Source organism: Suillus clintonianus, assembly GCF_016758775.1.
Source record: "Suillus clintonianus strain FC179 chromosome Unknown DEU56scaffold_64, whole genome shotgun sequence".
NCBI classification, from domain to species: domain Eukaryota; kingdom Fungi; phylum Basidiomycota; class Agaricomycetes; order Boletales; family Suillaceae; genus Suillus; species Suillus clintonianus.
Genome location: NW_024539288.1, coordinates 1 through 65704, shown reverse-complemented (window position 1 = coordinate 65704; position 65704 = coordinate 1). Strand labels below are relative to the sequence as shown.

The window sequence follows — 65704 nt, the reverse complement described above, 5'->3', positions numbered from 1 at the left end:
GTAGAGCATGCAACGCTCATTGGCTTTACTCACCTGCGTGAGCATGCATTATAATTTCTTTGAGTTGCACCACGACATTCCCCGGAAGGGAACGTTTATTTGGAAATAGTTCAATGTGTCTCCTGTCAATATTGTGGTGTGTAAATCGTGGGAGGTACAAAAGAGCTATGACGAAGTGTGAGCGCATTCGCTTCAGTCAAGTGAGGGAACATGCGTACTTTGAGAAGTCAAACGAACCAGTACTGTGATTCTAGCGCATACCCTGGGAGTGACGCAATCACAGTCACAAAAACTTGAATATAAAGTATTCCACGGAAAGAACTCACTGACGTGGCTTTTGCTCTCTACACCTCGAATGTTACACATGAGCAAATCGGATTTGTGATCTTGGAACCAGAAAATGATACGTCTCTCGTGATCAGCAAAGTAGTAGCCAATCATCTCCTTGCCGTCCTTCTCTATGAGCTCTAGCGCTAGCTCTACGGATGAGTGCAGGAAGATGTTTGCGTTGCGCGCTTCTTCGTACGCTTTCTCGACAGCTTTGCCTATTTTTTCAGCAGTTCCAGGGTGTCGAACATCAGCGTCAGTGAAAACTCTCTGGTGGGGAGATATGAATCAAGTCATTAGGAGGGGACAATAGACGCACATTATCTGGATGGTAGAAAAACAAAGCTCCTTCAGGATGCGTGAGCGGCTCCCACCCTGCCACTACAGCAAGCTCCCTACGAGCCTATGTCAATCTCGTCGCTGGCTCTCTCGCTAGCATACTTACTCCGAGCAGTCCAAAGGACCTTTCTTGACCTCAAATGCCTCATCATTATCTTGACTGTAATGTAATATGTGTTAGAATGGCAATTTACTCGACAAACATGACTTGCATACACATGTACAATCCTCTCGTATCGGTTGACTTGTGGTTCGGGAACAATGGGAGTAAGAATGATATTGCAGGATTGTCCCGACACCGCGCCATTGGGCCCTTGGAAGATCTGGGGAGTTGGCATGTTCATTACAGGTTGGTACCCTTGTCTTTGTAGAGGTGCTTCAGACAACGGCACTGCTAGTGTCACAGGAACCGTCAGCCCATCTTGCCAGTTGGTCACTGGCTGAGAGCTCAATGATAGACTCTGTTCCCGATACGGTCTTCCCTTTCCGTTAACGACGAACTGACAGTGTCGAATTATTCGCAGGAGAAAGGAGAGAAGAGTTCTGCAGGACCTAAATGTGTTTGTCTTGACAGTAAGCCTCAGCCAGGAGATGAACATGCGAATGTATCCTCCTCGCATAATGATCAAGCTAAATGGATTCGAACACGGAAACTAGAGAACTTTGTCTGCTACTAGGAAGTAGAATCATCATAGCCTTGCAGACGTGCTTGTCAACAATACCAAAGTTATGTACAGGATTAGTAACTCCGGCTCGCGCCTATAGCGCTGGATCTGTTCAACTATTCCCCACACAAAATATGCACATATACACAAAGGATTCACACATACAGAGTCGCGTACCGTTGCCGAGATGTATCAGGATGCTTTGGGATTAGCGTGACTTCCCGTTTTGGTAGCACCGCACGACGACAAAATGCTCGAGCTTGCTGTTGAGGACAGCGAGCTCAAAGAGTTGCCCAATCCTTTACCCAAGCTCGAGCATTTTGTCGTCGTGCGGTGCTACCAAAACGGGAAGTCACGCTAATCCCAAAGCATCCTGATACATCTCGGCAACGGTACGCGACTCTGTATGTGTGAATCCTTTGTGTATATGTGCATATTTTGTGTGGGGAATAGTTGAACGAATCCAGCGCCATACGCGCCTGTCGAATAGGACGCACAGGTTCATCAGCACGCAGACTGAGACAGTAATTCATGCTTCAAGCTTCAAGTCAAATAGAATCTAAGGACTGTAACAATTTTGCGGTACACCCGCGTACAAATTACAATCCTGTAAATATTCGCAAAACGACAGAACCTAATACATATGTACATATATATAGACGGTAGCTATAGCAGTGGATGCATGGCATATTTCACGACATAGAACACTAACTTTCAAAACTATACGTAGTCAAACGCCGTAACAAAGCAAATGAAAACAAAGTGGAAACTCCTGACGGTATCTGGATCATCGAGATTTGAGGCATTTCGCATACTTCCACGCAAACTCCATCAAGATTGTTCCAATGCTGACGACATATATGACCAGCCAGACTGTGGTGAGGATGCGGCAGACCGTGTTCTGGGAGTAGAAGCCTGCTACCAACATCGCTGCGGGAGAAATATGTGAATACCCAAGAGAGCATCCGGTTGCTGGGTGACTCACCAAATATGAAGCAATTCAGGGACAAGCCAACAAATAGTATGGGTATAACGATCGATAACAGGTAGGACAGGAGGAAGTAGCCGCCCGGCATGAGTTGCTGACAAGAGGTCAGCCGATGTAGTGGGTAAAGCGAGAATAACGGTTACTTCTCGAGTCCACTGCCGATCGGCTTGTAGCCAGCGGATCATGTTCAAGCCAGATGTGAGCATCGCAATCATTGCCATCATGAGTGACATAAAGAGCAGGAAATAGGTTGCAGGTGAAGTATATGCAAAATATGACACGGGAGAGCCAGTGGTTACGAAAACACCACTTGTCGCGAGAAGCAGGCTCGCCTTTTGAAACGTTAGGCTATGTCAGCGGCGGCTTGAACTTGCAGAGTTGAATAGCCTACTGCGGAGATAGTGTTGGACAGGATAGAGCACTGGCTGCCCCTCACCTTCTCGAATGCTTCAGCGGATTGCAGCGACTCCCAATGGTCTTCAAGATCGGGGCAGCCTATTGCAACAAAACAGAGCACTCTCGTTATGGAGGATGTGTAACAAAGGGATTCTGGGAGCGCTTGTTCTCTGTCACGTAGTGAACTTTCACCGGGAGTCCCATTGAACGTGAAAGCCTAGTGTGCTAGTTCAGGTTTATGGCAGCACATCATTCCATGTTTTCAAAGCGCACCTCTGGAACATAGTGCAATGCCATGATGAGCACCACGTTAAAGAGAACTTGAAGAGGACAGATAGATTAGTGGATATCCGAGTCATGCTATGATATCGCTAGGTCATTTTATAACTTGAGAAATAGACTTGGCGTATCTCATCTTTGGCACATTGGGAAATTATTAATTAATATTGCCATCAGTTCTCAACTTCTGGCCGGCGATGGCGGCGGTGGGGTTGGGATGGAAGACGGGAACTTTGCTGAATATGGGAACGTAAGCTAACCCAACTTTCAGCAAATCTTTTGTAGCTCCTCAGGCCTCAGGCCTCAAACCAAACAGCCGTATCCGAATTCGAATTGATGATGAATATCGATGAATGTTCCTCTCAGCGCTTCTGTCGCAAACGACCTCCTGACCAAGGGATATTAAGCTTCGTGGGAGTCAAGTCATGGAGCCGATCGTACTCGAGCACTGCATAAGATCCTTCCCGAGATATATATACGCCTATATATCGATGCAAACATTATTAAGATAATATTAATATTAAGATCCTATATATGTCATATCACCGCCCGCATCAATGTTGCTCGTTGTCCTTTCCTAGAGAGCATCGCTATGACACCGTCAGAACAGAAACATCTAGAAATTTTCGAGGACAGTTTTTGCCTGTAATACGCGCTGCCGTATTTATGGGGCAGTGCACACACTTCGAACAGTACACGCTTCGAACAGTGCAATGACAAGATCGGATCGGTTTCTTTGCTAAGCCGAGGAACGAGGTACGCGAAATAACTTAATAAGCGAGGTGGCGCAGCGCCTTCTGCTCCTGCACACCTCGCAGCATCCTCTCATTCTAAGCACGTATCACTAGCTCTCACTCTTTTTACCGCTTCCTTAACCTCGCTATCACAGTTTAGTGAACTGATCAGGCCCACCCGCCCTCACAGCTCACTTCGATACCCAGGTTCGGACCCAGGTTTCAGGCCGGAAAAGCCCTGCGGGCTTTTCGCCCAATCACCCATCAATTATCTCATGTTTCGTTCTTACTCTTACTTTGTCTCGTTTAGTTCCCTCACAATTCGATTCTGTTCACGCTTGTAATGATTCGGATCGTATTCACGCTCGGATTCAGACGTTTGAGTTTCAATAATATTCTTTTTCTAGAAGCCATACAGCAATATCTTAATGATGCGCATAGACAGCGCCCTACAGCCCCTCAGGTGATTTGTGATTTTGGCGCACATAAAAAAGGTGTCCGCAATGAGTTTTTTTCGCTAGCGCCGAGTTATAACCGTCTAGTTCCTCACTAATGTCACATCCGGCAGGACATCATGTCTGTCTTTTTGACGAAAAGGCTGTACATTGTTGCATGTGTGCATGCCATTGAAGATTGTCCGCCCTAGTTGCTCGTTGTCCTTTTCTAAAGAGCCCGGGGTGACGACATAGTGTATAGGGTGCGTCATCGGATCACGGCACATACGAAAAGTGGTCAAGACTGTCATCCCCTAACCATTGTTAGGGCAAAAGGCAGTCACTGATAACGAAAGCTCACGTATCGCAGACATTATTAATGCTGAATATGGGAACTCGAGTCAGCCAACGGGGTTTGAATCAATGAAGTTTGTACGTTATCACTGCTTTTTGGTATAACGGTTAAGGGATACTTATGGAAAGGGATGATGATTTTAACAAGATCGGACGGCCACTATGGTGCTATTTATAGAGCTTTGATGGCTGGCGATTATGTCCCGGTGCACGATTCCCACGGACGAGCACGTGCAGGTAGTACCAGTACGTATATACTTGCATGCGTAAATTCATGACAATTATCTGAAATGTATATGTGACAAGCTCTACACCGAATTCCCAGCAGACGTCTGTGAGATAGCCTCCGCCTCATTCGGGTTCTTTCCCTCCATCACCACCCCTCCACCCATAATCGCTTTCATGCCTTGAAGTGGGCCTCTGTCGAGCTGTCAGTCATGTTCTCATCAGTCAGTCAACATCACAAACAAAACCAACACACAAGGCCCTCAAGGTGATCTGCCCTGCCCTCGTCCGTCACTATCACTTCTACTGGAGGAACCTCGCCATCCCCGATTTCCACCGGTATCCCGCCCTACACCATCCGTGAACACCACCTCATAATCAATGTCTGCCACACTCACCTGAATTTGTACCTCTACCCTCACCCACCCCGTGTTGACCATGGGTCCCTTTCATTTCCATGTTTACCCACCCAATCTCACAATCGCACCCGTCACTTGCGCGATACACAACCCATGACTCACAAGCACAATATGCTCGTCCCTCCCCGACCTCACAACACTCACCACATGCGGCAGCACAACCTCCCTCACTGCCCTCTCACCCCTCCTCACCAGATCTTCCACAGACTCCCTGCCAGGAAATGCCACGTCTCTCTCACTTTCATAAAAAAAAAACGGGTACTTTTCTTCTGCAAAGTGAGCTTCGAGTGTCTTGCCTGGTACCCATATGGATATCTGGAGGCCTTCCATAGTTAAGCTACAGGTGATTTTCTTCCCTCAAAAGAACTAGTGAAAAGGGTGAAGGATTAGGCAACTATTTGAGCTCACTGTCCTCAACAGCGAGCTCGAGCATTTCATCGTCATGCGGTGTTACCAAAACAGGAAGTCACGCTAATTCTAAAGCATTCTGATACATCTCGGCAACGATAGTTACGCAACTCTGTGTTGTGTAAATCCTTTGTGTATGTGTGCATATTGTGTGTAAAAATAGTTGAACAGATCCAGCACCATAGAAAAAAGATATTCAGCAGTCAAAGGCTTGTATAATCTGTATCTACCAGTCACAATCATGGTCGTGTCTGGCGAGTAAATGACTGCCATCAGCAAAAGTGGTGCACGCTGGCAAGACATTCCCAGGCATGGCAAGATCCCCCCAGCCTGACAAATTTCGCCAAGACTGAACACGACTGGCAGACAACCTCTCTGTCATGCCAGATGGGCACCAGGCTTGTCAAAAGCCATCAGAATCATGTATTTTAAAAAGCCTTGAGGCGCCTTGCAATGTTGATGCAGCCTTGCCAGTCCCAAGCAGGCTGTTCATAGCTTACATGACTCATACCAGACATTTATACACTGTGATGCAATAAACAAAATTGAATTTCACGATCGTACAATACACAGTGGTGAAAGTAGCAAAAGTACACAAGTAGCAAAGTACACAGGTATGACAGAACTGATCTGGATCATGCTTTCGGACCGCGTCGGACTCGTATAGAGCAAAAATAATGGTGCTAGAGACATTCTGAATGTGAGAGCAATATACAGCATGGACCCAAGATGAGTGAAAATACAGCAAGCGACAGTGTTGAAATCTAGGAACAAGGGTCAGAATAGGCAAAACAACAAGAATGCGACATACCTAGGCAGCCTTTTTAAGTATTGGGTGTTTGAGGGATGCGAAGTCGCTAGATGGCTGTGAGCTCATGGCACTATCAATCTGGTGGTTTGTAGTCATTATTTGAGTGCAAATGTATGGATATATGCGCATACATGATGTGTCGCTCAACCATAGGTTGCGTGATTCGTGTGATAGGGGTGAGCCTGCAATCATGAATGAATGAGAAATTTACTTCTGTTTGCTGGTGGCAGTTAGATTTTCGAGGACCTCATCCGTTGATGTGCATTTTTGGAGCTGGAGGTGGACAATGACGCGTCAGATACCAGAGACGACATTATGGTACAGGGATAAAGGGGAAAACACAACCGAGTTCTCGACATAAGGCGGACTTTGAAATACATTCTGACGGACTTTGAATGTGCGACAACGCCTGGTGTGCTGAGTGGCAGATGGCAAATGGTTTGTAAATGTATCGAGGGATCTGATTGATCCGTGTGCAGTTGTTGCGCAACAAGTGCGAGGGGAAATTCGGAATGCGGAATTCATGCAAAGTGTGCATTTGCATGCGCTGTGCTCGCATGAAAACAAACATAAGTTGTTATCGAACCCTATCCACACGATCGATACAGCACTTTGTGTACTTCTATCGCATGCTCTGACACCCTTGCAATGTCCGATGTTCACAGACTCGCACTACAGTGACTTCTTCAGGCCGCCTGATCCTAATATGCAGTATACCAGAAGGTGGAGTTCGCTCTTCTTCTGCATCATCGCCAAGTATGATTTGAGTTGCTTCCGCGCTTGCTTGTCCGGAAGGAAGCCCCAACGCCCCTCCTTGAGACCCATTGTATCGTGCACTTGGGGCAATATCGCTGTTGCCCAAGGTTGCACATATACTCTTTTACTACCTTTGTGCTGGTCGTGTCGTTCGAGGTACGAGCATTAGCCCTGGGGCAAAGCATGTTAATGAGTGAGCTTTTCCACTTTGACCAATAATGACCACATTCCTCGTACAACTCTTAAAATTATCGCGAAGACCCCTAAGTGGAAGAGATGTGACCTTTGCGGGAGTCGACGATGGTCTTGCCTCCGGCTGCAACTGGCTACCGTCGTCATCCTCAAGGCGTGTATGTGTCTAGTTGATAAGTATTGAAGCCTCTGACGAAACCAGTCAAAAACTCTCTTTGTTTGTCAAGGCCTTGAATTCGCTCTTTAGGAAATCCACGGCCATAAAGGCAGATGGCCGAGCACAAGAATCAACTGACCAAAACTGCTCGATCTGACTCCAGCGGGCGTCCATGATATCAGATGTCGCAGCGGATGCCTCAGGACGTAATATCTCCTCTCCGTTAAGGATTTTCTGAACGACTTTGAACTCGTCGACATCATGCCAATGAATGACCAGGGTTAACACCTGCGCATAAGTGATCACATTAGCAAGTAGGGTGCAGTGGACAAATGCTTACGTGAAACATGACACGACCAAAGGAATACATGTCGTTCTGCACAGTCGGTTTGACATTTGAAGGGGGATCATGTGGCCTGAGCAACTCCAGCGCAGTCCAGCTGGTTGCACCAGGCCGAATAGTTGATCCTTCGACCACACTGTTCTTTAGAAGTCCACCGAGGGCATTCAACAAACCGAAGTCCGTCAGGCAAGCCTTATATTCTACGTCCTTGATGTGTACCAAGACGTTGGACTGGGTTATTTAGCAAGCGCAACTGAACACGAAGAAGATGAACTCACGCTGGCAATATTGCCGTGAACAACGGGAAATGAATGAACTAACAGCGGGTTTATTAGTCGAGGCACGACAAACATCAAAGGAAGACAGACGATAGTGGAGCTTTCGTTTGCAGTCGCACCCTTCTCAGTGGGTGAAGAGGGTGATCATCTGCGTTATGCTGTGGTAAATGAGGTGGAATCAGAGAGAGAAGGTGTCGCGAGAGTGCGGGCGGATGATTAGATTGTCAGTGTTTGGTAGACGGAACTACGTGAGAAGGAGAAAGAAACAACGCGTCCAGTCCAGCTCGTAACTATGACGAAAAGGTATCCAATAGAGGTAGAATAGAGTGTATAAGGTGTGAAGCGACAATCCTAGACCAAATCAGCTATAGACGCGCGAAGTCCGAACGTACAACGCACCTAGGACACTGCTCAACTCAAAACTCTTGCTTAAATCCCAGGACCATTCCCATACAGTGAATAACCGTTCTAGCTGAAATTCTGATGCTTCTTGCCCGAGGAAATGTAAAATCGAGGTGAAAGACCCGTGCGTGAGTTTGAATTGCTCGTATCCCCGGAGGAAGTCCGCATGAAGTGCATAATCGTGAAGCGAGCCGTCGTGATAGTCGTAAGAGGGTAGCAGAGCACTTGCTTGCTCTTTCTCTTTGTCCTTTCCATTACCCTTGCCCTTGCCCTTATTCAACTTAGGCACAAGCGTCTGCGGTGTTTTGCAAGCTCTACCGCCTAGCAAAACTAGGATAAGAGGGCTACAACATATCGAGAGTCAGCGTACTGCGTGAATCCAGAAGTCGCGTTCGGGTTTGAGTATCGTCATCCTTCTCGACTGAGAATGTACATTGTGGTAAGAGTCGGTCGGATGGAATATCCTGCTGGATAGTAAGCATTTTTGCACGAGGAGGAAAACCTGGGACTCCTACTCAGAAGAATTGACGAGCGCCTTGGCGGGTTTGACCTAGCCAACGGGGAGATTCGGGGAAAACGAGCATACCGAGAGAAAGAACAATAGCGGGGATCATCTGGAGACCCCATGGGATACGGAATGAAGCAGCGCCGTTCATGTACGAACAACCGAACTGAACAAATTACTGAAGCAAGATACCCCAAGTGATAGACCATTGTTGGAAGGAAATCAGGCGACCACGGATAGCAGGTGCAGCAATCTCGGATTGATAGACAGGGACAACGGTAGAAGATATGCCGACGGAGTAACCAGATATGACACGGCCAACCACGAGCATGCCACGGTTCTAAAGCGGCATCTTAACAGCGAAACGATGTTATGATAGGATGATACACTCACGACCGACGCTCACTGGAGAATAGAGCCAATGGCCCAGAAAAGACCACCAAGGATGATCGTCTTTTTACGCCCAAGCTTGTCACCAAGGTAGGTGACAGAAAGGGCTCCGACGAGGGACCCAGCGGGCATAGAAGCAACGATAGCACCCTGTGCATTGGCAGTGGGCTACACGAAATTCACATGAATTACATGCAAGAGGTTGTCGATAAATCAAACATACATTGTTGAAAGTGTTCGCGTAAGCGGGTCAGTACCCAGCGGTCGACCAGAGTTCAGGGATGCAGATGACGTGGTCACTACGCATGAGTGAGCAGAATTTGCAGAAGGACGAGAGGAATTGGACCTTGAGAGATTGAAAACGCGAGCAGATGGTGCAGGTGCTGAGCCTGAATATGAACGTGCAGAGTAGGGGCTTAAGTGCGAGCGCATGGAGTGCAGAGACCCTCACTCAGAGACCATGGGGTTCCCTTGATGAATAACTTGGGACTATATCAACAATGCCTTAGCATCTTGTCGCGCGAAGCAGCGCGTTCCTGCGAAGTGTAGAACAGGATCTGTGCTTGCTCTTCTGCATCCTCGTCGTCTTTGGACACCTCTTCATTGGGACGTAAAGTCGGGTTATAAATGGTGAGATAGAGCAAATGCTGGATGAATCCTGCTCATGTGGCGAACCTTGGTTGTGGTGGAACGGGGGAAATCGCTTATTCAAAAGTCATAACAGTACTAGTACATTGGGCCGGCAACTGTAAGCCTTGCAATGCCTGATGCGACGCCACCTGTAGCTACATTGGCAATTTGGGACCCTACGCCAGGCTTACGGTATCTGCCGAGGCCCTGCAGTGTCAGCTTCCGCCACTTTTGCTGATGCTGACTGTGTAAAGATAGTTGAACAAATCCAGCACCATAGAAAAAAAATATTCAGCAGTCAAAGGCTCGCATAATCTGTATCTACAAGTCACAATCATGGTCGTGTCCGGCGAGTAAACGCCTGCGTGTATGTATTCGTGCCCGGTCTTGATTGGTGCGATGATTGTCTCCAGCAGACCTAATTAATAATTCACCATATCTGTATGTCTATCCATCTCCCGATGACTTTGCATATATGTTGATGTCTCACAATTTCAGCCCACTATCTTCACTCCCGCCAACCACTACCTTTCTGTCCGGAGACATCGCTGCGGTCCGTACTCCGTCCCTTCAGTCGTCTCCTATCTGTTTTCCATTAAGTTCCATACCCGCAGCGAGCCCTCCCTTGAATAAATGATCATCTGCTGTCCACCTAGCTGATGTATGCCGTTCTCGACCCATTTGGCAGATATTATTTGTTCAAAAGGGATGTTGCGAGCTGGCATTTTGAACCCCGCGTCACGAAGTGATACTTTGTTCCACGCCAGGTTGCCAATATATATATTTGCTTCACACTGCCAGTGGCAAGGTAAAGTAGAAGTTAGGTGGCAATCTGCTGGAATTTCAGATATGCATCTGTTCGAAACAATTTGTGGGTCTTCAGGTGGAACAATATTCAGCGTATAAAAGGAAAATATTTTCCTACTGTCCCCCTCAGACCCAACATCACATCCTCTCAAACAATGCGTCTCTCCTTTGTTTTCGCTGTTGTTGCTGCTTTGATATTATCAACATCTGCCAACGACGCTGCCAGTGACGGATGTCCTACTTTTTGCTCAAAGGATTCAACCTGTTCAGGCTGCCCTGCCGGAATATGCGTGAGTATCAGTAGTCGCGTCCTGGATGTAACCGCATGACTTATCGGCGTGGAAGGACTGGATATTTTGCTACTAGCGTGGCAGTGAGTCGTGTCTCTGCTTTCACGTCGGTGCAGTATGGTTGATGGCATGACACGTGAAGCCTTGATCGGATGCTCGACCATTGGAAGTGGAATAAGGACTTTGGTGGCGGCAAAGGCGAAGTTTGGGGTAATCAAGCAGTGGAACGATATCTGCTACTGGAGGTTGAGAAGTCCTGTAGTGTCAGAGCCATTGTGAGCTAGCAGACTGTATAGAGCTAGTTCTCTATGGGCTTTCTTAGTAAAAAAATGATTGGGAAAGGACAGGATGCTCACCGTAGATCTGGAGGGGCTATGGACACATTGTCAAGCGGCTATACTTCATCAAGTGGTCTCGGTTCGACTTTGAAAGAGGGGATGCCCTGCAGTGACCTAGTACTTACCTCAAATTGAAGCACTGGGGTGCTGTGCGAACTGGGTGGGCCCAGGCGCAGATACCACACAGTGTCGCACTACTGGGAATCCATATAGTACACGAAGGCCTGGGGGCGGGATCAAGCGTTGGTAAGCTCCCGAAAGTCTATACTTATAAAAATGAGAGCTTGAAATCAGTTTGTTCCTCCTCCGCCGATTGCTTGGTGTTCATACGAAACAAACAAAAATCTCGAAACTTAGCAAGAACAAGCCCCTGCTTCTGCAGGACCTAAATGTGTTTGTCTTGACAGTAAGCCTCAGCCAGGAGATGAACATGCGAATGTATCCTCCTCGCATAATGATCAAGCTAAACGGATCTAAACACAGAAACTAGAGAACTTTGTCTGCTACTAGGAAGTAGAATCATCATAGCCTTGCAGACGTGCTTGTCAACAATACCAAAGTTATGTACAGGATTAGTAACTCCGGCTCGCGCCTGTTGGATAGGACGCTGGACTGGTCAGTACTGTGGTCTGGAGAGGACTGAGGAAACCGCCGCTGTCGATGATGATGATCTAAGTGCTGCTTCCCTTGCTATCTCCCAAACCTGATCCGTCCGAACCCCGATAAGTCGCTCCGCTCCATATGCCCCCCAGAAGTGCGACCCTCCGGGGGCGCGTGATGCTCTAGTCGTCTTCTTCTAAGCCTTCTGTCATTATCTCGCTCTACCAAAGCTACCGCCGCTCCGTTTGAAGTCTAAACGATTTGAACAATTCCCTATCGAACTCAAGGCAGCCCTCACACTGAGGTGGAGCGCGCATATGCATGCGGAGAGTGGAAAATGAAAGGAGCTGAAGTGGAGCGCGCACATGGCGGCGACGCAAATACTTGCCAAACCGCAGACACGAGGCAATCATGATGCCACTATAGTGTCAGGGTGGGTCTTGTGAGGTGACGTTATCTATTCGATTGGCGAAATATTAATGGTGAGCAGTGAACGGATAGACGTTTGAGATACAACCCCCTCCTCAAAGTATCCGGGATGCACTCACTTCTCTGCATTCTCTACCTCGTTCGAGTGATCCGAGCCGCACCTACCACTAATTCAATTACTATCAATGATAGTTTCGAAGCGGGATCATCCTTGGAGCAGAGAACTCTGTGGAGCATTGTCTCTACCTGTACTCTGACTATTCTTGCATGCACATATGGTGCTATCCATCCCAATATTCCGAGTCCTAATGATAGCTCCTTTCATATTCTATGGCGACGGTTTGTCATCATGCTGGTCGCACTGGCCGCTCCCGATGTGATCATTGCATGGGCTCTGCGCCAGAGGCTCTGGACTCAGCATATCACAACACAGTTTCAGGATCATTTCAGTATTCATAATCCCAAAGATTGGTCCGAAAGTGAGTCCTACACTCTGAACAGTTTCTTCGTACGACTGAGTAGGTACTTTTTTAGTCAATATTGATGAGCGTGTAGAAGCACCTGCAGAGCAACACGAAGGTGAACTCGACCTTCGATCTTGCATCCTGAATATGGGTCCTTATGGCTTGCTTATCTCTTAAGATCACGCTGGCACCCATACTCTCGTAAAGTACGCTGAAGGTGAACCATCCGCACTAGTCTTTCTTCCGAACCGGCAGTTCATAGCACTCCAATTTAGGATATGAAGGAACTCATACTCGTGCGAAGCCATTGAAGGAGAACTTTGGGGTTGATGTTTCAGAACAATCTCAAGGCATGCTTGACTCGTACTCTCTCCAACTAAATCTCTTACGTACGTCCTTAGATTACAGATGGACTCAGACTCACAGCTTCTTTGTGCTGATGGGCGGTTTCATGCTTTATGTGGACGGGGAACCCTTCCAAACACTATCGCCCGACCACCTGCTCAACCTGATACGTACTAGATCCATCTGTGGCCCAACCCTCACAGCAAAGCAGATCCGCGACCGGAGCAAAGGGAATGTGGTATCAAAGGGGTTGATCCTCATTCAGGTGTCTTGGTTTGTTTTGCAGCTCCTCTCCCGCGCCATCTATCACCTCGAGACCACACAGTTTGAGGTGGGGACCCTTGCTTTTGCGGTTCTCAACTTCGTCACCTATGCTCTGTGGTGGAATAAACCTCTGGATGTAAAATGTCCTCATCCAGTCTACTGGAAGTCGACCGAATCCAAGCCAGAGGTCTATGTGTACGTTTGCGCCTCAATCAATTCTACCGTTGCTGACTATGTCCCTCTTAGTGTCCCTAAAAACAATGATTCGATGCCTTTGCATACCACGATTATTTCAGCCATGGACACATTTGTAAAATTCTTTGGCATTGATGCCACGTCTTCTTCAAAGCTACGAGTTGCAACGTTTGATGGCGTCTGCCCCGTTGAACTAAACTCCCGGGAAAGCAAGGCTCTGACTCTCGCTGGGTACGCGACGGGAATCATTTTTAGCGCAATCCACTGTGCCGCTTGGTTTTATGTCTTCCCCACATATGAAGAGCAGCTCTTATGGCAGACGAGTCATCAGGAAAACCCTCTCATACAAACCTAGACTAAATATGTCAAGTTTAAGAAAGATTTCTCTAATTCATTATAATTTCACAAAAATAGACAACTTAGCGGATTAGAGAACCTTTTTTACTGCCCCACCAGATCTTCATCGTGCGCACTAATTTAGTGATAATTTTGAACAAATTCACAAACTTACAATGAGTTTTCAAGGATCTTATTCTGACAGTTTGTTCAGGATTTCATTAATTTCATTCAAACATTTTACAAGAACAAATTAAGTTTTCATTAAAAGAGGGGTATATCAGCATAGCTTTGTAGAATACGAGACAATAAAGGAGCGTTTAAAACAATATGTGACGATATATTGAATGTGATTATGTAAAGCGAGACTGCAGCATAGAAATCTACTCTTCGTCATCCATGCCAGCAATATCGAGGAAGGCCATCGCAGACTCGTGTGATCCTACTAAAGCAATGTTGCCATGGGTGCAGAGTTTCCTTGTGAGATGTGAGACTCGGACAGATGAGTTAGCACAGCACGGAAATGGACTCACTGGACAGCCTCGAAAATGTCAGCCATCATCTTGTGAAACTTGTGCGGCGCCGTCACCTTCATGTCTTCAAGAAATCTCACATGAAAAAAGTAAACCTCGCTGAATAGATTTCCCATAAAATTGAACTTAGATGGGGATCCATTAGCCTTCCAGAACAGTGCGGCATACACCTATGCACCCATTGTTAGTACATGGACTCGGACTCAGAGTATGTCAATAAATATACCGAAGTGCTGGTTAAGGCAACCATTGGAATTGTAACTTCGGGCCGCTCGGCCTTGTTGCGCGCAATCTTCTTGAAACGGTCTGAAAATTTCACGCCGACTGACTTTGGCCCATTGAAATAGCGCCCCTTCATCAGATATGGTAAGATATCAGCGAAGTATGGCTTTTTTGGCTGTGGAATGGGGTCGTTCTTCTCCTGGAGAGCATGCGCAGTGTTGAGCAAATCAATACATGTAACCCAGAACATAGCAACCTACACTGAAATGCTGTTCATAATGGTAAACGTGGTTGACCAGCAAAGCCTTTGCAGTGTCGACACAATCAGGGCCAAGATGATAATATGATGTCACTTGAGCACAAGCGTCGTCTTTTAATTCGGTGTGGAACAGTGGCACTCGGGCTTCAATCTGTATGCGAGGTTCAACCTATTAGTAATATTGCAACGAGTCCAACTCTTGAGCATACTAGCGTGGCGAGAGCTGTCACATATGAGTCATCAGTCTTGAGGCGATCCTGGATGGGCGGGACACCGCAGGCGCGAGCTGCTGTTAAGAGTGCATCCCGTGTAAACAGGCTCTTCTCAGTGAGCTCCGGATAGCCATTGGCAAATGTCATGTGAAGTTTTGCCTCCAATATCGCTCTTTGGACCACACGACGGGTATCAATATCTTGGTCCGTCAGCTTCAACTTACCAGTGTCCGTCCATATGAGTGTGGGCCTTCCAGAGCGATCAGCATGACCATCTGAGTCGTCCTCCTCGGCGTCACTGTGGTGGTCTGATACCATGGCGGCCTCATGTTCCTCATCTGACGTGACGGCGGGAGCATCTGCCCAATCAGGTGTCTGCAGAGGATCCATAACATCATTTGAACACCAAAATCACTGCGAGAGAACTTTCACTCACCTCATTTGCTCGCTTTTGATCGCGCGCAGACTGGGATTTTGTTTTCTGAGGGGTTGTTACATTGTCATTTAAACATGGAGGTAAACATCCAAGTCAACTAACCTTGGTAGCCCTTGGTTGAGCCGATGAAAAGGCGGTCCCACGTTCCCCATCTGACACAATGGCGGGAACATCTGCCCAAACAGGTGTCTAGAGAGTCCATAACATCGTTTGAACACAAAAATCACTGTGAGAGTTCTTTCACTCACCTCATTTGCTCGTTTTTGATTGCGCGCAGACTGCGATTTTGTTTTCTGAGGAATATTGACATTTAAACATGGAGGTAAATATCCAAGTCAACTAACCTTGGTAGCCCTTGGTTGAGCCGACGAAAAGGGGAATGGTTCAGCCGTCCGCGTCCGCTCCTTTGAGGTAGTTGTACGAGGGCAGGTTGGTTGAGTCAAAGGGAGGCCAGGCTGTTTGGCCTTCGACCCCGAAACAAACACCGGTGTCTGAGGGAAACCAATTGAAGGTAAAATCAGTTACTAGTACGAACAATGTTACTTACTTTGGCTGATAAGGACTTGGGTTCCTCTGAGTCGTCTTCGATTTCCTCCTCGTCGCTGTCCTTCTCCGACTCGGAGTCGTTGTGACTAGGTTGAAAATCAGAGATACCGTCGATGTGCTCGTCTGATAAAAATCCATCGTTGATTATCTGATTCCGAGTCGTCTGTTGGGAATTCGAGCTTGACCGTAGTTCCTTTTCTTTTCCTGCCACACCTGTGAAGTTGCTGAACCTAGACACTGTTATGTTAAAGCTGACCTTTCATTTGCGTGTGCTTGACGGCGCTCATGCGGCCTTCGTCGTCATTGACATCCATATCGACATCGGAATCTGCGTGCGGTTCAGCAACTGTACCCGGCCCGCATAGATTAGTCATCATGAAATCAGTCCCAGATCAGTGCTCACCTCGGCGCTTCTTGGTATGTGCTTCTCCTTTGGATGTTTCCACAACTATGTACTGGCACGATCCCATGTAAATGTAGTACTAAGATCCTGAACTCGGTTCGGACACTCACCTTGACGCTTTCTAGGTGCAAGCCCTGGGATCTCAGAGTCAGGGGTACGACTACTATCGCAGCGGCCATGCTTGGCATCAGACACGTGAGTTTTCCCTTGCACAAATGTTTTCTTCGTCACGGTGGGCTTGTCTGCAGCGTGGCGCTGACACTGTGCTTTTGTAGTCATCCAGACTAGTGCAATATCCAGTAAGTGTTGCTCAAATTTCAACCGGTTCAATCATGTACTGACCTGCATTCTCCATAGCGTTTTTTTTTGCACCTCGTTCATCTGTTGCAGTAACAGGAATTCGCATTTGTTTGAATTCGTTATAGTGGTAAGTACTTACTCCTGGCGGGCCGACCAGAACCTGTATCACTGCTGGGTGACATGCTGACCTGAAGGGTATGGTAAACAAGTGGATAGTAGAATTTGAAGTTGTAAATAATGTAACGGGGGTAGCTAATTACATCCCACCAGCTTCAGTACTAATATATACGTGTATCTTGCAGGGATGGTGTGATCGCCACTGAGAAAAACCAACTCACATAGGTTCCAAAACGAGCATTGTTTTTGGGCGTCCCTTTTGGATTAGTCCGGCGCTCAACTTCAATTACATCATCATACAGGTGCCGGGTGACGCAGAATGTTTCTGCACCATACAACTAGCCGAGCATAATTGCGCTGTTTGCTTCCCGCATTAGTTTCTCCGAGTCTCTTATGTTGAGTTCCGCACTTTCAATGAAATGTTTGATAGCTGCATGTTTATTGTAACAAGAAGTCATCTGAACGCGATTAAATTTGCAGCCAGAATCGGCTATAGATAAATTTAGAACTGGGCAAATTAGCCTTTTCCTACCACAGTACTACATACTGGAAACGCTTTGCCCCATATTGACCAGTACCGAGAGCCAGAGAAATGCAGTTCTCATGACTACTAGTCGGCATCGCATATTGTGGGTCAGTCATGCGGAGAAACCTGGAAAGCGGGGACTTGTCATCATCTGCTTGATCTGTCAGCGAGCGATTGGTGTACCATTGGCTTGAGTACTTACCGTTTGTACTCGTATTTCTATCTGCGTCTTCACCATAGTCTGCAAATGAGAACATCCCGTCTTGAGGTTGGCCAGGGAAGTATGAGTATTCGTCGTTATCCCGCGCCTGCATACTTCGCTGCGAAAAAATCCTGGCAGTAGGGACAAAGGAGATGGAGATCGTGGCGAGAGAGCTGGCATCACACGCCAGAAACACGTAGAATACTCATACTCATACATAATGAACGACTGAACAGAACCGAGTCAGTGGGATAGTCATAAAATCGCGATCTGATACTTAGCGTTCCTAATCACAAGAAGGGCAATGTGCTGCTATCAGTAGCTATGGTAAGACTGAGCGCGAGTTTTTCACGTACAGTGACAGATGGGGAATGAGGTGAAAACTGAATTGAAACACGATGAGCATATCGTTTAGTTGATTAAACTGGGGCGTTCACATTTGAACATGTCTACCTGTAAGCTGATTACAAATTGATTTGAAGATCATCAGCCTCGAGTCTACGGGCAGGAAAGCGGCGTTTACGAACATAGCTACAGATGGGCTGGAACTGACATATACGGACTGTTCAAACGACTACATATATGGAGCGTTTGAATGATGACATTTATGGAATGTTCGAATGACGACATTTATGGAATGTTGAAATGATGACATTTATGGCAAAAATCAACCGAGCTTTCCATATACCAATTAATGTGTATAATATTGCAATTATAGATATTGTATACTTCTCGTTTCAGATTGTAAGAGGAAGAAGAATGTAATAACACAACATTGGGTGCATTTGACAAGTTTCTACTACATTATAAACGCATGTACAGACAGATTCACGAATCACAATATCACAAGAAATACTTGCATATCAATATGAGAAACGTATATTGAACATAAGCATAGAAGTGTGATCAGAGTTGTAAAGGGGAGCCTGCAACTTGTGATGAGTTTGGTAATACTCGAAACAAGGATTTCCCATACCGCTGGAAGTGCGGCTATCAGTCCTTAGAGCCTGCAACTTCGTATGAATCTTCGGAGTCATGGTCCGAATCGTCTGGAGGTAGGTCTGGCTCAGATTCATCAGACAAGTCTGGATCTGAGTGTTCAGAGGGTTCCCTAGTGCCGATGCAGGAGAGTCCACCGTGAGGGTAAAGAGGAAATGCTGCAGCGGATTTCAAAAATGCCTGTTTAACACGCGAACTGAGGAGTGTTGCAACCTGGTCAGTTTGGGCACTAGCAACGCGGAGGATCTCGCATTCGTCCTCATAGACAGCTTGAAGATATTGTTTATCATCCTCAAGCTCTGCCTGCCCACGTTGCGAAAAAATCCTCCTAAAGGCATGTAATCCCCCCTCCACCATCTTGAACTGTCATTCGTTTTCACCATAGATGGCAATGAGGAATTGTTCATACTGCATGGCCTCGTCAATTTCCCACGTCGCCAGCACCATGCGTTGGCGCGCAACCTCGCGACTTGCGAGCTTGGCCTTGTATCCTTTGTACGAGGTTGGAGTCGTCATTTGGGAGAGGCCGCTCTCCAACTGTTCTTGAAACTTTTGGACCACGTCAATGAGTTAGTGGTGTCAAGAAGTAAATATTACATACCTTCTGTGTTGCTTCCAATGACAATTCCGGTTGGAATTTGGACTTCATCATCCGAGCTGCATAACGAAGCTCCAATGGAGCTGGGTTGGGGGGGTATGGAAGATGCTTTCTTGACATTCGAGACTTTAATGGTTTGTCATGTGTAATGAATGAGCTCTCTTTCACTTCAGAAGGTGTGAATTTTACATCCTCTGAGATGCTAAGATACAGGGCATATAGCTCTGTGTTCATCGTGATTGAAGAGCCTGATCTTTGGCTTGAATTACAGAGAGTCGGACTCGAGCAGTCAGGAGATGACGGAATTGTGGGACTGCTCATTCGAGCAGGGGATGAAGGGGGACTATTTGATTGTACAGGAGACGAGAGTGGTGAGCTGTCAATGTCCATCTTATGGTGTGAACCTTACCTGGAACTTGGCAATATATAATTGATATCCGGCCCATCGGAGCCTGAAAAATGACATAGAGGGGATAGTAAATGTTCCCCCAGTGGGCCATGGTACCATTATGGTCCAATGCACAGGATGTTACACGACTTTTTCAGCCACTGGCCTAAGTCAACACTTAGCTAAAACCAAGAATCAATGCTGCATGGCTGTGCTTGCTGCATCACGCTCAAAAGTCTACTCTCCAGTGCCAACTCCTTCAGATGATCCTGCGGAGATCGAAGCTGATGATCAACTACCTGAGTTCAAAGGAGACGCTTTTGGTACTTACGAGGAAGATGAAATCCAATGGCCCGATGAAATGGAACGCTATGCTCACAGCAGTGAGAGTAGTGACAGCTCAGACTCCGAGGATGATATAGTGCCTGGCCTCAATGATGCCGAATGGGAACCCCTCATAACTGGAAGGGATTTAGAGGACCAGTTCAAAACTGCCGAAGAAGACAGCACAGAGATGAATAGCAATGACCGTGATTTGCGTCAGCAGATTGAGCAACGTGTGCTTCAGGAAGATGGAATCACTATTGTGCGATACCCTGATGCTCGAGCAGGGCAGCCCATTCCACAGGCTAAACTGTCTGTTTGTTCCATGATATGCATACTGGTAAATGGTGGTGGGATACCCAGGTAAGTCTGTGTTGTGAATACTTTCACCCATCAAAACTAACTGGCATATTGAATAGAAAAAGCTTGATCAGCGCGAACCAGGTGCAACCATCATTCCGATTATTATTTCAAGTGACAAGACTCAGGTAACAATGTTCCGGAATAAAACAGCCTACCCAGTCTACCTTACTATTGGCAATATTCCGAAGGAAATTCGCCGAAAGCCATCTCACCGTGCCCATATTCTTCTCGCTTATCTTCCTACTACCCGTCTCGAGCACATCACCAACAAGGCTTCGCGTCGCCGAACCATCGCAAACCTATATCACGCCTGCATGGGCCGTATCTTGGCACCACTGAAGGAAGCTGGCTTGGATGGTATTGTCATGAAAAGTGGAGATGGTGTCCTGCGTCGTGGTCATCCCTTGTTTTCTTGCTTCGTCGGTGATTATCCTGAGCAAGTCTTGGCTGCAGGAGTCAAAGCCACGGAATGTCCCAAATGTGACATACCATCAAATCAACTTGGAAGCAACACCACACCTTTTGAGATGCGTAACATCGATACCGTTGTACCAAACATTCTGGCGCCAGCCTCACAATCACCAGTTATGCACGATCCGGAGCTCACCTGGTCAGGTATTCATGTCCATGTTCATCCGGCCTATTCCGTCGACTCCCGCCCTCCCGGACACCTAACGGGTATGCAACCCGCGACGGATTCCCTCAATTGCCCCTCGTTCCTGTCCATCCATGTCCATCCATCCCCATTGGTGCGTTATTTCTCTCCTTTCATCACTCTGATCAAACAGCAGACTGTTTACATGTACATTCCCATACATGAGGCCGCTTGCCGTCCCTTACATATTATCGCGCTACGGCCTCGCCTATACTACCGTCGCTTAAGTGGGTCCCGAGTTTTCACGGGTTAAGATAAATAGTTGCATCGTACTCTACCAATATCACTTCCTTTTACTCCCTTGGATTTACTGTCTAAGTTGGTGTGATCAACAAGTCCCCTTAGTCTTCCGTACCGCAACGGACCTCTTCCCGTTCCTCGGATCACTTCCGGTAGCTCGTTACATCGAGACCTCGACACCTAGACACCTTGCCACCTCGATACCTTGCTACCTCGACACCTTGACCAAATCCGCACCGCTAGACACCCGTCCCGTCAGAATCGTTCCCGTCCGGACATCTTCCTCTCACATCGGATTCCCCACCGCTCACCGGCCGCTCAGATCTTAAGCCCGTCGGATTGATTCCTTTGCATTTATTGCGAAGACATCCCTCAGTAGCAATCCCCTTGGGACGAGCTATAATACTCGCACTCAAAACGGATCGGTAGTCTACACTAACAGGCTACACGGAATCACTTTCGCTCAACTGGAGCCCACCGCGAGGGGATCATCTGACACCGCCGGCAGATCGCTTAGGCTCACTACCGCGCGTCGCGCAAAACAAGATCTTCAATCCATCCAGCTATCTCAAGAAGATTTCTTCGTTCCGGCTGACTCATACGTAGAAGAAGATACCGACGAAGAACCATTACACCTGACCCCGGACTCGTTATCCGCACCGGAAGAAGAAGAAAGAGACACTGTTGAATACCCGAGACTTCCCGGATCATTTAGTTTCCCTAACCGCCCGCTCATTTCTATAGACACTCCCTCTACCGAGTCATCCCTTAGTTCTAACCCTACCCGTATTCACACTCCCACGCTCCCCATCCCCGATATACCTTCGAACACCTTACTACTTCCGTCCCCTCGCACCCGCTTAGAAGCACTCCCATCTTCCGCACCGTCCCCAAAAAGGGTATCCGCGCCTTACCAGTTTCTTCCGCCCCCTATACCCTTACCAGTTACACCCTTCCAACCACCCGCTCCGATTATACCTCCTATCATTCCGCTCACAAAGATGTCAACTAACGTCTTCAGAATGCCGTTGAGGGGAACCGACGCCGCACCCAAATTCGACGGCACCCCCGGAAAGCTCCTTGCATTCATCGAGGACGTCAACCTGATATGTGATCACGGCCAAGTAACCGGTGAAGCCCGCATCAAGGCGGCAATCCGGTATGCACCTGCAGATGAAGCGGAAACATGGGAGATATTAGATGAAGCCGAGGCAGGACAGACGGACTGGGACAAATTTGTCACGGCACTCAAAGCGCTGTACCCCGGATGTGAAGGTGACAGACGATTCACTCGAGCTGACTTACAGAAGATTTCCGATGAGCAGGCACACAGCCCCATGAGCTCTCAAGTCGAGCTTGGCACGTACTACCGGAGCTTCTTCAAGGTATCCAAATTTCTCATCAGCAAGAAGAAACTTGCGGAACAAGAACGCAACCGCATGTTCCTGGACGGATTCCCGGCGGACATCAATGCAAAAATCCGCCATCGGTTGAGCATTCTGTTGGTTGACAACCATCCCGACGAACCATACGAATTTGACCGCCCAGGACACAAGCCGCCCCAAGTTCGCAAATGGCCCCAGGTATAGTCGTCAAGAAGGAGTTCATAGCCAGTCAGCCGCCACTACCATGCCACTTCTGTGGGGCAACAACCCATTTCTTCCGCTTCTGTAGGACAAAGGCGGAATATATCCGTGACGGAAAGATCGTAGAAGACCAAGGGCGGATATACATGCCTGATGGATCCGGTATTCCAGGATATAGGGAGCACGGCACCTTCAAAGAAAGAATCGATCAAGCCATACAATCGAGTCCGGCAACGGGTGCAAATGCCACGGTGATTGCAGGTTTGTACTGTCGCGCGCAACCACAAATCGAGATCGAGGAAGACATCGACGCATCCGCCTACCTTCACACACGGATGCCGGAGGAAGAAGAGGAGGATGATGAAGAACTCCAGAGATTGCAGCAAGCAGCGTACGAAGCATGCCAAGCGTTCGCTAACACCCGCGCCGAACGGACTAAGTCCAAGGGTAAGAATGTTCGTTTTGACGGTATACAAGCCCCCGCCCCATCGCGGACCGCGCCGGGATCATCATCCAAGGCGGTACCAGTAGAGGAAATCCGTTCTCCACAGGTAAAAGAGGCCGTTGCAAGCACGGGACCTAATCCGGGCGCTATCATCAAACCCGCTGCCACAGTAGCGAGCCCTGCCACATCATCATCCGCGAAACCAGCCATTAATGCCATCCCTCCTACTAAACCCTCTAGATTCGCCTTTCCGCTTGAAGACAAAGATGCGGACAAACGTGTCGTAAATCGAATGTTGGATGCTAGTATCAGCCTACCAGTTCGGGAACTCATTGCGGTATCACCGGACGTACGGAAAGTATTTCACGAAATGACCACCACCAAACGGGTCACAGATGCACTCGTATCCGTCAACGAGTTGTCCGCAGCTCCGGATATAGGACATTGGCTTCAGAAGTATGATGATTGCCTGACACGAGCGGATGATGGACGAATAGTAGCGGACCATTTCGAAAGCTTACGATGTATCAAAGCTACCCTGGCAAGTGGCAAGGTAATCACTTGCGTCCTCGACCAAGGAGCAGAATGCATTGTCATGCCCAGGGAAGTATGGAAAGGATTGGGGGTTCCGTTACGCTCGGACCACAAGCTAACAATGGAATCCGTTAACACCTCTAGGGACTCGACACTCGGAGTCATAGAAAACCTGTCATTGGACTTCGGCATCGGACAAATGTGGTTCCAGATCCAGGTCGCGCAAGTGGCTAGTTTCGAACTGTTACTCGGACGCCCATTCTTCACGCTAACTAGTTGCCGCACGGAAGACCTTCCTAACGGAGACCAGGACATCACGCTGATGGACCCCAACTCCGGCAAGGAAATTTGGATACCAACAGAACCTTGGGTCAAGAAATGTATCGGTTGCAGACATAACATCGAATGCAAGGAACATCCGAAGCGGAAGGGTTTTTAGTAGTCGATGATCCGCAATGCATGCAAGGAGATTACGACGGACAACAAACAATTTCTCTCACTCAGTCTCCAATGTACCTACATCCTCAGATAACCCGTCTCGCGCTATCCGCGCACAACCCGCTCTCACGGAGCAACGGTCACTCTTTACCCTATTCTGAAGCGCTATTCTCGGCGCAGTATACCTACCTAGTCTCTACCCGCTCCCCTAATAACCCGGACAATACTAATGCGTTCAATTCAGTTTACAGCTATGATCCATCTCGGCACATGTTGACCTACAAGCCGGTTGCGAAGAAAGTACGGACCATTCAAACTTCCATGCCGGCAGGATATCGCGTTGTCCGCCACCTACCAGATGATCCGTTGGCCGGGCTGCCAGAACTACCTACTCACCCTCCCGAACTCGTCCCAGGTATCCGCTTCACCCAAGAACGCGCTCACAAGCTCGACCTCGATCCAGCAAATTGGCTGTGGCCGGAAGAATTGAAACTCATACGTTGGCTCGTACGAACCCATGAACTTGCATTTGCTTGGGATGCGTCAGAAAGAGGCCGGCTCAATGAAACGTGCTTCCCGCCTTACAAAATCCCAACCATTCCGCATGTCCCGTGGTCACAACGCAACATCCCGATTCCGCCGGCAACTGTCAATGAAGTCATAAGGATTATCAAGGAAAAGATTGATTCCGGAGTATATGAACCGTCTACCGCAGCCTACCGTTCCCGGTGGTTCTGCGTCGTCAAGAAAGACGGGAAGTCGCTACGTCTAGTGCACGACTTGCAGCCGCTCAACGCGGTAACCATCCGCGATGCATCGCTTCCGCCATTCGTGGAGCATCTAGCAGAATCCTTCGCCGGTTATGCTGTCTACGGGATGATGGATTTATATTCAGGATATGATCAGCGCGCACTCCACGAAGAATCCCGTGATCTTACTACCTTCGGTACACCACTCGGACCTCACCGGCTTACCACGCTTCCACAAGGACATGCAAATGCGGTTCAGGTATACCAAGGAGATACGGCGTTTATTTTGCAGCACGAGATTCCTGAATTCACTTCCCCATTCATCGACGATGTACCCGTCAAGTCCGTTCGGACAAGGTATCAAAGTGCTGACGGCACGTATGAAACCATCCCAGACAACCCCGGCATTCGCCGCTTCATTTGGGAACACTGCATAGTTCTCAATCGGATTCTGCAACGATTAGAGAATGTTGGAGCGACCGTATCCGCTACTAAATTCGTCTTAGCTGCCCCAACCGCAATCATCGTCGGACACAAATGCACCTTCGAAGGTCGCATTCCGGAAGATTCCAAGATCCAGAAAATCCGTGATTGGCCGGAACCACGTAACGTTTCGCAAGTCAGAGGATTTCTGGGTACATGCGGTGTACTACGCATCTTTATCCGGAATTTCTCCAAGATCGCACGGCCACTCATCAATCTGACCAAGAAAGACGCGCCATTCGAATTCGGACCGGATCAACAAACAGCTATGCAGACCCTGAAGGACTTGGTATTAGAGTCCCCCGCATTGCGACAGATCGATTACGAATGCGGGCGAGAAGTCATCCTTGCAGTGGATACATCATCGGTAGCAGTCGGTTTCATATTGCTCCAAATCGGCGAAGACGGCAAACGGTATCCAAACCGGTTCGGATCCATATCACTCACGGAAGTTGAAAGCCGCTACTCTCAAGCGAAACTGGAACTCTACGGATTATTCCGCGCACTCCGTGCCGTCCGCGTATTTATCTTTGGTGTCACCAACCTAACGGTTGAGGTCGACGCAAAGTACATCAAGGGTATGATCAACAACCCGGACCTCCAACCGAATGCGACGATCAACCGATGGATTGCAGGTATACTCTTATTTTCCTTCAAACTTGTACATGTATCTGCTGCGAAACATACCGGTGTCGACGGACTCTCAAGGAGACCAATCACGGAAGATGGTCCGGATGAGGATGATGACCACGAAGATTGGCTAGATCGGTTGTACTCCTTTTGCACGGAAATCCTGAACGATCGAGCCTACCGCATTTCCGGCATTGCGAATCTTATTGAACACATACCGTATGAGCAACCCGTACCACTGACAGATGCCCGTCCCCCAACCCTTCTAGCATTCTTAGACTCTGCGGACAGTTCCACAGATGAGGTTGAAATACCCCGCTCCGAATCCGCAGTAGCAACGGACGCCCGGATCATCGAAATCAGACGCTTCCTGGAGACACGGGAAAGACCTGCACAGCTCACGGACCGCGACTTTGAAGTGTTTGTTACATCCGCAGCTAGATACTTCATTATGGACGGAAACCTATGGAGACGGCACTCCCACGGCAAGCATCAACTAGTAGTCCCGGTGGGCAAACGGTTACGGATCCTCAAAGAAGCCCATGATGATCTCGGACACAAAGGTATACTGACAATCCGGACCCGTCTTCTCTTACGATTTTGGTGGCCCATGATTATTGACGATATCAAATGGTACAACAAAACATGTCACGAATGTCAGATCCGACAGACCCGCAAACTGCATATCCCCCCGTCCGTTCCTATCCCATATGGAATATTCCGGAAAGCACACATGGACACGATGATGATGCCCAAAGCAGGCGGATTCGACCGATTAGTTCAAGCACGTTGCGCTTTGACCGGATACCCGGAATGGAGAATGATCCGCCGAGAAACGACAAAGATCCTGGCCGACTTCATATTCGAAGACATCCTATGCAGATGGGGTCCTGTCACGGAGATCGTCACGGACAACGGACCCGCGTTCCGTGCAGCAGTTGATTCACTTGCAGACAGATATGGTATCCACCCTATCCGCATCTCGCCATACAATTCGCAAGCAAATGGTATAGTTGAGAGACGGCATCTTGATGTCCGGGAGGCCATCATGAAAAGTTGCGAGGGGGACGAATCCCGCTGGTACCAGGTCACACATACGGTATTTTGGGCAGAACGGGTAACTATCCAAGAGTCAACCGGATTGTCACCATATTTTATGGTTCATGGAGTCGAACCGGTTTTTCCGTTTGATTTAGCTGAAGCAACTTTCCTGGTTGCGCTTCCGGACCAGGAAAAGTTCTCTACCGCAGATCTCATCGCATGGCGCGCCCGCCAACTACAGAAACGACAAGAAGACCTAGATGCCATCAAAGACAAAGTACTCGAATCAAGGTATCAGTCAATCCGCAGATTCGAGGAAAAGTACCGGAACTCAATCAAGGATTACGACTTCCCGTCCGGAACCCTGGTATTGGTACGGAACACCAGAGTTGAGAAGGAGCTAAGTCGAAAGACGAAGCCGCGATATCTCGGTCCTATGGTGGTCCTTCGACGGACTAAAGGCGGTTCATATCTCCTTGCAGAGATCGACGGATCTGTGTCCAAGTTGCGATATGCAGCATTCCGATTAATACCATATTTTTCTCGCAGCACGACAAAAATATCCGTCACAAGCATTACCGGAATAACGGATGAAGCATTGGACAATCTAGCGGCAGAAGACGGTTATGAGCCGGACGAAGAAGAATTCGATATCAACATTGAAGAATAACCACTTTCGCACCACCATTGGACTCATATATATATGCACAGACACATATTCCGTACCATATTCAGTATCCGTTTTACCCCGGGTTTCGTCCGGCGATCTCAACCGCACCCATTTTAGCAGACACGCTCTCACAGCACAAGAAACCACATCATAATCCGTCCCGATCGATCCTATATATCCAAGACTCATAATACCTCTTTCTTTTCAGTGCGTATAACGGACCAAATACCTATATTTCACTTCACACGCGTGCCGTACGCACCACGCCCCTTTGTTATCGGACTCGCATCACGGGAACATGGGAAGGCATAGATGAGGGAAGCGCAACGAAGAAGACAAGACGGACGGGAATCCGCAAAGTAACCCGTCTTCATTCACCTTCTTCCGCATCGCAAGCGCATGCTCATTTACTATTACTTATCTCACAGGCACTCAATGGGGATCAGGACATGGACACGGACACGGACACGGACACGGACACGGACACTTCATTCACTAAGGCTACTTTGGCCTTCAAACAAGCTATAAGTACAAGTGATATAAACCGGGCATCTAAGTACGGCGACGGTTAAGGCGGTATTCAATCAAATCAAGTCCATTAGCGACCTCCATCATCAGCGCATTGGCTTGGTATGCCTTGGCGCGGAGACGGCGGATCTCACCCCGGATAGCAACCTCCTCATCCCCAAGTCCAGAGTTGGCGAGGCTAGGGAACTCCTTGTCCGCACCGCAAATTTCTTCTTCGACTTCATCCTCCTCTTCATCATCACTCTCCTCAGCCTCCTTGTGCTTGGGAGAAGCGGGTGCCTTGGAAATAACGGACTCGGCGTCGCCATCAGAGTCGGAAAGTACGATGGGAGGTGAAACGGTAGACTTCGGGCGACGGATGGTACCGGAACGAGAGCTGGAGGGGACAGGAGGGGTAGGGGCGGCCTGGACACGGCGCTTCTTGCGGTTGGAATGGATACAACCGACCTTCAACTTCTTGCACCCGTTGCAAGCGACCCTGGGGAAACCAAAACAGTCGCGGTCGGTCTGAGCGCACTTGACGCAGCGGGTCGCATGCTTGGGAGCTATGCCGGGTGTTTTTCTCTAAACAAGGAAGTCAGCAAAATATGCAGGGGAAACAAACACACAAGCACGCACCTGTACCACAATCTCCTTGTCCGCGACATCCTCATCATCGGACTCCACTACCGCCTCGCTACGCTTCCTCTTCCCGTCCTGTCGCGGAGCACGAACGGGTGCTTCTTCCTCCTCGACGTCCGCGGACCTAGCGGCCTCAGCCTCAGCAGTCTTGCGTGCGGCTTCTTCAGTAGCCTGGCGAGCCTTCTTCTCTTCGATGGCCTTCAGTTCCGCGGTGAAACGATCGAAGGCCGCGTTGGCAGTATTACCGCTGGCCACCTCCGCCTCAGAAAAATCAAAGGGGAGACCCTTGGCAAGCCTGGCCGTGGAGCAGACGGATAGATCACTCTATTCAAAGGTTAGCGACGCGTCATGAAAGGAGAAGTCACCGCAACGTACCGATAAAACCTTCCACTGCCACAACCACTGAATCCTATCCTCCACCGCATCACCCGTCTCATCAGGAATGCACGCGACGACGCCGCCCAAACGCGTCTTGAGGGCCGCGAAATCACGCTGAAGTTTGTCAACTTCGGGATCGACAGTAGCGACGGACGCAGAAGCAAAGTTGAAAGGTGCCATGAGGAAAGATGATGGAGAATGGAAGGAAGAAAGGAAGGATTAGATGTGGAGAATTTATAGGGACGAACAACGCGTCGACGCGTCCACACCATCCACCCGAACTCCGCAAAAGACTCCGCACTTCTTCGCTCCGACTAGCCGGTCACACTGTCATGTGACCTTCTGACAAGAAAACCGCTAAGTCCATTCCGCACACAGGACTGACCGGGGACGGTCAGTATTTGAGTCCCCCGCAGATGTACCAAACATTCTGGCGCCAGCCTCACAATCACCAGTTATGCACGATCCGGAGCTCACCTGGTCAGGTATTCATGTCCATGTTCATCCGGCCTATTCCGTCGACTCCCGCCCTCCCGGACACCTAACGGGTATGCAACCCGCGACGGATTCCCTCAATTGCCCCTCGTTCCTGTCCATCCATGTCCATCCATCCCCATTGGTGCGTTATTTCTCTCCTTTCATCACTCTGATCAAACAGCAGACTGTTTACATGTACATTCCCATACATGAGGCCGCTTGCCGTCCCTTACATATTATCGCGCTACGGCCTCGCCTATACTACCGTCGCTTAAGTGGGTCCCGAGTTTTCACGGGTTAAGATAAATAGTTGCATCGTACTCTACCAATATCACTTCCTTTTACTCCCTTGGATTTACTGTCTAAGTTGGTGTGATCAACAAGTCCCCTTAGTCTTCCGTACCGCAACGGACCTCTTCCCGTTCCTCGGATCACTTCCGGTAGCTCGTTACATCGAGACCTCGACACCTAGACACCTTGCCACCTCGATACCTTGCTACCTCGACACCTTGACCAAATCCGCACCGCTAGACACCCGTCCCGTCAGAATCGTTCCCGTCCGGACATCTTCCTCTCACATCGGATTCCCCACCGCTCACCGGCCGCTCAGATCTTAAGCCCGTCGGATTGATTCCTTTGCATTTATTGCGAAGACATCCCTCAGTAGCAATCCCCTTGGGACGAGCTATAATACTCGCACTCAAAACGGATCGGTAGTCTACACTAACAGGCTACACGGAATCACTTTCGCTCACCGTCCTTGATGCATTGGCTGCAATTGATCATGGAGATCTCGAGTTTGTACGTGCATGCCACGAAGCTGGAATTAAGCCTATCATTCATCCGTTCTGGGAGCCCCTACCCTATACCAATATCTTCCGAGCCATTACACCAGATGTGCTCCACCAATTATATCAGGGTCTTATCAAGCATCTCCTTGGTTGGCTGGCTGATGCGTTTGGAGCAGTCGAGATCGATGCGAGATGTCGAAGGCTCCCCCCAAATCACCATATCCGTCTATTTATGAAAGGTATTACTAGCCTTTCACGAATCAGTGGTACGGAGCATAGTCAGATATGCCATTTTCTACTTGGCATCATCATCGACATCCGACTTCCCAACCATCTTGCACCGGGCCGTCTCATACGAGCCGTCAGAGGTCTACTTGACTTCCTGTACATTGCACTGTATCCTTGCCACAGTTCCGAAACATTGACTCTCCTTGTGGAAGCTCTGGATCTTTTTCACAACAACAAGCAGATCTTCGTTGACCTCGAAATCCGAAACAATTTCAATCTTCCCAAGCTTCATGCAGGCCGCCACTATGTGTCGATGATTCAGACTTTCGGAACAACTGACAATTATAATACAGAATATACCGAGCGCCTTCATATTGACTTGGCCAAAGACGCATATCGTGCGACAAACCACAAAGATGAGTTCGTGCAAATGACTCAGTGGCTCGAACGCAAAGAGAAAATCGCTCGTCATGAGAAGTATGTCATGTGGCACCTCCGCGGTAATCCCATTCAACACCAACGACGTCCACCAAGCCTGTCTTTCAACCGTGTTCAGACATTAACGAAGCATCCGAGTGCAAAAGCTGTCCCGATTCAGAAGTTGGTCACAGAGTATGGGGCCACATACTTTCGTGAGGCACTTGCGAGATATGTTACACAGCTGCGTAATCCAGAAGCTACCACTCGTCACCGCCTCGAGGATCTTGCTGCTACTATCCACCTTCCATTCCGCACACTTCCCGTCTATCACATAATTAAGTGGCGATGTGTTGGTGCACAAGCACATGGTGATCAATTTGTCACAGTGGACAGCGTGCACGTCAAGCCTCGTCGTGTGGCCACCAGTCGAACAGGCACTGACATCCCAGCACGATTTGATATGGTGCTGATTAATGATGGGACTGGCCGTTCTGCAGGTATCAAAGGTCAGTTTTGATTCTCGAGGATGATGGGCAGTCACAAATAATAAATTTTCGACAGGTTACCGTGTGGGTCAGATACGCGTCATATTCTCGATCCCACGAAATGCTGTTCCGATGATGTTCCCTACCACAATCCAGCCCGCCAAACATCTCGCCTATGTTGAGTGGTTCGCTCAATTTCCTCTTACACCCGATTTGAACCATGGAATGTTCAAAATCAGCCGCTTCGTGCAATCGGGTGAGAGAGTTGCGGGTGTCATACCTGTTACAAACATCCACCGAAGTGTTCATCTCATTCCAAAGTTTGGACCTGTCGCACCTTGTCAATGGACCAGTAGCGAAGTCCTCGAACAATGTGACACTTTTTTTGTCAATTCTTACATTGATAGGCATACTTTTGTGACGGTTAGATAGCACATTGTAACTTTGTTGTAAAATGCGAGAAATTATCAAACTTATCTGTAGTTTGTAATATTCTTGTCTTTTTATCGAACTTTGCATAATTTTGTCTAACTTTGAGTGGGATGGTTTTCCTGATGGTGCCACCACTATGACTATCGGACTCTGTATTGCTCTCGCAAGTGGTCTCGGTTCTGTATAAATGGATCACTGCAAGGATTGATTCGGTGATGTTTAAAGTAATCTTCCTGCTTAATCTTAATGTATTGTACATCATAGCACGTTTCATCCTTTTCATACTTATGCTCACCACTTTACGCGATCTTCCTCCTGACGCATACAAGACAGTGTTGTGGAGTAATTTTGTGCCGCACTTGTAGTTCTTGCTCGTGGTACTTGTATGTACATATAGACAGTAGCACGCAGACTGCCGCATTCATCTTAGTTATCAACCAAACAACATCTGTCACACCTGATTATACTTACTACAGCACTCATGACAAACATTCCAATTCCAATGCGCAAATCTTCAGACAGCATCGCCCACAGGCACACCGCCAAAGCTTCAAGCTTCAAAGCTTCAAGTCAGAAAGAATCTAAGGACTGTAACAATTTCGCGGTACACCCACGTACAAATTACAATCCTGTAAATATTCGCAAAACGACAGAACCTAATACATATGTACATATAGATGGTAGCTATAGCAGTGGATGCATGGCATATTTCATGACTCAAAACAATACGTAGTCAGCTAACGCGGTAACAAAGCAAATGAAAACAAAGTGGAAACTCCTGACGGTATCTGGATCATCGAGATTTGAGGCATTTCGCATACTTCCATGCAAACTCCATCAAGATTGTTCCAATGCTGACGACGTTAGTGTTGCCGCAAGTTCGGCTTAATGCCGGCTTTACCCGTAGCCGGACCTGTAAATAACCGAGCTAGCACGTGACTTCGGTTTATATAATCTACGGTCCGACTCGACTCGATAAACTGTAGTTCAGTCAATTTAAGGGGTTAAAGCCAGTTTAAAATTCAAATATATTTTTAAATTGAAGTTAAAAATAAATTAGAAATAAATTTAGACTAATCAAAAATCAAGTACGTGAAGCCGAAAAGGGAAGGCATCTCGTCAACTCCCCAACACACTGATCAGTCTGATCTACAATCAAATTAGCACTGATGTCTCCCCAAGATGAGGTGAGTGGTTTACTTGTTAGTGTTCTAAGACTGAAGCAAATCAGCAAATGTGCAGCGCTTCTCGCCCACGAAAACTGCACGAGGAAGGCGTGGCTAAGAAACACCGCACATCGGGGCGAAGAGCTGGAAGGGGAATGCCGTGGAGATTGAGGTGGCGGCGTTGGATGATGAAGATATTTGGTCGCGGAAGGCGGGAGTAGGGGGATGCGCTGGGATTGCGTGCGTAGGCATCACACTGCCTCGAGATGTGTCACTGACCCATTGTCCAAAGTATGAAATGGTGACGGTAGCAGATCCATGGCGATTTGTATAAGCGGTGGTTGAGAAGGTCATTGTTGGGCTGCTTGTGACTGATCCTAGCGTAAATGAACTAGCACTTTTCATTCTGGGACAGTGAGCTCGTCAATCGAGCTACTTTCAGGACCCGCATCCAGAATCTAATCACTGACCTGCAAAAGGATGGCCCAAACAATCACCTACTGTCTCTATCTCTTGAACGTGTCGCCCGTGCGCGTTGGTGAGTCAGGTAAGTGATGTCGTCACGCATGATGGAAACGCGCACCTGTCCCCGTCCTTTCTCGCTGAGAACTTCAGCATCAGATTGATTTCGCCACCTGCGGTGTGAATGGCATATGGGATGGCACCGATGACTTACGAGCCACAGCAACCGGACTCGGTGTGGGGATACCTACCATGTTGCCCAGCCAGTCCGAAGCCAAGTCGACAATCTCGCCATCCAAAAAGTCACCAGCAACTCATCGTACCAGAATCTAGCCTCTTCCGGAGTTCACGCAATTTTGAGGCATCCCAGCGCCTGTTGTTAGGTCTCTCAGAGACGAGTGGAATCGTTGTGTAGTACATCGTCGGGGGGCAAAACTCTGTGAACGCCAGTCAGAAAGTGAGCCTAAGACAAGACCATGATATGAACGAGAGCCTCGCGATAGTCATAGGGGGCACTCACAGGGTATCCAATAATGGGGATATAGTGCCAACAGACACTCTCTGGTACGGGCGGGGTGGTGCCCGAGACGGAATCCCCAACAACTTGGCTTCACCTGAGGAGAAGGGCGATCCTCGAGCTCAACATATATCAAGGATAGACGAGGAGACTGTCAGAAAACAACTGAAATTCAATATCCAAACACAATGCAAGACGAATCGTAAGGTGTGTGATGGTAAACAACAAGTGAGAAACAAAGATAAACGATCAAGTGTCATAGACAATAACGTCGTCGTCGATGCCATCGCACTCATGCTCTGCGATGGCTTTGAGAACGGCGTCATATGCATGGCTGTCATCTGTAGGTCCACTTGAGACGGGTCCCAAAAGTTCATCGGAACTATTGTCAGATACCACCGCAGTCTCCATGGCCCATTGCGATGCCGCCCAGCCTTTGGTGAAATTTAATCGCTCCTTTTTTAGGGAGAACTTCACCATCTGTAACGCCTCCATGAGGATCGGGCTGATGCAGTTACGCCTCTTCGTGTATGTTTCGCTGCTCGACGAGAACACTCGCTCGCAGGGAACAGCAGATGATTGGACTGGGAGGTAGTCCATAGCGATGGCGTAAACCGTTGGGAACATCCCCTCAGACACCTGGTCAAAACCTCGTGATCAACAACAAAATACATCACTTGACGGAGACAAGACTCACCTGCCAGAAGGAGAGTATGTTTGTTCCCTTGGGGCTGATATTAGCTGTGCTATAAGCCCCAAACTCCTGATCGACTGTCTGGACGATATCGTCACAAACCGGCAGTGCATCCCCCTCACGAAGTCCGTAGATACGGGAGCCTAGCGTGCGTGATTGTAGTCTCGAGGGTTGTTGGATTGGAGCCGGCATATTGGAGGTCCGCTGTCCTCTCTTGACATGCATCTACAGGACATATGAGCGCATGCTGAAGCTAGATAGATAGACGCACCAGCTTGAGAATGAATTCCTTTGCTGACTTTACCCGGTTCTCATCCCAATGATCTGTGGCCCATGACATTCGGCATGTGGGGTCCACGACTATAAACCGATCGTAAGACATCAAATTTAATAAAAATGCGAGGGACTTACACATCGCAACGGCATATGCATTTGTGGAGGACATCCTGTCATCATACTTCTCCGCCCAAGTCAAACCAATGTTGATGAGTGGTGCACAGTGCGGGGCGCTATTGGCCACCTGCTTCCAATCCTCAAGTAACCTTTCAAACACCGGAACCGTACGACCCAACACGGGAGTGCTCTCGCTCGACATGGATTGCTGAGCTCTATGGGGGGGCTGAAATGACAAGGTTAAATGCGACATAAGTTACGAAGATATTGATACTGACCTCCAGAATAACTTCGAAGTCCTGTAGAAAATGCCATTCTATTGGACTCAACTTTTTGTCGTTTATAGAGCGTTGATTGGGAGAATCGAAGAACATATCAACCGCCTGGGCAATGGTTAGCCCACCACAAATGTTCAGTGAGATGAAACCTCACCTGACGTAGATTGCGTAGACGATTTAGCATAACATAAACCGAATCCCAGCGGGTTGGCTCATCGAGCAGGAGTTCGACTTCAGGGAGCTTTATAGGCTCGCCTTTGTCTCCTTGGAACCAATCGTTTTCATTACCTATCACGATGGTATCCCTAAAATTCGAACGTCGTTGGTTCGATGCACGGATGGTGCGCACAAGAGTTCTGGCCCGTTCGAGAGCTTTACCGGTGATGGCGCCGACATACTCATTCTTGTCGACGATTTGACCACAAACATTCCAGGTCTTCTCCACGGATGAGAAATCCGCTGTCGTGTGGTCGTCAACAATATGTTTCACACATATGTTGATCACGTGCGGAAAACATGGGATTCTGTTTTCGATTGGATCATATTCGATGTTGCGTTCTTCGAGTAAATGTGATAGCTCCTTCATGCATGTTTGATTGTTGGCCGCGTTGTCCAACGTGAAGTGTCCAGGCTAAACGAAGTCAGAGCACATCATACGGTACAGCTGAACACTCACATCCTTTGCAACTTCAGCACGATCGAGGAGGTGCAGTATTACTGAACCAAGAGATTTGCCGGTATGACTTCCTGGAACGTGATGAAATGCAATTAATGCTGCCTTTAAGACGAGTACTGATGTCCGCTCTTCCTTGGCGATCCAGTGAGCGGTAAGTGCCATAAAGGGGCGGAGCTTCTGATCAGACCAGAGGTCAGATGTGAAGGATACCTTTCCTTGCGCCTTCTGTAAGAATACATAAGATGTATGGCGGGATTCTCGATAACTAGACACTCACGGCAAGATCACCTTTCAACACCTGGAAATACTCTTGCCACGCGATTATTATGAGCTCACGAAGTTTTGTGCGGTGGGGAATGTCTGAATCGGTCAAATCCTTGCGCAAAAAACGTATCAGGCGTCGGAACTCGACGCATTCAATAATGTTTATTGCCTGCAGAAAATGAATTAGGAAGGGCATGTAGAAAGTAATACCAACTTGCCTGATCGTCTGCCACTATGAATTTCACCAATTGACGATGCATCTCATCAATGCTGAAATCTGGGATATAATCCTCCGGAGAAAAGGTGGTTCCAGGCGGAAAATTGCCGTGTCCCTGATTAGGGATGGTACCGAGCGACTCAATGTGATACGCAGGGTCCTTAAGCCTGTCACGTATAGCTGCCAAAGTCCACCCTTCAGCAAGTCGCTCATTGAGTGGTTGTATGAAGATAGGCCAGCGTAGGCGCTCCGCCTCTTCCAGGAAAACATCAGTGTGGTGATAGAAAGCATGAGTACGACGGGCAGAAGTGCCGGTTGTGCTCCTATACGAGATAACCTGGTGTGAACTGTCCACCTTCTGCAAATCCCTGGACAAGGCCGTAAGAAAGAATGAAATAATTGCAGACGCAAAACTCACTCGCAGATTCGACAAATCTTGCGTTTAGTGGCTGGATCTTCCCTAAAGAAGTGATTGATATCAGCAGTGCTTCTAGGCTGCGTTCCTCGGACACCCGTAGCCAAGGGATCGACTTGGGTGGAGTAGATAGTACTAGTGACTGTCTGCAGAGGGCTGGGAACTGGAGGAGCCCCAACGTTGGGGGCAGGCAAGTTATCTTCTTCGTCCCCGGAGACATTGCCGATGTCAATGTGTTCTCCATCATCTGGCGTGCGACTAGTGCCAGTACGAACTGGGCTATTATTGCGGAACCTCAGAGGCAGTTGCCGCTGCCTTTGGGGGTGTTGAAGCATAGTTGCGTTCAAAGCAACAGCAGCAGCGATGGGCGCAACAGTGGCAGCGATGGGCGCAATATCGGCAGCGATGGGGGTAACGATGGGGGGAGCATCGATTGGAGCAGCGGCAGTAGGAGTTAGAGCAGCATGAGTAGGCACAGTGGAAACTTGAGACTTCTGCCCTCGTCGACGAGGAGGCATGTTTGAGTGACAGTAAAGATTCAAAGACACGGTCTTTATGTATCTTCGTCAGGGGAAATAGCAGGGAAACACCAGTGCCGAGTCAACTAATGACAAGTCCAACATGTACGCACAAGCTAAGGTCTGAACAACATTATTAATTGTGATATGGCACCAGGAGGACAACTGCAGGGTACGTACCGTAAGATCTTGTTCATTCGAGTGGTCCTAGGCAGCACAATACATGTGTGGGGTTTCCACGATGCCCACTACTTACCCAATGAGAGGGATACCGATCTATAAGATGTGCGTTCTGATGTACCCTAGATCTCGCAATCAGTTGTTAATATCGAGCCACAGTAAAGCTTACCTACATCCTCAGATTCAACTGGCTGTCCAGAAGCCAGATTGCGATATAGCAAGGACATCCAGCGAAAGGGACGTCTCATGTTTGCGGAGGGTTTGCCATCGTTGTCAGGGTGGGTGGTTTGACGCTCACTGAACACATGTTTCAAATATCAACCAATGGGTCAAGGGAATTAATGCTTACCTTCAATCCAGGAGTCGATTACTGATTGATTGAGCATTTAATTGCGATACAGTGGAAGGGGAGTGGGGTGTTTGTGGAAAATCCCCCATGCGTTATCCAGGAGGTTGGTAATGACTCATGAATCATGATAGCGATATGATCCAATAAGGCGAAACTGGTAGATGTTGGGACTCGGGCTTTAGGAGTAAGGTACAGGTATCCAGGACAGGTTTGTTTCTGTAGCAGACCGACTGATTTGCAGAAAAACAGCACTTGCAAGTTGCAAGGAGGATGGGCAAGGAGATGGTAGGGTGAGAAAAAGATAAGAAGCTGCGTGACTCAGCGTCGAGTCGGCCCTCGGGAGTTGGGAATCAGGCCTAGGGTTCATGACGCACATTTGTCAACATATATTTGACCGCATTGAACGGTTTGAAACCTACGAGAAACACATTGTGGACTTGTACACTGTACAGTTATGTAGAGATAGAAAGATATATTCAACAGCGTGATCTAGCAACTAATGGCTTTTTCCGCAGTGCAGTTGGGTGCATGGGAGAGGCATTACGTTGGTGTAAACTTCGAAATCAAAATTAGCTTCAGATTGTGAATGGGAAAACGAGACAGAATACTCACACACGAGTAAATCTGCGAAGTGGTGTTGCATCCGGCAGATATGGGGCCACCTCGGCCATCCAGGGTCCATTGGAGATTGGAGGGTGATGTGTGATGTGATTATCGGGCATGCTGAAATCCAGCGAGCATGTAGATGGCGCATCTAAGGTGGCTTGAAGACCACAAAGCAATGAACGAAGATGCCCATAGTCAGGGTCTTCCAAGAATGCAAGAGAGCACGTGTAGATGAGAACACTTGCAAATTCAACGGGAATTCCATCGCATAAGACTTCAATGGTGGTGTTGACCTTGCGCTCGAGTATGGAAGAGCTGGAGAGTTTTTCGTGGTCACTAGTTAACCATGGAAGGGAGCCGCGTAACAGATAGATCAACATGTATGTAAGCGATTCAAGGTCGTCGCGACGACCCGGGTCAACTCCTAAGTGGTTGTTGATTGAAGCGAAGGCAGGAGTGCCAGTGAGACGTTGATTGTGACGAAAGGGAATATGGACTCTAGTTGCGGTGTCCCAGTATTCCTTCGCGATACCGAAATCGATTATAAATGTGGTGTGCTTCAAATGGCCAAGGCCCACCAAGACATTCTGTGGTTTGATATCGCAGTGAACATAATTGTTCAAGTGGATATACTCAAGACGTGAGAGCTGGAAAATGGATTAGCCTATCTGCAACAACCCAGCACGAACCGACTTACCAGTTGGATTCCTAGATTGACAACAGTATGAAGGCTAAATTTTCGATTATGTGCGAGGAAAAGATCTTGGAGTGATGGCCCAAGGAGGCCGAGAACCAAAGCGTGATATGTTGATTCTCGACCGAACCAGAGAGCGCGAGGTATCCCAACGCCACCTTCAAGTCGTTTCAGAATGGCATATTCGCGCTGTACAGAAGATGGCTGGGTTGTGATACATTCAAGTTTGATGGCAACAGCATCATCTTTGATGATGTTCTGAGCGTGGTACACAACAGCTAAGTAGGGTCCATAGTATGTTAATTTTTAAAAATCATAGTCAGCTTGTGAACAACACACCGTATGAACCAGATCCCAAAACATCTCCGAGTCTGAATCTACCGTCAACTCGTATCGGGACCTTATGGTTCATGGTGGGTATACTATGAGATAACTTGAGCCTTGGGGCCTCGAGGAGCAACAGTCAAACTAACCGGTGTCATGCATGAAACGAAGATCATACATTGACATTCAATAGGATAAGGGTATACTAGTCCAAAAAGCTTTCGCTTTAGACTAATTACTCTATGTTGAGGCAAGAGAAGTAAAAAGTGGCAGAAAGCTCGCATTTCGTTTACTTCTGTTTACATTTATCTTTGTTGACTTTCTTGCTTCTGTTTTCTCTTGTTCCTTTTTATTTGTGCACGTTATGTGAGCTTCAGCCACAATCTGAGCTTACATAACATGTAATTAACCCTAGGAGAAGTCATGTGACTCCAGAATTGAGTCATTTGATCTTGGACGATGTCACTCGATGTCATAACTCCACAATGATGTCATTTGATGTCATAGCTCCACAATGATATCATTCAGCTCCACTTTGCTCCACAAATGCTCCACACTGCTCCACAGTGATGTCATTTGCTGTCAAATGAGTCAGAATGAGTCATTTTCCTCCTTTGGTGTTCTTTCCACTTCAATTCTGCATTTTATGCTACAACTACCTTATTTCTTCTCAGATTTGTGTCTCTTTCTATTTTCTTGGTACTATACAGTTCCTGGGATATTTCCCACACCAAATGTATATAAGGAGGCTCAATTCTCTGAGGAGAAATGAGACACTCCCCATATTGGAGATTTCCCACTTCACATCTATCATCTGAAGTGCAGGCTGAAACTGACAGCCTTACTACACTAAGATTTGATATAATCTTAGTCTTGTGCTATCTTTACTGTTGTTAGGGGCATTTAGTCACCCTAACCTTCTTTTCTAGTCCTTTGTTGGTCTAGAACTGCTGTTTCCTTGCTTTGATTAAGTCAGCAAGGATTTGTCTGGGAAAAGCTTAGTCAGCATCCCACACAACCCATATCTTTTGTCCAAGAGCTGTTTGGACAAAGAACTCTTCAGGAGAAATTCTTGCTCTGATTACGTCAGCAAGGATCTGTCTGGGAAAAGCTTAGTCAGCTTCCCAATTCCACACCACCAAGGACTTTTGCTCCATACCAAAGGTCCCTTGTTCATCAAAGGATCCACACACTTCAGCCAAGTGTTGTGTAGCGCATCCACTCGTATATTTGTCCAAGGACCATTCGGACAAACTATTCGTCAACGTAGTCTAGTCCATCTATTCTACACAGTTCATCGTATCAGGCCTATCATCTAGGTCTATCATCCCATCCAAAACCAAACCCCATTCCAAGAACCAACGACAGACTGTATAGTCGAGCCTCCCACGAACGACACGTTATCAACCGAGAAAACTAGAAAATCCGTTGACCGTGTACTTGAGGAGTTGGCAACTCTTGTCTTATCAAAGTGTAGTTGTGGTGTCACTACATTTACACAAAAACATATAAGACCCTCAAGTAGTAAGACATCACTGGAGCCCACCGCGAGGGAGGCTTCTTTGGTTCTTGCACAAATTGTTCTATCGTATTTGCTCCATCCTTGAGCAAATACCCTATCGTGTTCAGGAATCCACCTGAATCCTATTCGCGCATATTTCGTCGAAATCTACCATGGCACCATCGTCTAGTACCATGGCACTATCCATCCTTACTATGCCCATCCCGGGTAGTAAAGCCGCACCTAAGAAGTTCAAGGGAGACTTCTCAAAGGTGAAAAAGTTCTTGAAGCACTATGAAAAGTTGTGTGATTACAACCAAGTGCTCTCGGACAAGGAAAAATGCGAGACTGTGACACAGTACACATCTCGCAATGTCGAGGAATTTATTGAAGGATTACCTTCCTTTAGAACTCCCAACTGGGATGCTCTTAAGGCGGACATCCTGAAATACTATGATGCCGACCTCGATTCAAAGAGATACAAGAGGAAGGATCTATTAGCCTATGTCAAGGCTACAAGGGGGAAACGTATCCCGACTCTTGCTGCTTGGAAAAAGTATGTAAGAGGGTTCATTACGATTGCGGGTTGGTTAGAATCCGCAAAGAAAATCACAAAAGATGAGTTTGCCTCTTACTTTTGGGAAGGAATCTACAAAGGCCTTCGGGCAAAGATTGAAAGCCGCCTTATGGCGAAGGATCCTGATAAGGATTTGTCAAAGGCATTTGCTGTTGAAAAGGTTACTTCGACCGCAGAGAAGTTACTTCACCGGGACCGCTTTGATGCCGATCTGCTCATCTCCGAGGACGAGACTGAAACCTCTCCTTCGGACACTGAGACCAGCTCTTCTGACTCTACTAGCTCTGACACTACGTCAAGCGATTCGGAGGAAGAACTTGAGCCAAAGTCTCGCAGATCCACAAAGAAATCCCACAAGAAACACTCGCGTGTCAAGGAAGCCTCTAAACACAAAGGCAATCATTCTGGCTCCAAAACGCCTAAAGAACCTTCATCAAAGGTCAAGGATAGTTCAGCTACATCTTTGGAACCCATCGATGAGATTGAGGGGCTCATTAAGCAACTCAATTCTATGTCTCTCGATGATCCTCAGTATGGATTGTTGTATTATCGTGCAACCAAGTTGGATCCTACTGTCATGAAGATTGTATCCCCACCTTTTAGAAGGAATGGAGGAGCATCTACTACTCAGACTAGGACCACTGGGAACACAGGAAACCAAGCTTTCAACAATCGACGAAATGGTGGAGGACGAAATTTCCCTCAACCAGGTTCGCGATTCTATATAGCCCCTGGTTCACTCGAGAAGATCTGTTATGGGTGTGGAGAAAAGGGACACTCCATGTTCAACTGTGTAAAGTTAAACCAGTTGATTTCCCAAGGAAAGATCGAGAGGAACCAGCGAGGACAACTTCAGAGACCCAATGGAGCTACTATCCGAAAATTGCCTGATGAGACTATGCTTGAGGCAATTAATCGAGAGGATAGGAAAGCACCAGCTGCAAACTTCATTAGGGTACCCTCCGAAGAAGAAGACCCTGACAAAGACGTCAGACAGGTCACAAAGAAGACAAAGATGAAGAAGAAGACCCCTCAAATCTATGAATATCCAAGTGACTTTTATACGTCGGATGATTCAGATTCTGAGGATGAAGTCTATATGGTACCAGCTACCACCGATGACAATGAAGACTACTACGTCTATCCTGCTGAGAGGAACATCAAAACAAACACACACGCTCGACGTGAGCGGTTTGATGGTGTTTTTCCCCCTCCCATGAGCAAACCACAGGATCGAAGAGATAATGGTCAGAAGGGAAAGGGCTTTGTCAAAGAAAATATTCAGACTGCCCCGCGATTCCCAAGGCAGTACAAACCTGCAGAAGGTCGTTCTAAACCTGCCCCATTATCTGAAAACAAGCATCACGACGTAGCCAAAGAAATCCCACGTACCATGAAACGCGCTCGATTTAACGAAGATGATGAAGATGTCATCATGGAAGATGTCACCAATATGAATGACCGACCTAAGGAAGCAGTTAATGAAAAGAAGAAGAAAGAACAGGCGGTCAACAAGGACGAATCCAACCCTGACAAGAAAATTGTACGACAACGTGTCTCCGATCTTTCTACTCGAACCAAACCAGAGAAAGTATTGGAATCCGTATTGAAGACTCCAGTCCAATTGGAAGTGGGTCAGATTCTAGGCACTTCTCGTGAACTGTCTGGACTTCTTGCTAATGCAATCAAACCCAAACCAATTCCGACTGAAGCTCATTCTGTATGGACCAAAACACGTGGACTATTGATCAGACTTACCATGCAATGTGATGGACAACCTATCCATGCCATCATTGACACTGGAAGTCAGCTTAACATCGTCAACCGTCACATTTGGAAGACGGTGATCAATAGACCTATCGATATTAGGCGTGCAACTAGCATGAATGATGCTAATGGCGGGGAAGGACAATTACGTGGATTAGTCCAGAATGTACCCTTGACTTGCGGCGGGGTGCAAACTCAGGCTAATCTCTACGTTGGAGACCATGTTCCCTTCAGTCTATTACTCGGACGACCATGGCAACGCGGAAACTACGTCTCGATTGACGAAAGGAAGGACGGAACATGGCTCTTATTCAAGGACCCACAAGGATTTGCGGTCCAATATGAAATCCTATGCACACCAGATGGTACAGACCCTGAATGGTCTTTCGAACCTGCTACCTGGCTTGGAGGAAAGTTACCTGGTATCTTTTCCTTGACAAACAAGCTAGAAATGCATACCAAACCATCTGTGCATCATTTCAAGGCGCTTAGTCAAAGGGTTATGACAAAGCACCTTCGAGCTATTCAATCACTGCTGGACGTGACCCAAATTCCAAAATTGGTAGCGAGATTGGCTACACGAGATCATTATTGGGTCCACAGATCAACTCCTGCCAAGCCGATTGCAAAGATCATTCATTTGCAAAACAGGATGTTGCAGACTCTATAAAAATGGATGGTCCCCAGCAGACGAAGTGGCACCCTCCTAGCCCTCAGTTTGGTGCAATCAGTGCTAAACAACGATTTGCTACATTACCAAATTCGGTGGCACACGTGACTATGGACGGTCCCTTCCAAAATTCATTCCCGGGTCTGTTCGGATTCCAAAACAGGAAGTCTGGGCAATGTCGGTTGAAGTTCAATTGTTCCGATTCGGAACTATCATTTACTATTAGCCCTACACCCAATACACCCTCTCCTTCTCGTTCTATCAGTCCTCCGTCTCCAGTCTTCTCTCCTGTCCTTTGGGCATCGGCTCATGGACAGGAACACCATCAGTACAATACTGGACGGATCGGCAATGAAGGAGCAGAGCCTGTAGTGGCTAATAGTACGTCATTTGACTCTGTCCCGCAAGACAGACTCTCACCATGTGCAGTGCAAAATGTCTTCGATACATTGAGTGCACGCACATCTGCATTTACACCTACCGCGGATCCTAGTGCCGGCTCTGTGTCCACTAGCGCTCTCCCATCAGCATCTCCAATCCAGGCTCGATTACCATCCCCTAACGCATCCGTCCTTCACGACAACGCGTTCTTAACAGCTCATAAGCCTGGAGATGCTCACGTATCATATGCTACTGAGTATGCCACTCAACTTGCACACACCTTGGGAGCATCATACGTTGCAAGGCACCCTGCCAACCAGCACATCTGTACCACCACTTGCGCATCCAGTGCTGTGTCTGGATGCGGCAAGTTTTCGTCATCGCAGGCACCTTCTGGCGCATCCAGAGCCGTATCTAGATGCGGAAAAATTTCATCGTCAGAGGCACTTTCTGGCGCATCCAGAGCTGTATCTAGATGCGGAAAAAATTTCGTCGTCAGAGGCACTTTCTGGCGCATCCAGTGCTGTATCTAGATGCGGAGAATTTTTGCCATCTCGGGAACTCTCTTGCGCATCCAGTGTTGTATCTGGATGCGGGACATCTACATCATTTGCGACTCCAACGCCTTGCAACACTCCCAACGCCTACTCTTATGGCAACTCAATTCCAGTAGACGATGTTAATGTATCTAACACGTCTACTCCATTCATTGGTCCAATCCAGGCAGACGCCTCCAACACATACTCCTACCTCCCTGAGCCAGAGGATCTCTTGTCTGCAAACGCGCCATCTACGCCTTGCACTGATCCTGCTGTTAGCACTACTCCTACTGTAAAGGAGAGGGATGGAAATCTTAACGTGTTGGATGGTATGTCTCGTTCCATTCATTCAGCGGCAGAAGATCTCACTCGTGTACTCAATGACGCTCTAGCATATAATGCGCGTCTCTACAATCTCCCGGATCTTGTGTATCCAGGAGACGAGTCTTCTGAAGAACCCAGTGTCAACGACGACCAGGGTACCACTGTCGGGAACAATGATGATCTCCACGCTGCTTCAGACCCAGCCTTTGAGGTAAACATGTCTGGAGAGCATGGCGTTGATCTTCATGCCTACTCTGGCTTGGGAGATGGTAGTCCTATGTACACTACTACTATTTTCTTCCAACGCCTATGATGAATACCAATCTGATGTTGTGTCTTCCCTGGATGAAGCCATGACCGAGCCACTCAATGACATGACCGCACTCGTTACACCACCGCTTACTCCCAGTGCAACTTCAAACTTTGAATCCGCGCTGGACGAGTTCATGACTGTTGACGATGCTGTTGACAACACGTCCATCTTTGGTCAACATTCAGATGCTAGCCCTCGCATCTTTGAACCAGGATTGTTGATCACTACTGCGCATGTCCTTGAGTCCGGCGACTCCATCATTCGCTCACTATTCGAGCCACGTCCTTCATCTCCAATCCCTGTATTGGAATTCAGTCCCGATGCTTCACGCTCTATGTCTACAGATGTCTGGACAGATGCAGTGTGTCCTGTCCTGCTCTCTCATCCATCTCCTACTCCCATTCCTTCGGAAACTTCTACAATCGATCCTTCAACTATCACATTACCTGCTCCAACAAATGAGCAGATTATGGAGGACTATCTTACCACAGACCTACCAACACTCTCCGACACTCACACACCCTTACTTCGTGATGTTACGTTGGCGCTGTCTACCTACGCTGATGAACATAGCGATTTGTGTGCTTGTGATTGGGACCAAGACACGGTTAGCTCAACGATTGTTTCCTGGAGCCGACGGGGAGTATCTGAGTGTTTGCATCACCTGAACCACGCGCATCGCGTGACTGGACTGAACGAGCCGAAGAACTTATCGAGCATCGTGCCAAAGCCAAAGGAATACTTGCACTGCTCGAAGACTGCCTACCCCCACGGATGTACGAAGAAGCCAGACGAGAACCCTTTGTATTGAACTGCGACAAGGAAGGAGTCTTTGGAACCCATGTTGACGACTCGTTCTATCCCCATAACCATAATTTGGTTAATCCATTCTTCAATGGAGACGAGACCGAGCTCCTCAATGCTTTATGTGCCGTTTGCGAATTCCACGGTGAACTTCGACTTGCGGACATTATCGCATCCATCCTCGTCTTACCATTCCCCGACCGAGACATTGTCTACTCCCTTGTGCAACACGGGCTTCTCGATTCACAAAATGAAGACGAGATTGTTACATTTGCTCATGCTCGTGACCGTTTGCTCGGAGTACGTCGGATCCGTTTGGTAATGATGCATGTAGTCCTTTTCGTCCATCTCCATCAGCCAACAAAACATTCTATCATTTCTATGCTGATGAAGATCGAGAGGACGAAGATGGTGAACCACACTCTGGTCACCTCTTCTACATTGCTTAAAGACGAGGTAAATCCTCGCACTAGTCATGATGCATGTGCACTGACATCATTGACTAGCCAAAAGAGTTTTGTGTGCACTAACTTCATAAAAGAGTCAAAAAACAGCACATGGACACCCCTATTTGCGCATCCAGAGTCGTATCTGGATGCGGAAATTTTTTGTCGTGCTAACTTCATAAAAAATCCAAAAACATCGAAAAACAGTCAAAATCTTGTTTTCTTTATTTTCTTTGCATGTGTTTGCTTGCCATGTATTTGTGTTCGTGTTTGCGAATCTTCTGTTGTCTGCTAGCCATGTATTTGTGTTCGTGTTTGCGAATTCTCTGTTGTCTGCTAGCCATGTATGTTTATTTCTGTTTCAAAATGTATTTGTATCGGTTTCGACTTACGTCAGGCCCAAGTATGAAAGGACTTGTTCTAGGAATTTGTACTAGTGAAACACTAGACAATTTCAATGAATCTCCTTTGCTTGTGTACCCTGGTGACGTGCTCGAAAGTCAAACCATACAAGAATACTATCAATAGTCTAGGACAGGCAACGATGCCCTCCGAAAACTACGATGATTTGGGACAATTTCGAGATCGAAGAATCCGACTTCTTAATTGAATGTACGGCTTCGAGTCTAAATGATCCAAGTTACGAACCTGTGATGACCATGTAACAAACGTGTGGACAAAAAGATTAAACCTGTCTCGGGAACATTCCCACAGGATGCCCGCGTTTTGCGTCATTTTCCTCATGATCCTTTAGCATCCATGACACCCTTGACTCGAAATCCACCCGATCTCATCCCTAATGGAAGGCTTTCACAAAAGAATTTGGATAGCCTAAATATCAACTCCAAGGGATTCCTGCTGCCACAGGAAGTCAAGCTATTCGAGCACATCATGGATCTAAACCAAGATACACTTGCCTTTGAAGAAACGGATCGAGGCACGCTAAAGGAATCATACTTCACCCCATATATTATTCCTACCATTCCCCATGTTCCATGGGAATGTAAGAATATTCCAATCCCACCTGGTATTAGGGAAAAGGTCATCGAGCTATTAAAAACAAAGATCAGAGCAGGAGTATACGAACCAAGCCAATCTGCATATCGCTCGCGCTGGTTCTGTGTACTCAAGAAAAATGGAAAGCTCAGACTCGTCCATGACCTTCAACCCCTAAACAAAATATCCATCCGTGATGCTGGATTAATCCCCATCGTAGATGACTTGTCGAGTCTTTTGCGGGATGCCAGTGTTACACAGTCTTTGACCTGTTCTGGGGATTTGATGCACGAAAAATGCACTCAGATAGCAGAGACTTGACAGCTTTCCTAACACCATTGGGATTGCTACGTTAACGGCTTTGCCTATGGGATATACGAATGCACCTGCAGAGTTTCAAAAATGCACTAGCTTTGTCCTGCAGGATGAAATTCCCCATGTGGCCAATGTGTTCATAGATGACTTACCGGTCAAAGGACCTAAATCAGTCTATCTGGACGATGATGGCAAACCAGAGGTTTTAAAAGAAAACCCTGGTATTCGGAGATTTATTTGGGAGCATGCAGAAAATGTCCACAGGGTAATGCACCGTATCAAAGATGTTGGTGCTACCTTTGCTGCTACCAAAATCCAGCTGTGTCTACCAGAAGTCCTTATTGTTGGACAACGGTGCACACCTGAAGGGAGACTACCAGACACAGACAAAGTCTCCAAGATTTTGAAATGGCCTATTCCTACCACTGTCAAGGAAGCCAGAGGATTTATGGGACTGTGTGGTACTGTTCGCATATGGATCCTAGGATTTTTCAGAACTAGCGAAATCCATCACGTGTCTATGGAAGAAAGACACACCATTTATTTGGGGAGACAAACAAGATGAAGCTTTCACAATTCTCAAACAGAGAGTTTCATCAGCCCCAGCCATGCGCAGTATCGACTACACATCACCCAACCCTGTCATTCTCTCAGTGGACTCTAGCTTTATCGCGGTTGGAATCATACTCTCTCAAATTGATAACAATGGAAAGCGAAGACCCGCACGCTATGGTTCACTTCCAATGGGAGATGTAGAATCCAGATATTCCCAACCAAAGCTAGAGCTCTATGGATTATTTCGTGCTCTTAGGCATTTCCGACTTCATATTATTGGTGTACAAACTCTGCACGTCGAAGTCGATGCAAAGTACATCAAGGGAATGCTTAATGAACCGGACCTCCAGCCAAATGCTACTATCAATCGCTGGATCCAAGGAATATTGCTATTCGATTTCACCCTCATTCATGTACCTGCTACGAGGTTCAAAGGTCCTGATGCATTATCAAGACGACCTCTAGCAGAAGACGAAGAAGAACAACCAGATGAAGATTCCTGGTTGGATGACATTGCCTTGTACAGTGGCATGTCTCAAGAACGCTATCGACCACACTTCCTATGTCAAACACGACCCTCTTATCCATCAACATCACTTCCATCTGTGCTCACCAGTTCAGCTAGTCAAGAAAAGTCCCTTCGTGACATATTCAAGTTCTTGACTACGCTTGAAGCACCTCATTTCGAAAAGACAGCAAAGCGCAAAAAGTTTGTCAATCGGGCAACACAATTCTTTGTCCGAGGCGACCAGATGTTCAAACACTTGCCTGGCCGTCCACCTTTGCTGGTCATATTCGACAGTGATAAGAGAGTGTCTATCCTGCTCAATGCACATGAAGAGCTAGGACATAAAGGAGTACAAGCAACATTTGAGACCATTCGATATCGCTTCTATTGGCCTCACTTGTACACGGATGTTAAGCATCATGTGCAATCTTGCCATGACTGCCAAATCCGTAGTGTACGGAAGATGCACATTCCGGTTACCATTTCCTACCCCTGCAACAATCTTCGTCAAGATTTATGTGGATATTATGAAGATGCCTTCAGCTGCAGGCTACAAAAATCTTGTTGTTGCCAGGGACGATCTATCACGCTTCGTAGAAGGAAGAGCCCTACGAAGAGCGACGGCCAAAGTCATGGCCAACTTTTTCTGGGAAGACCTATATTGCCGCTATGGTGCCATTGGCCAAGTCGTTACAGACAATGGACCAGAAGTCAGAGGAGCGTTTGAGCAACTCCTCAAGCGTGTCAATATCCCCCAGATTCAAATTTCCCCTTACAATTCCCAAGCAAATGGAGTTGTAGAGCGTGGACATTTCAATATTAGGGAAGCCATTGTGAAGAGCTGTGGAAAGCACATTTCACACTGGCCAGACAAAGTGAAAGCTGCACTATTTGCAGAAAATATCACTTCCAGTCGTGTTACTGGATTATCGCCATTCTACTTGGTACATGGAGTCCACCCTGTCTTGCCCTTCGACCTCATGGAGGCAACTTTTATGGTGGAAGGCTTCCATACCAATATGGATCCGGCTGATTTTCTTGTGTTGAGGATACGCCAAATTGAACGCCGTCCAGAAGACTTGGAAAAAGCAGCTCAGACATTAAAGAAAGCTCGCTTCAAGTCAAAGCTTCAATTTGAAGAGAAGTATCACCTACGTTTGCAACGCAATGCTTTTAAACCAGGAGATTTGGTTCTTGTTCGAAACACACAGGTTGAGAAAGAACTTAACCGCAAGACCAAACCTCGTTATCTGGGACCCTTTGTTGTCGACCGACAAACAAAAGGAGGATCATACGTGCTTAGGGAGATGAATGGAAATTTATCGCGAAGAGGAATAGCTGCCTTCCGATTAATTCCCTACATCACGCGCAATTCATCTATCCTACCCTCACTTGCCGATGCATTAGAGGGAGACGAAGCACAATTATCGGGCATAGAAGAAAGTTCCAGTGATGACGAAGAATCGATTCCCTCAAGTGACGAAGGACGACAGACGAATCAGTCTGACAATTGACCACTCTATCATTATCAATATGCAGCAAGTTCAAGCTGGCGAAAACACAGAAACAATAGGCCTTTTCTTTTGGATCATTTGTCCGATACACAGAAGGACGCAGAGCATGATGTATCCCACATCGGACTAGGAACATGTACGCCCAAGAATATAGCCAGTATTGCTATTAGGGGCATGTAATGTTCATGAAGTATCCCCAAAATATAGCCCATGGTGCTATTAGGGACATGAACTTTCCATGTAGTCATCTATCGGGATGTGCTCGACTTCTGGGGCAATGGTTCGCTCAAAAGATCAATGTGCCAAAATTTTATGATGTCGTCAATGGGACCATCAATCATGAAGCGCCACTCTGGTCTTGACTTGTCCTGCCAAACCAATATCTTGTCATTGTCACACCTGTCACCGTCACACTATCATATTGGAATCTGCATATCACTGAAGACCGTGAAGACGACGTATTCCTTCACTGTAATATCTGTCCATTGCCATTGCACTTCTATTGCAATCTGCACAGATAGCCCATCCCACCCATCCCAATTCAATAACCTCCTTGGCGATAACAAAGACCACCATCAAAACCACACACCTCTTCAATAGCATAATGAATAATGTCGACTACATAGCAGTTCATTTGACTCGCATGTTTATCACAGAGACTTTTGAAACTCTGCTAGATGAATGCGAGCAAATGCATCTACACGAGGACCCTAATCGTGATGTACATGGCCATTTCCGCCAGATGTTGTACTACTGGGATCACGATTTTCAAGACGAAGTCCGACTGCTATGCCCATTATGCTATTACTTCTTCCACTGTTTAACTATTTTGGAGACTGCCATGCGTATTGCACATTTTGAGCATCGCTGGCATGTGCCAAGAAATGAACAACCAGATCACTGATTGTTCATGACGAAGAAGACAACTGGGGACAGTTGTAATCTCACTGCCCCGCGGATGTCATGCATGAAACGAAGATCATACATTGACATTCAATAGGATAAGAGTATACTAGTCCAAAAGCTTTCGCTTTAGACTAATTACTCTATGTTGAGGCAAGAGAAGTAAAAAGTGGCAGAAAGCTCGTGTTTCGTTTACTTCTGTTTACGTTTATCTTTGTTGACTTTCTTGCTTCTGTTTCTCTTGTTCTTTTTTATTTGTGCACGTTATGTGAGCTTCAGCCACAATCTGAGCTTACATAACATGTAATTAACCCTAGGAGAAGTCATGTGACTCCAGAATTGAGTCATTTGATCTTGGACGATGTCACTCGATGTCATAACTCCACAATGATGTCATTTGATGTCATAGCTCCACAATGATATCATTCAGCTCCACTTTGCTCCACAAATGCTCCACACTGCTCCACAGTGATGTCATTTGCTGTCAAATGAGTCAGAATGAGTCATTTTCCTCCTTTGGTGTTCTTTCCACTTCAATTCTGCATTTTATGCTACAACTACCTTATTTCTTCTGAGATTTGTGTCTCTTTCTATTTTCTTGGTACTATACAGTTCCTGGGATATTTCCCACACCAAATGTATATAAGGAGGCTCAATTCTCTGAGGAGAAATGAGAGACTCCCCATATTGGAGATTTCCCACTTCACATCTATCATCTGAAGTGCAGGCTGAAACTGACAGCCTTACTACACTAAGATTTGATATAATCTTAGTCTTGTATTATCTTTACTGTTGTTAGGGGCATTTAGTCACCCTAACCTTCTTTTCTAGTCCTTTGTTGGTCTAGAACTGCTGTTTCCTTGCTTTGATTAAGTCAGCAAGGATTTGTCTGGGAAAAGCTTAGTCAGCATCCCACACAACCCATATCTTTTGTCCAAGAGCTGTTTGGACAAAGAACTCTTCAGGAGATATTCTTGCTTTGATTACGTCAGCAAGGATCTGTCTGGGTAAAGCTTAGTCAGCTTCCCAATTCCACACCACCAAGGACTTTGCTCCATACCAAAGGTCCCTCGTTCATCAAAGGATCCACACACTTCAGCCAAGTGTTGTGTAGCGCATCCACTCGTATATTTGTCCAAGGACCATTCGGACAAACCATTCGTCAACGTAGTCTAGTCCATCTATTCTACGCAGTTCATCGTATCAGGCCTATCATCTAGGTCTATCATCCCATCCAAAACCGAACCCCATTCCAAGAACCAACGACAGACTGTATAGTCGAGCCTCCCACGAACGACACGTTATCAACCGAGAAAACTAGAAAATTCGTTGACCGTGTACTTGAGGAGTTGGCAACTCTTGTCTTATCAAAGTGTAGTTGTGGTGTCACTACATTTACACAAAAACATATAAGACCCTCAAGTAGTAAGACACCGGTAGTTTAGAGGATATCAACAACGCCCTCACCCACGCTCGGATTCGCGTGGACTCTTCCTACGCGAAGTTACAACATGCTGAAGGGCTTGTTGCGCATATCGAGACTCAATTGGCTGTGGACCAACGGTGGGAGATTGGTGGGCCAGAGTACCAACATTTTAAGGAGGAGGCGTCCCTGGGTAAGTACCGCACTGCCCTAGACGAGCTCGAGCGTCTCGTGGTGATGAGGCTATTTGAACTCTCCAAACTTTCATTATCGGGCACAGGTAAATTTATCTATGCCGAAATACCAACGCTAACGAGTTGTTTTTTTCTCTAGGGTATAAGCTACGTCAGCAGCTCGGCAAGGCTCTACAATGTCGTTTGGAAGCCATCCATAATGCTATTAACCGCTACAACACACAGGCCACAGCCCTAAACCCACCGCGTTCCAAGATCTCTTGGAAAGATATCGCTGATTATGGTTTTCTAGCCGAATTTGATCTCTTGCGATATTCCCGCAATGATATTCGAAGCAGTGCTTGGTCAAAGCCAGGACATCGAGAAGCGACCACTAAATTCTTCAAACTTTGTCAAGCGCGTGAAGAAATCACTAGACTCAATGTTGAAGTCCGCCGTTTGCGCACCGCCATTCGCGATGAAGAATGTCATATGCTTACCGTCATACAAGAACTTCTAGTTTCAGATCCGCACCTAGGCCATGAGCTGCAACGCCAACACCGTTCGCGCAGCTATCAATGCGGTGCATTGCTACTGCTTGGATCGCATAGAGAGTCTTGCGGGTTTTTCTGGAGTCAGGGGTGTTGGTGTCCGCGCTGAGCGTGCTGCTGATGTTGCTGACCGAGGTATGTTTGATTGGCATACTCGGATGTCATGCTAATGTTTTCACAGGTCAACTGAACGATCTTGCAGATATCTCGCCAACCATTGATACTGAGGATACTGACATTGATGCTATTGATCGCGAAGAACAAGACACATTGACGGAGGACATGGCTGACTTTTTACAGTCAATCATTGACTAACTTGGGCACCACCTACATACCGCAATGTGTACCTTTAGTTTATCGCTTCATAATTCATAACTTTGCCATATATGCTTGCAACGGATGTGTGATACTCGGTAGAGATTCTCTATAGGACTGAGATGTAATGTACAATGGTAAAATACATATAGCCATAATGTAGCATACAACTGTAGATCTGTATAGCGCAATAATGTAACATACAACTTGTGGATCTGTATAGCGCAATAATGTAGCATACAACTGTAGAGTATCATTACATAGCGCCATAGTGTTACAACTAGGTAGAGATTCTATATAGGATTGAGATGTAGCGCTATAGCGCCATAGTGCAACTCGGTGTAGATTCTATATTATATAGGACTGATATTAGTGTACAGCGGTAAACTATGGCACTATAATGTAACATACGACTGTAGAGCGCTATAATGTAACATACAACTGTATGTAGAGCGCTATAATGTAGCATACAACTGTAGATTATCTGTAGAGCGCTGGGCATTGCATTCTAGATAGTACATGCAAATGGTAATCTATGTGTACATAATAGTGTAGCCGTCATTACTCTAAATTTCTTCCACATACTTGTTCAGCTAGCGAACACGACTTGGACCACTGCACCTGGCGTAAAACCGCCATCTCCACTGCCCTTCAAGCCATTGCATCTTTGCCATTGCACTCCATGGCATCTTTGCCATCTCCAGATGGCAAACAGGTCGGCCGCTTCAACATGACAGGTCTCACTGCGCTGTATCATACTGCTACATTTGCCACAGGCTTCAGCAACAATGAGCGTCAAGCGGCTGCACAGGCTTTGCTCAGGCATGATTCTCACATCGATGGCTCCCATTATCAGACTAGGACATTGGGGGGTCTTCACCCGTCATATATCAGCTTCAATCAGTCGAGCAATGCAGAAGAGCGGACCCTCACACATAGCGAGCTGCTTGATGCAGCCACCCAGGATGTCTTTGATGCAGTCAGTTATTTTCTTGATTCTTTTTCTTAAAGCTCACAGCATTTTTTCAGCTCACCATGCAAGACCGTCTTGATGGTGGGATATCCGTTCTCATTTGATGCGCTGGCAGTGAAACTCCGCCAAATCTCTCCCCCGCACAAGTTCTTATCGATGTCTATATCACACTGCATGAGTTGCAGGAAACGCAGCAGCGAATTGGCGGAGATGTTGCCGTCTTAGTACAGGCATTCGCACAAGAGTTCGCAGTACCTCATTTGCAGCGTTTTGCTACCCGCTGTGCCATTGAAAAGGTGAAACCCAGTAGGCGCTGTAAGTAAATAAAGATTTATTATATTCTTCGTATTGCTAACACAAGTTGAAGTCCCTGCAACTCATATCAGCGCTACTGGGCCACGACACATCCCTCCACCTATGGTTGCCACAGGAGCTCGAATCCAATGCTCTGCGCAAGCCCCAGACACCTTTTCCACCAATCTGCAGTCCCCTTTCCATCAGTCAGACTCTGCTGCCATTCATCGTGGTGTGGAATTGGCTGCTGGATCTGCAAACCGAACTAAACCATTGACGCCACGCTCGGAGATGCGTCAACACCGACCGGCCGATGTATTCACCAAGGCTGTTCCCCTTGTTGTGGGACCAACTCAGGGACAACTTGCTTGCAATCTGTCAATGGTTGGGCCACCACTTATTAGTATCGGGCCATATACAGATGCTGCACTCGATCAGGTGAAGTTGGGTGACAAGAATTTGCCGAAACTCCGAACATTAGTGGGATCAGTTCGCAGCAGCCGGTGGGAGGCAGTGTTCAGGTCCCCGACGTGGGACTTGACTTATGAACAAGCCTCCATTTTGTCTAATGCCCTCCTCATGGACCTACAGGTAGGTATAAGGGACATCAACCCTGAGGTTGCCACGAAGGTTAGTCAGAGTATTCCATTCTTCACATTTTTATATTAATTTCTGTTCATAGCATCGGGCGTCAGCGCTTACCACCATCCTCAAGATCCTCGGCATCTTGGTGTTTTTGTGTGCGCTTTACCTTTTTGGTTTATTATTACTGTAGATCTCAAATGTTTTTGCCTTGCTTAGTATGGAATGATGTGATATTTGAGCCTAACCGCAATGTTGACGGACTTGAAAAATACCTTTTCTCGGTGTGTTAAATAGCTGGACAAATAATTGTGGGTTGTTGACTAGTCTCGGCTGCTTCCTTGTAGTCAATGGTTTCCCAGTCATTCTTCGCCGACAAGCGCAGTTCAAATGCGAGACACATCCAGCCACCTGCCCATCGACGTTCAAACATCGTGCTCAGTAAAGAAGCCCGTGCCGCTCTCAGGTGAGCAACGCACCAAATCCCTTCGGTTCAAGGACGCTTTGGATGACACATGGAAGCAGCTCGATAATGCTACCATAGCAATTGCGACTTCACACCATAAAAGTATCCGCCAAGTTCAAAACGATTTATACATAGGTCGTGGACTTCTCCACTCAAAGCACTCTAAGGCGAATTTATGGAATGCGTTCTGCTGGAAGAAGAATCAAGAGAAAGAGAACGGTAAGTTTTTATTATTGTCATGTTGTCGTGTTCTCAGTTCGGTCATGCTCATCCTTTTTTTTTTTCAGATAGCCATGGTAAAGCGGTGCTTCAAACACTTGTCCGCGACCACAAATCTGAATACCTCGCGCTCTCAAACGAAGAACAAGTTGAACTTCTCACCAAGTTCACTGCATGGAAAGAGATGAAGAAGACAGGTGTTCGCATGACAGCCAAGTCAAAAATCAACGATATCACGCAAACATTGAAGGCAGTGGAAAATGAGGTATGTTTTCTTTTGAGTTTGTCTCTGATATCGCCTCACATCTTCTAGCTCAAGAGCCTCCATTGTCGTACAGGCGCGGAATCTATTCTATACACCACACGTGGATCTACGGATGTTCCCCTCCGAGGTGTCGTGTTTGCCACTCAAGGTGTTGACAACTTCATGGACACTGTCATGGGGATCGACAACCAGGATTTAGTCAGCAAAATGGAAGGCTTCGCCGTCCAGGGGATGAAAGGTTAGTGTCTTCATTCTTATTGCTGTATTAATCTAATTATATTCAGGTTCTGCAAAAAACCACCAGAAGCGCGTCTCCGATAAACATGCAGAAATCCGGGACATCATCAACCGAAAGCTTCGCGAGTACCCCCCCGCCCCTACAACAATGAATTTATTAATTTTATTTACAGAGGAGTGTACCGGTGACCCTGGCGCAAAGATGCAATGGGCACATTACTTCCGCAATGTTGTTTAGTGGTACCAGGTTGTCGTGGAAGGATGGCCTGATAAAATTCTGTTTATGAATCTTAGTCAAGTATCGAGTGCACTTCCAGACCTCCAGATGCTTTGCAATAGGTGGGATCATGGTACGACGTGCTGGAGGTCCTTGAGTGACGAAGAATTCGAGAAACTCCGTCTGGAGCACGAAGAGAAGCTTGAGAGTGGCGCAATAATTGATCATCGCCACCGCACTCGATCTGACAAAGGGACGAAGCGCCGCAGTATAGCAACATCTGCAACAGCTCATCGCAAACAGTACAAGAGCGCAGAGACAATTGGGGACAGCGACAGCAGTGATACAGAGCCAACTGTTCGCGATACAGAGGCAGCCGCTCACAATACAGAACCAGCTGTTGATACAGAACCAGCCGTTCACGGTGATGACTCCATCCCTCGCTTTGACTGTGATGCAATGTTGGCTGACTTAGAACGAATGTTTGGCCCCGCACCTGCTTTAAGTTTGATGTTGGAGTGAGGGAGGTCCCCTTATACTTACTTACCTAGTGTTAAGTCATAGCCTGTTCATGTTTTCATGTCGTTAATTAGCTGTGTCACTCGTTGAATCAGAACAGAGGTAGTGTGTCTCAAACACAAAATATATTGTTGTGTACACAGTTCTCAAGTACTATGAATAATGTCCTTGTGCTACAGAGTACTAGCTCAAAGTCTCAACTGACAGGAAGACAGTGGCGGCATTGGTGGCTTAAAATTTGATATCTGAATAGTGCGATCCCCAAGTGATGACTCTGTGGGCGTAGGCGAGTAGCTGAGAGCAGAGTGTTGGTGGGTGCGAGACGAGATTGGGAGCCGGTAGGATGGTTGTTAACTGTGAGGATGATAAGGCGATGACTCTGTGGGTGTAGGCGAGTAGCTGAGAGCGGAGCGTTGGTGGGTGGGAGACCAGATATCTGAATAGTGCGATCCCCAAGTGATGACTCTGTGGGCGTAGGCGAGTAGCTGAGAGCGGAGCGTTGGTGGGTGGGAGACCAGATGTCTGAATAGTGCGATCCCCAAGTGATGACTCTGTGGGCGTAGGTGAGTAGCCGAGACTAGAGCATTGGTGGGTGCACAGACCACTTGGGCAGGGGTTGTAGAGGGCGGTGGTTGGCAAGGATAACAAGGTGGGAGGCAGGTTGGTGCGGGCAGCGTGCTGGGGCAGGTGTTGTAGAATGAGATGGGAGGCAGGATGCTGCAAGCAACGTGCTGGGGGCGCAGAGACGACTGTGGTGCTGGGATTTTGGGTGAGGCAGATGAGGCAGATGTTGTAGAGGGCAGTGGTGGCCTTGGTGAACGCTGCTGAGCTGTAGAAGCAGCAGTGTGCAGTGTGCAGCAGTGCAGGGGGTAGGAGGAAGGAGGTGTGAGAACCCGCCAGATCAACCATCATGACCAAGATCGGCGGCGTGTGGGAACTGCCGGAATCAAGCGCGGGGCGGGATAAGGCGGGATATGCGCCAGGCTACAAGTACAGTAGATATATGTAAGGTATCAGAATATTTAGGGCGTGATTTAATGCTGGTGTTGGGATATTACTGTTTTCGAGCCTAATTGTAGTTGACGAGGCACGCTATTGCTAAGCCTAATAAGGCTTCCCAATTGGGCTATCCAGGTGGGCGACACGGACGATGTATATGGTGGATGTTTGGTTACAGTTCGACTTCCCGAGATGCCGGACAGATTTTCAATGTCCAATCGCTGTTTGGTTTGAGGAATATTGTTTCTTCGATTTTATTTGATGTATATTGTATATCCCTAGTTACCTTGCAATTGCTTGACAAGGTTTCCAGACGTTCACGTGACCCGTTCCATTATGGATCTCCTTATATGGGACGATGGCTGTCACTCCATATCCCACTCAATGCTACTGGCATTTCTGTTCAGTCTGACGAGCTTGGATGATGCTACTAGCATGCACGATTATGTCGTAGTCAATGATGGCGACATGCAAGAATTTATTCTCCCTGAGGAGCCCGTGGATGTAAAGGTGCGTCATTCATGACACGTGTTAGATAAATCGGCTCATAACTTAAAGGGATCACACGTCCCATCAGCGCTTGCAGATACTTCTAGTACAAGTCACTGATCAACCATTCAAGGCTTCAGAAACGGCATCAGAGAGTCATCTCAACCACATCCCCCACACACGCCATGTCTCCTCATGAGTTCTCCCCAATATCCTCTACAGCTAGTTCTGCGGCATCATTTGAGTTTCTGTCCCCGCTCTCCACGGTATGTTCATCTCATTCCCAATGTTGAATCATACTGAGCACCAGATCTATTCTCAGACTCAACAATTTCCTCCTGGCGTGACTTCATTCTGTCCCGCCACGCACCCCGCCGAGTCTTTTACAGAAGACTATCGTCTTCAGATCCCTCTTCACCAAAACCCTTACCTTACCGTTCTCGAAAAGATCTCCCCTGAGCAATTCACACGTTGTCTTGAGCTCCTTCACACGTCCCTCCCCATCGAGCTCAATGTGGTGCGTGATGTCATGCCAAAGCCCAACGGATTCGTGCATACCGTGCTTGAGGCATACAACAATCATTGTGGGCTCATCCTCCGCCCTGATGACGTCTGGACCGTGATCCTCACCCAATTCAGCTTCTTCGTGAGCGCAAACACCGAGCAGCTCCGTTCGCATTTCGTAGCGCACGAGGGCCAGGAAGAATTAGATATAAGTATATACACTGTCTACTTTTGCTTTTGCAATGCACTTCAGTGACAGCCTCACGCATGCATCTCTATCGCAGTCTCTTAGTTCTATCGCGGTCTCTTAGTAGCACTCTGCTTGGCCATGAAAGTGACAGAGTACATGATTCTGTAGTACTGATGTTCACGTCAATGAGGCGATCTACAAGCCAAAGTAACTCGCAAGATGAACACTATGATCAGGTAATTTTATACAGCAAGAATGGTAGTGCGCCGAGTGCTAAAATGCTACATAACATAAGGTTGCAAGCCAAAAACACGACAGAACTTATTACATATATGTGTGGTCTTGAAACTGTTAAAAGCAGATGTGCAGTTTCCTCCACCGAAATTGTTCATGAAAGCTCTAGAGAAGGCTCGTGTTAGTATGACAGTCCAAGGCTTAGTAGTAGGTACAAACTCACGAGCCTGTTAGCACTTGGCAATCTGTAAGGAGGTTACCAGAACCTATGCCAAGCGCAGTCAGTTAGCTGTGGGTGACAGTCAGGTGAGGGGTTGAGGACTCGCCTTGGAAATCAGATAGATATACCATGTTGTTAGTAAGGTGATATTGCACGTGTTGAACAAAGCATAAAAACAGTCCGATGACTGCTTCTCTGCCCTCTAGACTATGGGCGGGGACGGCAGAGTTGTTGTTGATGTACTTGACGAATTTTCCGCTAATCCGCTCCTCGATGAGATAGTTTGCGCCGAGGTCGTTGTTGGGGTCATCGGGAATGGCTAGTGCCGCACGAACCAGCCTTAGACGTGGTAACTCAACCACGACATCTTGGCTCACATTGCCAGTCTTGAGCATCTCGTCAACGAAGGTGTACGCCATACCGAGCAATGATGTGCCCCAGTAAAGGCAATTCACCTCGTCGAGTGTCTTTTCCAGCTCATCCTCCCTTGCAAAGCGGCAACGCCCCATGGTTTGGCCCTTCCGAAAAAACACGCGTTTAGCTACAACCTGCTCGGCTGACAGAACAGATGGTGGCAGTGATGTAGACATGGATGGGACAACGTCTGCATTTGAAATCAAGGCAGGGTGACACGTTTTGAAGCTTCCTGCCAAGCCAATCATAGATTTGGAGCTGGTGTCGATGGTGAGTGCGGCGACAGTGTACTTGCTATCAGTAGTACTGAATGGTGTAGAAACGAGCGCTGCGAAGCCAATGGAAGGGATGTCGAAGAGACGAAAGGTGATAGGGACACATCCAGCACCTGTCATCACATAATGTGAGCTAGTTGAGCGATTCTAAAAGTTCAAGGCACGTACCTATAGTAGAGGATGCTTGTTTTCTAACATTTCCCTGAGCTTTCATGGCCGCTTGTAGTTGAGATTGGCTGGGTAAGAAGAGTTTTTTTTGATATGAGAGCGCTTGCTGCTAAGACAGGTTGCGACTGTTCCAGCTTTGAAGGGCCGCCACAGACATTGGATTGGTCTTCATCCTTTGAGACATCGTCACCTGCCAGGACCTCGCTAATTTCAGATATCGGAAACTGTGGTATCAAATATGGTTAGACCTGCCAATATACGAGCACCTCAACTCACCTTCCTGGAGCGCTTGCGTGCAGGGCGGCGTGGTGGCGATGGGCTAGAATCGTTGCTGCTACCTTGACTTTGCAGTACCCTTTTCTTTGCAGGGATACTAGAGGCTGATGTTAGTACATTTTGCACATCAGTGTCGACACTTGGTGCAATGTTCTGTGAGATTGAGCTAAGTGTGAAAAGTATCACTGAAAACATGAAAAAAGACCTACATTGACACATTGCTCTTGCCAGAGCAACACATCCTCAAACTGCGCATTTGTCATTACAAGAAGGATGGCGACACGGGCGTTTGCAAAAAATTTGGGTGTGGGGTCCTTGGGTGTTGCACGCACGAAGAATTCTTGTAGGACTGGTTCATTAGCACCAATGGATGGTTGTCTCTGGTCGTAAAGAATCAACTTTGGTGATTTGTGCATTTCCAGGCTATAGAGGGAGAGAGAGTGGCTGCGCGACCACTCTGCCCATAATGGTTCGAGCTGGTTGATTACCTCGGACTGGAGCTGAGCTAGGGTAATGTTGAGCGCAACACGCACATCACGTTCGATATTCTGTAAATTTCGCAAGTTGAGAGCAGTGCGAGTTAGAATTAATATAACCTACACCAACTAACACTGTGCCCGACTTTCCCTCTGGTTTCAGGTGATGTAAGGCAACTCGAATCATGACTTGATGGAAGCGGCCCTGACGATTGCTGCCTGAGCCATCTTGCTGCGATGCAGCTGGTGCACGGCATGATTGGGCGTATATCCCATGCTTGCATGTGCAGGAACTGGAGGAGGAAGCATTTTTCCGCGGTCACCTGCCAGTGTGTGGGCTGGATGGCCAAGCGCTGACTGGGAAAGATGTTGTCTATAAGATAGTACTATTAAGCTTTGTTACACAAACCGGAAGCCCTCAGAGCATGACAAACCTCCACGTTGCGCTGCTGACATTGCTTTACCAGCTCAGGTCTCGAGGGCCCCTCAGCAGCTGTGAAGTCTGTGACATGAATGATAATGAATTTGATTAGTTTTGGACGACTCGGACTCATCAAAGTTGGACTCACCAATGCTTGTAGCTTGCTGGCCTCGAGTCTGTTCTATAGCTTTACGTCCCTCGTAATGCTTTGCAGGTCGGGCAACATGTACGGCCTGAGCCGTCTTTACCACGCACGTATGTAAATGGTACAGTTGATTCGAAGTGTGTTGCAACGCTGACAAAGTCTCCAGCTGTTTGGATTCATGGGGGTAAAGTCTGCCATGGTGGATTCAGAGGACGAGCAAGGGATGCTGGAGGCTTTTGAACCATGTTAGACATATAATGTCCAAGTGATTTGCAGTCACGGTTGTTCTTTTGAAGTGTGATTCTCAAGTGATCAAATAAAGGTGTCTGTCTTCCCAGATCCTGTAGCATGATAGCTAGCCCTTCGATGCACTGGCCGACCGACTGAGCCTGACTCGAACACGTCAGAAGACACCATGATCAGCATGAGACCAACTAACAGAATTTTCTTGCTTTGAGCATCACGATCCTGAGCAGTTGTTCGAGGAAAAGCAAGAAGAGTTCAATAAGGTGGTATGCGATACTGACACCAGTGATACCAGCCTCAAACAGGAAATCAATTGTACTACAATATCAATGGCACCAACAGATGCGGACTAAGATAGACTACAGTACTACTCGACTTGCTGAATCTAAATTGCCTCCTCATCTGTCCAGGTAAACTCGTAGAAGTCAGACTCTTCATCTGATGAGTTGACTGCCGCAGATTCACCAGTGGGTACACGATATCCAGCCCCTTCAACAAATGGCGGTAAATCCAGAACACATCCTCTAGACCCAATTAGTTTTTCACCGTCGCAGGATCTTTGGCTGTGGTGATGACACTTCGAATGGGATCCTCGCCTTCAATGGCTCGAAAGCACATAAGAAGACCTGAATACACGTCCCAGATATGTCACGAGTCAGTACAGTATGACCGAGCTCAGACATGAATGCCGTAGCCTGCTGGGAGAATTCCTGGGGTACCAAGAGAAAAACGGGGTGATCGGAAGGAGCGTATGTTTTCCGGACCTCCTCAAGTGAGGAATTATCGACGATCACCTGCAAAACATTAATATATGGACAAGAATGTGTCTGACAGCTTACAGAGAAGTCCCGACAATCAAATTTCTCAGGGCAATCGAAGATATCATTGGGGCGACCATGTGGTAGGATTTTGTGCATGTTGAAGCGGGGTTTAGTGTTGTTGAACTTATCGGCAAAAAGATCGAGCTCATGCTGGAGCCACGGAATGAAAACAAAGTGAAATACAAGTCTATGTTCCACACAGTGTTAGTGCAAGAAGTATCAAAGACATAAAAGAAGAACCTTTCGAGTGCATCATCCGGGTTATAGATGCCTGCACTCAAACCGAAATCGAGAATATCTTCGAAACCCGGAGTCCAGCGACGCGCAATTGGCTCCAGAAAATTTCTGGCTTTATATTGCGATGGTCGCCTCTGAACTTGTGCTGCAGGGTGCGTGCTAGACCTGGATCTTGAAGATGACGAAGCATGGTGTGACCGTTCGCAATCCCGTTGTTCTCTGTGCCCGGATCACTTTGGGTAACGAGAGGCATAGCTTGAATGATTGCATTAGTAGGCTGACAATTGAGACTGGATGCAAATAATTACCTCCAAGGCTTTGGACCGTGTCACAATACCAGCCACAGATCAAGCGTGGATTGTGATTGGTCCACCAGATCTTGAGCCAGAGTATTCGCCCTGAGAACGGCTCGATACCAACATGTAGGAAGAGCTGAAAACGACGCCACTTGTCGTGTTGGTCAAAAACCCAAATGTCGTGAAGACCTGCAGTCCAAAAAGTGCTGCGTTTGAGCCGGCGACTCTTCCGGCGCTGAACTTCATCTGGATGGTGAAGGTTCATGTACCGCAGTATTAAGTCTCTGAAAACAATTCAATCAGTGTAAATGTGTAGCGACAGAACATCATATACAACCTTGGAACCATGATATGTTCCTCTTGCCTAAGGGTTTGCTTCATGTCGTGCGAGCCCTGTTTGGGGAACCGTTGACGAACACGCTCGATGGCAGGTCCAATGCTTTCAATTGTGTGCTTGACCACGGGCAGACATAACTCCCCACTGTGAACGTCGCTTTTTCAAGAGGCTCAGTCTGATAATTCAAACATCAGAAGCTCTGTTTGAAGGTATGTTTAGGTAGCTATGACTCACGATATATTGAACTTGCTAGTCTCCTGGTGTGCCCGAAGACGAGAGATGATCTCTTGATTGCTGTAACCATTGGCAACATACTGCTCTACAAGCGGTCTTATGATTGCATCTGGAGCTGCAAAGTAATTAGCGCCAGTGTGATTGAGTTAACTGAACCCAGTTTCAAATGCACTTACGACTAACAACACCTCTCCCGTTTTTGCCTTGCGGGTTGGGCATTGGCAAGCCTTGAAGTGCCAGCCTGCGTCAGTGGTTCAATGAGA

At 47.4% G+C, this 65704-nt stretch overlaps 20 protein-coding genes across 20 annotated transcripts in view; 6 read left to right on the top strand and 14 right to left on the bottom strand.

Annotated features, from left to right (window-relative positions):
- DEU56DRAFT_982320 (uncharacterized protein) overlaps positions 1-1010 on the bottom strand; it is a gene marked incomplete at its 5' end in the record, with an annotated part of 2356 nt that extends 1346 nt beyond the window's left edge. The window contains 5 exons of the mRNA XM_041359886.1: positions 34-165; positions 327-597; positions 647-722; positions 773-826; positions 883-1010. Of these exons, the coding sequence (XP_041205877.1) occupies positions 34-165; positions 327-597; positions 647-722; positions 773-826; positions 883-1010 (661 nt within the window). The remainder of the gene's footprint in view (positions 1-33; positions 166-326; positions 598-646; positions 723-772; positions 827-882) is intronic.
- Positions 1011-1935: 925 nt separating this feature from the next.
- DEU56DRAFT_817156 (uncharacterized protein) lies at positions 1936-3075 on the bottom strand. Its single transcript, XM_041353898.1, has 5 exons — positions 2989-3075; positions 2711-2932; positions 2463-2651; positions 2317-2413; positions 1936-2261 (listed from the first exon to the last, which is right to left on the bottom strand). Exons 1-5 carry the CDS (start codon positions 3010-3012, stop codon positions 2119-2121), a joined length of 675 nt encoding a protein of 224 aa, XP_041205876.1. The 5' UTR covers positions 3013-3075; the 3' UTR covers positions 1936-2118.
- Positions 3076-4824: 1749 nt separating this feature from the next.
- On the bottom strand, positions 4825-5490 carry DEU56DRAFT_758145 (uncharacterized protein; the record flags this gene model as incomplete). The annotated part of the gene is made up of 4 exons (XM_041350210.1): positions 4825-4944; positions 4998-5090; positions 5140-5187; positions 5305-5490. The coding sequence occupies 4 exons, from the start codon at positions 5488-5490 to the stop codon at positions 4825-4827; spliced, it is 447 nt and encodes a 148-aa protein (XP_041205875.1).
- Positions 5491-8932: 3442 nt separating this feature from the next.
- On the bottom strand, positions 8933-9537 carry DEU56DRAFT_817144 (uncharacterized protein). The gene is made up of 3 exons (XM_041353897.1): positions 9281-9537; positions 9023-9178; positions 8933-8971 (listed from the first exon to the last, which is right to left on the bottom strand). The coding sequence occupies exons 1-2, from the start codon at positions 9341-9343 to the stop codon at positions 9023-9025; spliced, it is 219 nt and encodes a 72-aa protein (XP_041205874.1). The 5' UTR covers positions 9344-9537; the 3' UTR covers positions 8933-8971.
- On the bottom strand, positions 8933-9834 carry DEU56DRAFT_982317 (uncharacterized protein; the record flags this gene model as incomplete). The annotated part of the gene is made up of 3 exons (XM_041359885.1): positions 8933-8971; positions 9023-9570; positions 9622-9834. The coding sequence occupies 2 exons, from the start codon at positions 9832-9834 to the stop codon at positions 9415-9417; spliced, it is 369 nt and encodes a 122-aa protein (XP_041205873.1). The 3' UTR covers positions 8933-8971; positions 9023-9414.
- Positions 9835-12450: 2616 nt separating this feature from the next.
- DEU56DRAFT_860936 (uncharacterized protein) lies at positions 12451-14209 on the top strand. The gene is made up of 7 exons (XM_041355325.1): positions 12451-12514; positions 12558-12975; positions 13031-13075; positions 13139-13177; positions 13236-13310; positions 13362-13764; positions 13816-14209. The coding sequence occupies exons 2-7, from the start codon at positions 12606-12608 to the stop codon at positions 14117-14119; spliced, it is 1236 nt and encodes a 411-aa protein (XP_041205872.1). The 5' UTR covers positions 12451-12514; positions 12558-12605; the 3' UTR covers positions 14120-14209.
- A 274-nt stretch (positions 14210-14483) lies between these two features.
- On the bottom strand, positions 14484-17193 carry DEU56DRAFT_915158 (uncharacterized protein; the record flags this gene model as incomplete). Its single annotated transcript, XM_041357707.1, has 15 exons — positions 14484-14577; positions 14634-14803; positions 14860-15054; positions 15116-15265; positions 15324-15701; positions 15763-15807; positions 15865-15951; positions 16011-16055; positions 16107-16253; positions 16310-16512; positions 16565-16654; positions 16712-16756; positions 16822-16995; positions 17054-17092; positions 17151-17193. 15 exons carry the CDS (start codon positions 17191-17193, stop codon positions 14484-14486), a joined length of 1905 nt encoding a protein of 634 aa, XP_041205871.1.
- A 403-nt stretch (positions 17194-17596) lies between these two features.
- Positions 17597-17968, bottom strand: DEU56DRAFT_915157 (uncharacterized protein; the record flags this gene model as incomplete). The annotated part of the gene is made up of 3 exons (XM_041357706.1): positions 17597-17618; positions 17676-17805; positions 17857-17968. The coding sequence occupies 3 exons, from the start codon at positions 17966-17968 to the stop codon at positions 17597-17599; spliced, it is 264 nt and encodes an 87-aa protein (XP_041205870.1).
- Positions 17969-18849: 881 nt separating this feature from the next.
- On the bottom strand, positions 18850-19687 carry DEU56DRAFT_915156 (uncharacterized protein; the record flags this gene model as incomplete). Its single annotated transcript, XM_041357705.1, has 3 exons — positions 18850-19183; positions 19265-19404; positions 19457-19687. 3 exons carry the CDS (start codon positions 19685-19687, stop codon positions 18850-18852), a joined length of 705 nt encoding a protein of 234 aa, XP_041205869.1.
- Positions 19688-20495: 808 nt separating this feature from the next.
- DEU56DRAFT_714826 (uncharacterized protein) lies at positions 20496-21010 on the top strand (the record flags this gene model as incomplete). Its single annotated transcript, XM_041347566.1, has 2 exons — positions 20496-20528; positions 20585-21010. Coding segments are annotated over 2 exons (459 nt in total), but the record flags the coding sequence as incomplete, so codon positions are not given.
- A 7541-nt stretch (positions 21011-28551) lies between these two features.
- On the bottom strand, positions 28552-29706 carry DEU56DRAFT_915154 (uncharacterized protein; the record flags this gene model as incomplete). The annotated part of the gene is made up of 3 exons (XM_041357704.1): positions 28552-29091; positions 29146-29472; positions 29524-29706. The coding sequence occupies 3 exons, from the start codon at positions 29704-29706 to the stop codon at positions 28552-28554; spliced, it is 1050 nt and encodes a 349-aa protein (XP_041205867.1).
- A 1053-nt stretch (positions 29707-30759) lies between these two features.
- On the top strand, positions 30760-32359 carry DEU56DRAFT_741345 (uncharacterized protein; the record flags this gene model as incomplete). Its single annotated transcript, XM_041348870.1, has 2 exons — positions 30760-31948; positions 32004-32359. Coding segments are annotated over 2 exons (1545 nt in total), but the record flags the coding sequence as incomplete, so codon positions are not given.
- Positions 32360-39096: 6737 nt separating this feature from the next.
- Positions 39097-40383, bottom strand: DEU56DRAFT_973572 (kinase-like domain-containing protein; the record flags this gene model as incomplete). Its single annotated transcript, XM_041359522.1, has 4 exons — positions 40128-40383; positions 39792-40066; positions 39264-39741; positions 39097-39242 (listed from the first exon to the last, which is right to left on the bottom strand). The coding sequence occupies exons 1-4, from the start codon at positions 40198-40200 to the stop codon at positions 39097-39099; spliced, it is 972 nt and encodes a 323-aa protein (XP_041205865.1). The 5' UTR covers positions 40201-40383.
- Positions 40384-53738: 13355 nt separating this feature from the next.
- DEU56DRAFT_956569 (uncharacterized protein) lies at positions 53739-54756 on the top strand (the record flags this gene model as incomplete). The annotated part of the gene is made up of 2 exons (XM_041359247.1): positions 53739-53928; positions 53982-54756. Coding segments are annotated over 2 exons (690 nt in total), but the record flags the coding sequence as incomplete, so codon positions are not given.
- Positions 54757-55369: 613 nt separating this feature from the next.
- Positions 55370-58462, top strand: DEU56DRAFT_758135 (uncharacterized protein; the record flags this gene model as incomplete). The annotated part of the gene is made up of 11 exons (XM_041350209.1): positions 55370-55666; positions 55846-55975; positions 56022-56584; positions 56637-56694; positions 56756-56820; positions 56884-57002; positions 57106-57221; positions 57290-57486; positions 57535-57724; positions 57771-57960; positions 58018-58462. The coding sequence occupies 11 exons, from the start codon at positions 55370-55372 to the stop codon at positions 58460-58462; spliced, it is 2370 nt and encodes a 789-aa protein (XP_041205863.1).
- Positions 58463-58690: 228 nt separating this feature from the next.
- DEU56DRAFT_915147 (uncharacterized protein) lies at positions 58691-59368 on the bottom strand (the record flags this gene model as incomplete). The annotated part of the gene is made up of 2 exons (XM_041357703.1): positions 58691-59010; positions 59062-59368. The coding sequence occupies 2 exons, from the start codon at positions 59366-59368 to the stop codon at positions 58691-58693; spliced, it is 627 nt and encodes a 208-aa protein (XP_041205862.1).
- Positions 59369-59794: 426 nt separating this feature from the next.
- DEU56DRAFT_956562 (uncharacterized protein) lies at positions 59795-60707 on the top strand (the record flags this gene model as incomplete). Its single annotated transcript, XM_041359246.1, has 3 exons — positions 59795-59968; positions 60088-60213; positions 60270-60707. The coding sequence occupies 3 exons, from the start codon at positions 59795-59797 to the stop codon at positions 60705-60707; spliced, it is 738 nt and encodes a 245-aa protein (XP_041205861.1).
- A 387-nt stretch (positions 60708-61094) lies between these two features.
- On the bottom strand, positions 61095-61998 carry DEU56DRAFT_872489 (uncharacterized protein; the record flags this gene model as incomplete). The annotated part of the gene is made up of 4 exons (XM_041355788.1): positions 61095-61141; positions 61202-61643; positions 61698-61897; positions 61953-61998. 4 exons carry the CDS (start codon positions 61996-61998, stop codon positions 61095-61097), a joined length of 735 nt encoding a protein of 244 aa, XP_041205860.1.
- Positions 61999-62410: 412 nt separating this feature from the next.
- On the bottom strand, positions 62411-62900 carry DEU56DRAFT_741420 (uncharacterized protein; the record flags this gene model as incomplete). Its single annotated transcript, XM_041348874.1, has 2 exons — positions 62411-62776; positions 62829-62900. Coding segments are annotated over 2 exons (438 nt in total), but the record flags the coding sequence as incomplete, so codon positions are not given.
- A 1001-nt stretch (positions 62901-63901) lies between these two features.
- Positions 63902-65660, bottom strand: DEU56DRAFT_915144 (uncharacterized protein; the record flags this gene model as incomplete). Its single annotated transcript, XM_041357702.1, has 9 exons — positions 63902-64040; positions 64093-64310; positions 64356-64487; positions 64538-64686; positions 64740-64829; positions 64883-65154; positions 65208-65363; positions 65442-65556; positions 65618-65660. The coding sequence occupies 9 exons, from the start codon at positions 65658-65660 to the stop codon at positions 63902-63904; spliced, it is 1314 nt and encodes a 437-aa protein (XP_041205858.1).
- Positions 65661-65704: the final 44 nt, after the last annotated feature.

What these genes read in the sequence shown, in the direction of transcription:
- DEU56DRAFT_860936 (XM_041355325.1), top strand. Translation starts at nt 12,606, where the DNA reads ATGCACTCACTTCTCTGCATTCTCTACCTCGTTCGAGTGATCCGAGCC. An exon ending in ACCTGCAGAGCAACACGAAG is followed by an intron (nt 13,076 to 13,138) that starts GTGAACTCGACC and finishes TTATCTCTTAAG; the next exon opens with ATCACGCTGGCACCCATACT. An exon ending in TCTCGTAAAGTACGCTGAAG is followed by an intron (nt 13,178 to 13,235) that starts GTGAACCATCCG and finishes ACTCCAATTTAG; the next exon opens with GATATGAAGGAACTCATACT.
- DEU56DRAFT_817144 (XM_041353897.1), bottom strand. Translation starts at nt 9,343, where the DNA reads ATGCTCGTGGTTGGCCGTGTCATATCTGGTTACTCCGTCGGCATATCT. An exon ending in TATCTTCTACCGTTGTCCCT is followed by an intron (nt 9,179 to 9,280) that starts GTCTATCAATCC and finishes TAATTTGTTCAG; the next exon opens with TTCGGTTGTTCGTACATGAA.
- DEU56DRAFT_817156 (XM_041353898.1), bottom strand. Translation starts at nt 3,012, where the DNA reads ATGGCATTGCACTATGTTCCAGAG. An exon ending in TGTCCAACACTATCTCCGCA is followed by an intron (nt 2,652 to 2,710) that starts GTAGGCTATTCA and finishes ACGTTTCAAAAG; the next exon opens with GCGAGCCTGCTTCTCGCGAC. An exon ending in CCTGAATTGCTTCATATTTG is followed by an intron (nt 2,262 to 2,316) that starts GTGAGTCACCCA and finishes TTTCTCCCGCAG; the next exon opens with CGATGTTGGTAGCAGGCTTC.